This window comes from Xenopus laevis, chromosome 1L, assembly GCF_017654675.1.
Source record: "Xenopus laevis strain J_2021 chromosome 1L, Xenopus_laevis_v10.1, whole genome shotgun sequence".
NCBI lineage: Eukaryota > Metazoa > Chordata > Amphibia > Anura > Pipidae > Xenopus > Xenopus laevis.
Genome location: NC_054371.1, coordinates 56092251 through 56149065, shown reverse-complemented (window position 1 = coordinate 56149065; position 56815 = coordinate 56092251). Strand labels below are relative to the sequence as shown.

Genomic DNA, 56815 nt, shown 5'->3' with positions numbered 1-56815 from the left:
AAAAAAGAGAAAATCGACATATAGTGTAGTATTTTTGGAAATATTCGTTTTACACCAGATGCTAATGTGCAAAAGATTTTTTATATATATATATTTTGTTGTGTTTGTTCCCCTTTTTTTTCAAAAAATTCCTTTTGTTTTAGTCCTCCATTTCGGGGGCTGTGCCTAATATTTAATTCTCAACATGCATGTGCGTCTTCCACCAACAAATGGTTAAAGTGCCTACTTACAAGACATTTATTATTTCAACAACGTATAGTAGTGTTTTCCTTTTCCCTTTACGACAAATTACTGTGCCTTTCACCAAACAGCGGCTAAAGTGCCTACTTACAAGACCTTAGTATGTGGCTCGCATGTAGTATTATTTTACGACTCCTTCTCAGTTCCTCCGATCGATCCCTCATGGAATAGAGACGTATATTATGCAATACGTTTTAATAAATATTTAAAAACTGTCATAAAAAAGTTTTTACACTCACATTTTGATCAAGTTTCACAAGCATTTCTAAAAAGTCCGCTGTCCTTTGCAGGTTGCCCAGGTCTTTCCGGGGTAGGAAAAAAAAGCCGGCTTTTCCTATCCCTCGTGGTTGCGTTCCTGCTGGTCAGCGTCCTGTCCCCTACTGCCTGACGCGTTTCGCTGGTCCAATCAGCTTCCTCAGGAATTCAAATATAAGCACCTGCTTTGAAGCCACTGGGAGCAACATCCAGGAGAGCAACATGTTGCTCTGGTTGGGAATCGCTGCTTTAAGGGGCCCATTTATTAAAGCTCGAATTTATCTGGCTGAGTTCTTAATAGGGAAAACTTAAATTTTTTTCGAGGGAAAAACCCTCAAATTTTTTGATATTTATTATACCCCGAAGCTGCTAAAAATCCAAAAATACTTCATCTCAAACCTGTCAAGGTCATGTCGAAGTCAATGGCAGATGTTCCTGAAGTTGTCTCTTGGCATGGTGATCTGCACTGGATAATCCAATAAAGTCCAGTTTTTCGTTTAATAATCAGATAAAGTCAAGTTTTTGCACTGTCAATTTAAGTCGAATTTTCAGGGGCGTCATTCGTATCATTCGAATTGACGCTTGATTTTGTTGCACTGATAACTGATTTCAGTTTGTGGATGGGAGTTTGACTTTGTTTTAGTGATAAACTCGAGTTTTAGTAAATAACCCCCTAGGTCCGTTATAGAATCCTTTAAACATTACGGGGGTATTTACTAAAACTCGCATTTATCTATATGTTTTTTTTAAATGAAAACATAGTTGACCTAACTCCCATCCATGAATTTAACAAATGTATTAAGCAGTCAGCTCAAAAAAGTCAGGGCAAAAAACCATTATGACAAAATTGTGCTTCAATTCGAATTGACGCAAATTCATCTTGAAAACTCAAATTTATCGGACGTAAACCAGCAAGGATCACGATGTGGGGACATCTGCCGTTGACTTCTACATGACCTCGACAGGTTTTAGATTAGAGTATTTTCGGATTTCGTTTTTTAGCAGCTTTTTCTCGAAGAATTCGAGTTTTCCCCTTGACCAAGAAAAAATAGGCCCCTTAAAAAATAAATATTTGTTTTGTGTTTTGCCACAAATACGAATTTATGGAGCTTAGTGAGGATCAATTAAAAGATAAAGGAAAGGTAAAGGGGAATTTAAAAAAAAAAAAAAAAATATTTGATTAAAATGGAGTTTATGGAATATTGCCTTTCTGTGGCTGCAATCCTGGATGCCATGTTTTTAAATCTAGTTCTGATTCAGTGGGGGAGAGGCGTCAAAAATTACACCACTGCACACAAGCTACTATTGCTAATGCCAGTGGTTTGTGCCAACTTGCCTTTCACTTAACGACTATTACATGTTTCTTTACCTGAAAAATGTGTTTATTAATTATTAAGAGTGTAATGCTAATGCCCTTTAATCACATTTGGGCACATGTTTATAAAAGTGTGTAAAATAGTTTACACCGAATATTGTGTAAAAAAGTTGGTATAAAATAAACGGCATATTTATAAAGTCTTTGCACGCGTATCAGCATAGCAGATATAAACCATTACAAAGAGGTATAGGAAGGGCCTCCATCAGGGGGCACTGGGGCACAATCATCCTGAGCCCGATGGCTTCTATATGTTAAGGGGGGCCCTTGAGCTGCCGAAAGTAGGAGCCAAATTCCACCAAAGTAGGAGCCAAGTTGCACAAAAGTATGATCTGAGTTGCACCAAAGGAGCCAGGCTGCCCCATAGCCGAGCCGTGCTGAAGTAGGAGCCTAGCCTGCCGGAGTAAGAGCTGAGTTGTGCCGAAGTAGGAGCCGCCACCGAAGTAGGAGCCGAGCCACTGCCGAAAGCCACAGAAAGGAGCCAAGGAAGAAGAAAAGTAAGTTCCACTGAACACCAATGACCTTCTTTTTGTTATTAAACTGTTGGGCACTATTTCTTCTTCTTTTTTTTTACTTGTGGGAGGGGGCCTGGTCACTGATGTTTTTCTTAACTTGGGAGGGATCTGGCCACCAATGTTTTTTTTTTCTTGGGGGGCCTGGCTACCAAGGGTTTTTTTTACTTGTACAGGTCCCTAGCCACCAATGTTTTTTTTTTTAACTTGTAGGGGGCCATGCCACCAATGATTTTTTTTTACTTGACGGGGGGCCAAGAAAATGTTGTTTTACGGGGTTCCGTGAATTATGATGGCAGCCCTGGGTATAGGAAAGGTGTATTTATTAAGGTGTGTAACATTGCAGTTTAAAATCAGCTTGCTAGATATAAATCCTTTATAAAATAGAGACCTCCCCATCACCACACATTTCTACTCCGTAATATACAGTTTTGCTAGGTTAGGTCTAACTATAAGAATTGTAACCCTATTATGCATTATATGCAATTCAGAACACAGTACATGGCGCTCACAGCTCAGAAATTCCACCTACACTGCAATCACCTGACTCTACAATAGTCACATAAAATAAAGAAGGAGCAATAGACTCTGTTATGAGTAAAGTAAAGATGGTAGTAAAAATCTCAATGAACAAATATGAAACAAGTCTCACAGTGTTTCTCTGCTTGGCCTAGGACAGTGCTGCTTTGTATAATGGGTATGTTTGTACTAGAGCGGGTGTTTTATCCATGATATAAGGTGACCTTGCCTCTGACAGCACTTTATTATAAGTCTAGAGACCCTGAGGTTTCCTCAGGCAGTTCCCATAGATTTGGACACCTAATGGTCCTTTGATTTACTCAGGCAGTTATTGTCCCTTTTTCTGGGTTTATGGTATTAAGGTTAGTTCATATGCTGCCCAGTAGAGGGCAGTGTGTCCAGATATAAAAGATTATAGCACCATGTGCTCTGGGTCTTTCCTGGAAACTCACTTCTATGGGAGTTTGTTACAGGCCCAGGATTATAGCTGTGTTAAAATATAGGTAAAGGTGGCCATAGAGGCATGTTTAACATCTTACGAAACAAATTATCGTACGATATTTGGTGAGTGTATGGTGGGAGTAGGGTTGCCACCTTTACTAAAAAATATTACCGGCCAGTGGGGGCCGGCTAGGCCGGTAAAATACCGGCCGGGTGGCAACTCTAGGTGGGAGAATAGCCGTCTGATATCAGCAAAAGACTTGGATATCAGTCATCTTGTCAATTGGGCTGCCTGGAAAATTTTGATTTGGCCTTTTGAAGACACCTGATCGTCGGCTATTGTTAGTGCTCAATCATCAGATACAGGTTGAATTCTATTGTTTCTACCTGTATATCTGACAATTCAGCTCTACATGTGTGTAATGAAACAAACATATTTTCCAAGAAAGATGGTAATTGTTACATCTATGACCACCTTAAGGTTAGCTAGAGATAGCTAGTTGTGTTATAGTCGCTCTAGGCGCAAAAGGAAGGCTCAGGGAAGTAATAAGTAGCCTTTTGCTCCAACAAGGAGGAATAGTGGGGTTAGGACCCCATGGTGTGTAAATCACTAGTGCAGGGATTTCAGTAGGTGAGATGAAAACCAGGTAGGGTGCTAAAATACAAGACCCCAGACAGAGGATCCCAAAGAACAGTGCACTACTCTCAGGAGTGTGGTAACTTATACTTTTGCCTTTTTCAATTCTGGGAGGGATCAACCTCTATTGTATTTCAATTTACATCAAACAAAGCAACTGCTAAATTTCATAATTAAAGTGTTCACTGTTAATAAACCAGTTATTTTGTTGTTAGAAATCACTTTGTGTGCTGGATCCTTTAATTGCAAGGAGGAGCCTCCAAGGTACCAGGAGTTGCTGGTAGCTAATATGGCCATACACGGAGAGATCCGCTCGTTTGGCGATGTCGCCAAACGAGCGGATCTCTCCCCGATATGCCCACCTTGAGGTGGGCAATATCGGGCTGATCCCTAGGGCCCAACAATCGGATCCTAACGGTGGCTTTACGGGCGGTCGGATCGTGGGACCGCATCAACGAACAGATGCGGCCGCGATCCGACGGGATTTTTAGTCCCATCCGACTTTCGGCCAGATCTAGATCAGGGAAGCCTGTCGGGGGGCCCCATGCACGAGCAAATAAGCTGCCAACTTGGTCTGTTGGCAGCTTTTATCGGCCCGTGTATGGCCACCTTTACTCGGGTACAAGTGGGTCAGTGGCATAACCCCAGCAGCATAGGTCTGTTTACACACACTTCAATCTCACACTACTCAGGCCTACAAAAGATTAATAGATTGTCATGGTGTGGCGCACAATGCTAATTTCTTTTATTAGGCCACAAGCATTCAACCCTTTTAATCACAGGTATTTTTGGACATTTTGTTGCCTAGCATGAGTGAGTTGGCCAGACACTTTGAGTACTCTAGGCCCAGATTTATGATTTAGTTCGGAGGATCCTGCTACTGCTCCTCGTGCCCAAGAACCCCCCCTCCTTGAGTGTATACATGCGCAGGTTTCCGCAGGAGCACTGGGGTTTATGTGCATAAATATTAGGATGTGGCTGGGCAGCATGCTGCTCTTAAAATCTTGCGGCTCTAAGCCTAGGCCTTTATGGCCTAACTTGGCCTAACTTGGCCTAACTCTGTCCTCCGTCCTGCGCCACCTTAAGGCTGGAGGAGAGCTGACTACCACTGCATGGTTTTTCTGGTGCATGTTGTCAGAACCAGCAGTGCAGAGAATAGTAAGGGCCAAAAAGATACTGCTTTCAATATCAATTAAGTTAAAAAAATATAGCTAAAAGCATAAAACTTGTAATGAATTTATATTCTGAAGACGCTTTGCATTAATTATGCTTGTATGCTGCAAAATGCTACATTCGGGTTTACAATTCCTTTAACCACATTTAAGTTGGTGGGTCGGGCACGGGTCTATAAATAGATTGGCTAGTTTGGGTAGGGTTCGACCTGCACATCACTACTTACAGTTACATCCATGAATAATTTGTAATCAACATTAGGAGCATTCTGATGACTGCACTGATTTGTACTCAGTCGTGCAGCTTTACATGGATAAATTTGCAACACCACCCACTGCTAACAGTGACCAAGACAGCACAGATTAAGCCAGGAATGACACAAAAGTGACTAATGACTAGAAAGCTAAATGGTCATAAATCTTCCATATGTAGATGGCTACCTGAGTCCTGAAGTGCTGCTAAAAATATTTTCGGTGGGACTCAGCATGCACAGTGACCCCTACCCACTCGCATCCCCCACTAGATAGTAGGAGTTCAGGAATTGGCTTGTTTGGGGGTATTTCTATACATCTATAGAAGAAGCAGGGTCTGAGACCCCTGTCCCCCATCTCCCTTCCATAGTTACTCCAGTGCAATACATCCCAAAGATTCCAGACTCCCCAGATGTTATTGCCCTTAACATACCAGGATTTTTTCACCTGTGCTAAAGAGCTTGAGGCAAAGGTTTATCCTTATCTCCAAACCCACAGACGAGTCACGATCAGTGTTGGACTGGCCCACCGGGATACCAGGAAAACTCCCGGTGGGCCCAGGTGTGAGTGGGCCCTTCTACTGCTACCAGCATACATATTCTTCGGCACACCACTTACTTTTCCTTTTTTCTTTAGGGTGCATTCAACTCTGCACCTGAGGAAGGGGTTGACCCCGAAAGCTTGTGCCAACACTGCTGAATAAATGTCCTAAAAGGCAAAATCATATGTTTGGTGTGCTTCCTCCCTATGGGAACCCTTCTACTGCTAAACATTTGCCCTATTTCATGGCCATTCCCTATTTCTATGAGAACAAAAATGCTAAATAGATTGAATAATAGATTAAAGTATGTAGAGAAAAAAGACACTAGGAGAATAGAGGTTGAGTAAGGAGAGGAAGAAAATAGTACTGAGAGTGGGACCCTGATCTAAGGCTTTTGGTGGGCCCCTGGTCTTAAGTTTTTGGGTAGGACCCTGGTGTCCCAGTCCGACACTGGTCACGATACCCATCTATAGAGCAGCTCTACACACTCCCACAGGACAGGACTATAGCAAAGCAATCGCCTGTGGCATGAGCAGCAGGACAGGGTGAGTAGTAGGGTGATCAGCAGGACAGGGTGGGTAGCAGGGTGAGTTGCAGGACAGGGTGGGTAGTAGGGTGATCAGCAGGGGGAGCTGCGGGTGAGTGATAGGTTGAGTGGCAGGGTGGGTAGCAGGCGAGTAGCAGAGTGACATATTTAATTTGCTGTGAAGAAGAATGGGAAGATAAGTGGCTGCTTTGGGATGCCAATTCTACAGGAGAGCCCTTAATTGTCTATGTGAGATAATCCCGAGGCTCCCCACCCCCACCCACACATCCCCCTCTCCCCCGCCTGCTCTGGCACTAGAGAGGAGCCCAGGAGTCCGATCTTGTGCCCGGCCCCGCCTTCTCCTCACCCCTCCCTACCGTGGTCACATGATCGGGTGCTTGGTGTAGGAGATAAGGCGCTTCTTCGCTAGTCCCAAGCATGGCGCGGAGCCGGTGTCCAGCTGCTGCAGCTGTTCCGTGGTTGCTAAGCTTTCCCCGGGTGTCCGTGCTGCGGGCTCATATGCGGCCGTGCTAGAGGTAATGTCCCGCTATGACCATGGCACAGACGCTGCTACACAAGCTCTTCTGCAAGAGAGGCAGCCAGGCGTGTATATCCCCCAGAGGAGCCAAGGAAGGACCCGTGTTCAGGTAACAAAGCCACCCACATCCATCTGCAATGTGCAGCCTGCTCTGAGCTCACCCAACTCCACCTCCCAGAATCCCCTGCTGCAGGTTGGATGCATCATGCCGCTGGTACCCATACAGCTCCTGGAGACTGCTGGAAGTTCTACTTTGGTATCCTTCCTCGCTTTACGTGTCCCTAGATCATAGGCACTGTCTGGACCTTTAGTCACGTGTCCCCAGGTACTAGCCACTCGCTGCAGCCTAAAACTCACCATGTAGTTGTCCTAATGCTGGTGCTGCAACTTAACTGAATGGGGCAGGATAAGCATGGGTTCAGGTATAAGCATGGGTTCAGGTATAGGCATGGGTTCAGGTATAGGCATGGGTGCGTGTGTCTTTGCTCCTGAAGTTGCAACAAAATCTGCTTTTATTTCATTGTTTCTTCTCCTTTGAAATAACTGTTTTAGCCTTAGCCCCATTGTAACTGCTGCACCACCATCCTATTTAACTCAGTGTGGGTGGCACAGCAATATTCCATGTAACCAAATGTTTATTTTCTCTCTAATTCCTTCATACTTGCCATTTTGTTCAGATACAGTAATTTATATGCCCTGAGAAAGCCACAAACAATAACACACCTTTATATACTTCTCTCTTTGTATATTTTGTCTCAGAGGGGAATTTCCATACCTTCTAACTCCCCCCCCCCACTTGTCTACGTGCAACTTCTAGAACACACAGTGCTACTTCCAGGTTTTCTGTTCCACGACTGTCATGTAGTCTCTAGTTATGAAGTCTCTAGTCATGAAGTCTCTAGTCTTGTTGTCTCTAGCCATGAAGTCTTGTCATGTAATCTTGTCATGTAATCTCTAGTTGTGAAGTCTCTAGTCGTGTAGTTTCTAGTCATGAAGTAACTACTCATGTAATCACAAAGTCTCTAGTCACAAAGTCTGTAGTCATGCAGTCTTGTCATGAAGTCTCTAGTCCTGTAGTGTCTAGTCATTAAGTCTCTAGTCATGTAGTCTCTAGTCATGAAGTCTCTACTCATGAAGTCTCTAGCCATGAAGTCTTGTCATGTAATCTCTAGTTATGAAGTTTCTAGTCATGTAGTTTCTAGTCATGAAGTCTCTAGTCATGAAGTCTTGTCATGTAATCTCTAGTCATGAAGTCTCTAGCCATAAAGTATTGTAATGTAATCTCTAGTCATGAAGTCTCTAGTCATGAAGTCTTGTCATGTAATCTCTAGTCATGAAGTCTCTAGTCATGAAGTCTCTAGCCATGAAGTCTTGTCATGTAATCTTTAGTCATGAAGTCTCTAGTCTTGTAGTTTCTAGTCATGAAGTCACTACTCCTGTAATCTCTAGTCACAAAGTCTCTAGTCATGAAGTCTCTAGTCACAAAGTCTCTAGTCATGCAGTCTTGTCATGAAGTCTCTAGTCGTGTAGTGTCTAGTCATTAAGTGTCTAGTCATTAAGTCTCTACTCATGTAGTCTCTAGTCAAGTCATCTCTAGTCAAGTAATCTCTAGTCATTAATCTCTAGTCATGAAGTCTGTAGTCATGAAGTCTTGTCATGAAGTCTCTACTCATGTAGTCTCTAGTCAAGTAATCTCTAGTCATGTAGTCTCTAGTCATGACGTCTCTAGTCAGTATTTGTCAGGAATTTGTCCCTATTGTGCAAATGGGCGATGCAGCTGGAGCTGCCAGGCTAATGGGGGCTTTCATAGGAGAATAAAGATCTGAGTAGTAGCCGTGCCATTGAGCTTTCACCTCTGTTCACATATTAGTTGTACGCTAGCTTTTAGTTGCAATTAGAAGTATGCATTCAGGCATTCAGAAGGTGTCCTAATCTGTGTGTGGGTAAATACAATTCCAAATTGGATATCTGCAGTTCAAATGCAGGAAAAATGGTCAAATCTAATTGGATTCAACCCCCAGGGCCATTGATGGAGTGTTCAACACCTCCTCTAAGTCTTCTGCCCTTGGACAATGGCACATAAGTTAGTTCTGAGCATCATGGCACCCAGGCAAGAAATAGCTATGGATGACCATATGCTTGGAATTTATTTGGTTTTTGTGATAATTGATTGGACCTATGGGTGCAGTTGTGGGTCAGCTAATTGTTGATCGGAAACGTAGCAGTCAGCACCACTGCAATAGCGATCACCTGACACATGAGGTCCAGATACTAAGCATTTCATCAGCAACCCACATGACCCGCAATAGGGGTTACCCCATTATAAACTATTTGGTGCTTTCACATTAGTTGTTTTGTGTATGTGCCAGTTACATAGGTGAGGGATGTGTCCACTGAAATGCCACATATTCATTTGGTGCTGCTCCTACTCCCTTTTCAAACCGAAGCTTACCACCCTGAAGGGTTCCCCTGCTATGGTCCAAAAATCTGCTCCTTCCTCTATATCTCTGTGCAAAAAGTAGATCAGGGGTTTGCAACCACCTGTCCAAATTCCTGTTCCAGACTGGGTCTGCTTTATCTACCAATCATCAGCAGGGAGCCTGGGCACCGGATGTGATGCTGCCGACACTACTGCACAGCTCTGCAAATTACATGAGTGTGGTTGATGTTGTTAAAGAGGGGGAGATTGTGCAGCGCGAACACTGTTAAAAAAAGGGGGGGTCTTTCACCCACATTTGCCTGGATTTCAGCAGTGCGGCATTGTCATTAGTGGATTCCCCACACAACACAGGCAGCCTTCTAAGTCACACCGTCACATTTAATTCACTTTCTCAAGCCTTTTTGAATTGATACTGTCATCGCATATATACTCATTTAATTATTCAATTTAATCCAGTTAGCCTGAAACCTCTACTCCGAAAACTATTTCCCACTCTCATCGTTAAAAACGCCCACCAACACAAACAGTAGTAAAGTTAAAGAGCTGTTCTGATATTAAAATAGGTTATTTGATCCCGCCAGGCTTCCATTTGTCAGGAATAAAGTAGAAATAGTGGTCTAGATGTATGAAATGGATAAATGCTGTCTGCGCCTTGGCAGATAAAGCTGCAGTGTAGGCCCTTTGTTTTTTTGCAGTGACCATGTAAAAGCACAAGGCCCCAGGAGAAGTAACTCCAAGGTGACTTTTATACTTTTTAGCAGGGGGTACATTATTAATTATATTACAGTTAAATGTATATAGGTTAGTCAAGAACTTTCTTTCTTTGCTGCACAAATGTGGAATAAGGTCTGCTTTTCCAGACACAAGTGACAGGCAGTGTGCAAGGGATGAACCTTCTAGAAGTGACCACCGTAAGTTATAAAAGACACGTTCTGCTGTAGGAGTGTACTGTTTAGAAGAATATACAGTCATAAGAAAAAGTTTGGGAACCCCTCTCAGCCTGCATAATAATTTACTCCACTTTCAACAAAAAAGTTAACAGTGGTATGTCTTTCGTTGCCCAGGAGTACTGGAGGATTTTCTGACCAAAGATTTTTAGTGAAGCAGTATTCAGTTATATGAAATTATATGTGAAAAACTGGCTTTGCAAAAATTTGGGTACTGTAATTTTGATTATTTGAATGCATGTAACTGCTCAATACTGATTACTGGCAACACAAAATTGGTTGGATTAGCTTGTTAAGACTTGGACTCCATTGGCAGGTGTGTCCAATCATGAGAACGGTATTTAAGGTGGCCAATTGCAAGTTGTGCTTCTGTTTGACTCTCCTCTGAAGAGTGACAGCATGGGATCCTCAAAGCAAAACATCTGAAAACAAAGATTGTCCAGTAGCATGGTAGGGCAGGGATCCCCAGCCTTTTTTAACCTGTATGCGACATTCAAAAGTAAAAAGAGTTGGGGAGCAACACAAGCATCAAAAAGTCCCTTGGGATGCCAAATAAGGGTTGTGATTGGCTATTTGATAGCCCCATGTCAACTGACAGCCTACAAAAGTCTCTACTTGGCACTTTACTTAGTTTTTAAGCAATTAAAACTTGCTTTCAAGCTTGGAATTCAAAAATAAGCAACTGCTTTGTGGACCCTGAGACCATCATCCATGAGCTGCTGGTTGGGGATCACTGGTTTAGGGGAATGCTACAAAAAGCTATCTCAGTCAACTTTCAGTTTCAACTGTAATGAATGGTATCAGGAAATGGAAGGCCACATGCACAATTGCTGTAAAACCCAAGTCTGGCAGGGCAAGAAAAATACAGGAGCGGCATATACAGAGGATTGTGAAAATGGTTACGGACAACCCAAAGATCACCTTCATAGACCCGCAAGAATATCTTGCTGCATATGGTGTATCTGTACATCGTTCTACAATTCAATGCAATTTGTACAAAGAACATCTGTACTTAGACCTCTCATTGAGGTGGGCTGATTCGATCATGGGCCCTAGGGCCCAACGATTGTATCATAATGTAGCCAACATGGGCTATCGGATCACAGGACCGCATCAACGAATAGATACGGGCGTGATCCATCGGCATTTTCAATCTTGCCCAAATGACATCTGGCCAGATATCGATCGGGAAAGCCTGTAGGAGGACCCTACACACGGGCCCATAAGCAACCGACTTGGTGTGTTGGCAGCTTTTATTGGCTCGTGTATGGCCATTTTAAAGGAGAAGAAAAGGTTAAAACTAAGCAAGCCTTATCAGAAAGGTCCATCTAAATATACCAGTAAACCCCCAAAGTAATGCTGCTCTGAGTCCTCTGTCAAAAGAAACACAGCATTTCTTTCTTTCTATTGTGTACTCATGGGCTTCTGTATCAGACTTCCTGTTTTCAGCATAAACCTCATTGCCCTGGGCAAGAGCATGCTCAGTTTGTTCCTCTTCCCCACCCCCCTCCCTTCTTTGCTGTAATCTGAGCCCAGAGCAGGGAGAGACTCAGGCAGGAAGTGATGTCACACCACGTTAATACTGCAGCTCCTATTATAAACAAACAGAGAGTTTCTAGAGCTTTTTACTCAGGTATGGTAAAACATTCTACAGATTAAATATAGCATTCTAGCTTGCACTATTGCAGCTAATCTATTGGCAATAAAATGCCTCCGTAGCTTTCCTTCTCCTTTAAGGGTGAAAAAAGATATAAAGTCTGTTGTTGCCTCTACCTTAAAGAAGACATAAAGGATAAGTGAAACCCCCTAATATGGTAGGCAATAATGAGTAATATATGGTGCCGGTTTCCCTCTAGGCTAAAAGTTAATATTATCTTTAAAAATGGCCCCCTCTGTTGAAGCTTTTTTTATTGTATTCTTTCATTGCCCCCCCTTTTCATTTATATTCTTTCTTTTCTATTTCTTATTTTTGATTTTTGGTTTGTTTTGCGTAAGTATATTGCAACTTAATGTGTGAAGCCTGTATGTAAATAACTATTTAAATTGGCAATTTGCTTTCACTTTTTGTGATTGGCTGAGACATATGTTGCTTTGATTGGTCACAACCCCTATACAAGAAATGTACAGGGGTGTGCCCATTAGCCTATGAGTAAGTGCCTCAACAGGTACGAAACGCATTGGGCCTCCATCTATATGTCCCAAAAAATGCTTTTGTACTTTTAACTATCCTTGGTTGACACTTTGGAGGAACTCACAATAATTGCTGTTTTTCCAAGTATGTGCACCCATGGACTGGGGTGAACTGTGAGTTTATCCTCTCCCCTACATTATTTTTTCTCTGCTTTAACTCATTTTCTTGCCTCTAGTGAAGCTCCCTAAAGATCTGCTAAAGTCCTTGTCTGTGTTTTAAATGAGGGGTGGGCATATCCTAATGTTCCAAAGCACTGTAAGAGGGGGATAGCCAATCACAGCCCTGCAATCACACAAGCAAAGACAGGCTTCAGTTCCCTATCAGGTCAGCCTGGCTGCTGATTGGTTCATATCCTACAGTGCAGTGTGCTGAGTGCTGCTGTGTCCCCTGCACAGCCTGGGAAAGGAGGCAGCAGGAAGTGGAACAGATGGGCGGGACTAGTAGGGATTTTGCAGAAATTTTCAATAAAGTAACCAAAAACAACACTAACGCATAACAAGCTGCAAATCTTTGTGTTTTATATCACATATTCTCCTGTTGACACAAGTGACTCGACAAAGGACCAGTTAGGCTGCTGCTAAACAATGAGTCAGAGGATCTGCAGGCAATAGAATGTCAGTCACATGTTGTTAGTCACTGGGCAAAGTTTCATAGGATAGTCCTGTGCACAGGTGACTGCTGTTGGTTGTGTCTGATTATTGTTTGTAGGTTATCTTTCTGAGCTGAGCTGTGGTGTTCCCTACATACGTAATAAAGATAAGCCCATGCAGAGCTCAGATTAGAGCGGGCTAAGAGGAAATCCAGCCCTTCCTGACAATGGTGAATCATTTTGTTTTCAAACTAACAGGACAATGAAGCCCTTACAGGGAAATACTCTACTAACAAAAGAACATTTACTAATCTGCATGCCTTGGATTCACCACCATTGCTTTGGTTATCTCAATAATATAAATATCCATACATAATTTGGGCATCATGTGCACCAGTATACAATTATTTCTTGTACGAGGAAATTTGTTATGCCTGTTCTTTTAATTAAAAAAATTATATATGATTTTTTATGATAGCGCATCATTCTTTTTCCCCCCTTACACTAGATATATATATGCCATAATGTGGTTGGGGGACGTGATCAGTTTCTTTAACTTGGGGTGATAATCTTGACATCTTTGTTAAAGGGGTTGTTCACCTTCCAAACACTTTTTTAGTTGAGAGTTCTAACCAACTTTACAACTGGTCTTCATTATTTATTTTTTATAGTTTTTGAATTATTTGCCTTTTTCTTCTGACTTTTTCTAGCTTTCAAGTGGGGGTCACTGACCCCATCTGTAAGTCTACACATTTATTGTTATTGCTACTTTTTATTACTCCTCTTTCTGTTCAGGTCTGTCCGATTCAAATGCCAGTCTCTTATTCAAATCAGTTGCGTGGTTGCTAGGATAATCTGGATACTATCAACCAGATTGCTGAAACTGCAATCTGGAGAGCTGCTGAATAAAAAGCTAAATAACTCAAAAACCACCAATAATAAAAAATGAAAACCAATTGCAAATTGTCTCAGAATATCAATCGCTACATCGTACTAAAAGTTAACTCAAATGTGAACAACCTCTTTAATGTTCCTGTTTCTGGCAGCTAAGTAATTTAAGTGCAGACTCTGAACATTACAGTTTTGCAACATTTAGTTGATACATTTCTCAGTATCAACTCTCGAGTATTAGCAACTATTGTATCAATTCTAACAGCTGCCTGTAATGAAACCCAGAGATTCTGCTCAGCAGGGACAAGACAAGAAATGTATCAATTTAGAACAGAGTCAGCGACCCCCCACCCTGGGCAGGTGAAAAATTAGACTTATACTTCAATATTAGAAAAATAGTCACACATAAAAAATAGAAAGTAATTGGAAAAAGTATTTTTCTGGTGAGCTATCTGAAACTAACTGAACTGAAAAAAGTGTTGGAAGGTGAACAATTTGTTTAATCAAGAATTATTGGATAATTTCCATTGGTTGACTGTAATGAATTAAATATGGGCTGCAGCTCGGCACCTCCTCTTCCCTTCTTGCTGTTGTGATTATTCGAGCAGACGGCTTGACCAAATAGAAACAATTGTATGGCCATCTTTATCCCTCCTAGTGAAATTGAGAGGGAGTTTACCCCTTATGTGTTGCTTGTGTCTCAGATTTACAGATAAAGTAAGTATTGACTGTGTGGAGATTATTTTCCTGCTGCTGTTTTCTAAAGAAATAACCTAAAATTCAAGAATTAAAATTCAAGCCAATGTCACACAAGGCGTTTTCTCCGCCAACAGAGAAAACGTCATTCTGCTCAGATCTACCCCATGCACTGGCAAGTATGGTATCTGCCCCTCTGCTCACACTAGGTGGATTTCAGCCCCAAAGTCATAATACTAACAGGGCATGATTTTAGTGCCAATGTGTTGTGGGGTTTCTTTTCATCACAACGTGCAAATTGTGCATTAGGTTAAAGAATAGATTAGCAAAATACAGCAGCTAAAAAAAAAATACAATATGCTAAAAAAAACTAAAGCTTGGGGTGAAAATCATTGAGTAGGGCATTGTTGGAGTATTGCTTGGAAGAGAACTGCCTTCTGCAGGAGAGAAAAAAACATAATGATTAATTGCCCCTTCCTAATCCAGTAAACTACATTAAAGGGGTGGTTCACAAATAAAAAAAAATGAAAACCAATTGCAAATTGTCTCAGAATATCACTCTCTACATCATACTAACAGTTAACTTAAAGGTGAACAGCCCCTTTAATGTACAGCACTGTGTAATATATAGTGAATAAAGTACCCCCTTTTGTAAAATATAAGGATATTCTAAGTCAGAGCAGTGGCTTTTATACAAGTCATGGAACTCTGAGGTGACTTCTAATATCCTCCTTTTGCAACAAGGGGTACTTTATTTATTATAATACACAAGTTTTAGTGAGTCATGTGACAAAAATTATATCACTACTCGACATCACTAGTCACCGTTTATAAGGATATAATTTACAAGATATTCATGGCTTTTGTGTATTCTAAAATATATATTATTCATTTATACATATATAAATATGTTTGAAGTTTAATAGGGTGAAGGGTGGGGCAAGGCTAACGGATGGTCTGGCTTGTAGAGATTGAAGGTTACAAAGCAAGATTTCTAAAGTTTTCCCATGGGAGGATATTGCTGGGAGGAAATATCACCCCTCCCAATTGCACTTGGGTGCCAGTGGATTTTGGTCACTTGATGTTTGCTCAGTGCCTTGACCTTGTTTCATATCTAGGTGATGTGTTATATTTTGGACACTGATTAATCATTACAAAGAAGACTAGCTATGTGTTGATTTTAACAGAGAGCTTCAACTAAATAGGGGATGTTTTTTGTGTGGTTATTTATTTGAAAGACCCCAGTTGTCCCATTTATTGCACAGTGTTCAGTGTTTGTTCAGAAGAGCAGGAGCTGCCATTTAGCTTCTTGTGCTGATCCACTTCAAACAGACTTGCCCTCCTAGCAACTGTGGCTCTTTTATAATAGGACTGCTGTACTTTTTGTAATGTTGAGTGGAAGTAAGTAGCTATTCCTGAGAAACATTCATGTCATAAACAGTGCATTTCTCTGCCTGCTGATTCCAATGCAGAAGCAATGTGTGCTACAGACTGTAAATATGTGTTTCAACACATATTGCATTTTGAGTGCAACCACCCCCCCCCCATATAGCATTTCTCCTCCACATGCTCCATATGCCTAGTAATAAAAGCTCTAACGTTGTCTATATAAAGTGATAATCTTCAACTTTAAGCTTGACTTGCATGTGAGATTATTGGCTGACTTGGCTGTGCGTGGTTTGCCATATTGCAATGATCCAGTCCCTGTGCAGTCATGTGAAGGGGCAAATAAAGTGGAGGAACTTGTAAATGTGTTCAACGTGTGACCTTACACATGTGCTTTTGTAGTCACCTGCTGCCGGTGAGACTTACCAATGTGCCTGTACAGAAAGCTGCTTGTATTGTGGTTGAAAATTGCTCATCTGCTTCTACCTGTGTTTATCCAGGACTTTGTTGTTTGCACATGAGAACGGAGTCAATATGGCACCTATTGGCACCTCCTTGCCAAAATATGTGCTCTGGGTAATTAATTCACTAAGCTTGGACCTTGTTTTGATGAACTTGGCCACTTTCTTTATGTTTTTGGTGTTGCAGCACTTTGTCACTCCCTCAAACAGTTCAATCACCCATGCTGAGATACTACTGTACTTCTAAAGGTGGCTATAGACACACCGATAATATTGTACAAAAATTTTTTCGGTGAAATGATATTCAGTGCGTGTATAATTTGAGATGAGCTGACGTATATTAGCATAAGACTTGGATATCGATCGGCTCGTCGATCGAACTGGACAGAAAATTTTGATAGGGTGCCTTTGAAGGCACCTGAACATCGCCCACTGTTAGTGCTGAATCGTTGGATACAGGTAGAATTCTGTTGTTTCTACTTTTATATCTGACTATTCAGCTCTACACTTGTGTATTGAAAATGAATGGCTGCAGGAAAGATCATAATTTGTTACATTTATGGCCGCCTTAAGGCTATTGGCAGATTAAGGGGCAGATTTATTAAGGGTCGAAAAAAAATTTGGTCATATTTGACTAGGGAATTATCCAAACTTAATTTGAGTTTTTAAAAAAATTTTTATGGCTCTTGGGGGCAATTTGTTTGTTGTTTACTTGAAAAATAAAAATGTATATATAAAGAAAAAACAAAAAAAGAATTCAAATTTGACTATTTGCTAACTAAAACTTGCCGAATTACTGTTTAAGTCAATGGGAGAGGTCCAAGGATCAATTTGGAGATGTTCCTTCCTGACATTCAAGTTTTTTTCAGAGAAGAAACTCGTATCGTGTCGAATCAAATTCGATTGGAGTTTTCAGGTTGTTTCAATTCGTCCGAGTTTTAAAATTTCAACTTTATTATCTCTCCCCATGACGAATTTCGACTAATAAAACCACCTTGGATATTGCCACACCCTCAGACAATACTCTTTCTACTTGTGTGGGATTTTTAGGTTCATATTTATCAGTGGATGAGTCAGAGTTCACCCTTTGCTAAACATGCCTGTAATAATCTCATATTAATGAATAAAAAGCTGTGAAATATTTCACTTGTAGAGGTGAGAACCTTTACCAGAAACAGCAAAACTACACATTTGTTTTTTTTTTTCAGTTGTAAATTTAAGTGCAACACTAACTTTGAGAGTGCAATTACACTTTCCGCACTAACAAGACACCCCCAACTGTTAAACATGCAGAGGAGGTAGGTTTGCGGGGGTTGGCATTGGATCTGCTGCCCTCCCTAATTATAACTAGCGTGTAGTGTCATCACTAAGAACCATTTCTAAGAGTATAATTTACAGAATATTCATGGCTTTTGTGTATTATTATTTTATGTCTGAGTGTGTGTGTGTGTGTGTGTGTACAGTTGGGTCCATAAATATTTGCACAGACAACTTTTTTTTCTAATTTTGGTTCTGTACATTACCACAATGAATTTTAAATGAAACAACTCAGTTGATCTGCAGACTTTCAGCTATATGTATATATATATATATATATATGTATATATATATATATATATATATATATATATATATATATATATATACATATACAACTGGTTAATTCATTGTATCAAAGTAAAAAGGCACCGATACTCTATAATTGCTCAGTCCTGCCTTCCCTTCTGACCAAGCGATAGCTCCAGGGTTCCCACAGCGCCCTGCATCAGTCAACACAGCACAGTTGTGCCAAAAGAATAGGGTGCACCCTTCACTCGCACATGGAACACTGCAAATGCTGCCAGATTTGAAAATATTGGGACCGATTTGTGACAAAATTTATGTCCAATTGTGTTAATTCTGCACTGTAGGGGAGATTTTGCTCGAAATTGCAATTTTTTTCAACTGCACTATTCTTATCCATCTACTGAATCAACCGAGATATTCCCTGTCATCCTCTAGTCACAAGTGGCTGTGACACGGAACAGTTGTTGCACGCACATCGCATGGAGGCTGGTTGTGCAGAACTAACAATCACTTGCAGACTCGCTGGATTAATGTGGGTGTGTGAGCCGTGCAAGTGATCCTTGCTTTGCACTGTCACATGAGCCCTTCTCACATGACGGCTATCAGGATTGGAAGCCTGGCCAATGTTAATTCAACCTTGCATGCGAGGAGGGTGTGCCCTTAGCTACTGTCCTGCCTTTTGCCAGCACAAGCATATAGTTTTGGTCTTGTGACTGTTTAACCATTTCATGTCTGCTCTGCAGTTGGGAGTGAGATTTACCTGTTCATTTGCTAGTCATGCTTCATAGGCAGGGCCTGACCTGACTGTGAGGCTGTTTAAAAAGCTAGTTCTTGCACGGGGAAAACATTGCTACTGTGTTTGTTTGCTTAATCGTGACTTGAATAACCTGGAAAGAAAGCTGAGCTACTCATCTCATTCAATGGAATAAACACCAGGGCCCTTCTCTGTGGCACCTGTCGGTAAAGGAATGTGCGGTGGGACACAAAGGAGTGGCAGCCGGGCTGAGTGCCCAGCCAGCAAGCTGAGAAACTCATGGAGTGCTACTAGTTTGCTAGAGAGGAAAATCACTGGCTGGGAGCGCAAGGCATGGAAAGAGAAGCGAGTAAGGCAAAGCAGTACTGATACTGGCACAGATTTATATATAACTCACAGGTAGGAAGCCTCTGTTTCAAGCTTTCTCAAAGACGTGCAAGTTTGTTTAAAAGTATTATTATGTAGATTTCAGAATGTGTGTGTTTGTATCTAACCCCTGATTTAAGGTTTCACTTAAGAGCGTATAGAGTTAATACAATATAATGATCCTTCCTGGAATTTGCAGTGTTTGTTGATAGAATTTAATTTTCCTTCCATTGCACAGCCTTCACACGACTTCTTTCCATCCACTGTGTCACACAACAGTCAGCGAGCGTAACGTTTTAACTCTTTCGTCCAGAAACGCTTTTGCCATGTCAGATGTGTAGGTGTAAGGAATGGAACTAGTTGGGCAGTCAGCTGTTATTACAGGTGCTTCTATGTGCTTGTAGGGTGTGCTGATGTTCTCCTTCAACCTGTAACTGTCATTCTACTGTACAAACTGCATAATAATAATAATAATAATAATATAGTAAGCATCAATTGGAAGGCTTTGAAAATACTTCCTCATTTTAATTGACAAAACTCCCAAGTGGAAGTGCTCTGTAATATTTACCTTTTATTTATAATAATGTAACATTGTGTGACGCTTTTATGGTTACTCTGGCATATAGATATTCTACAAATACTGTATGCGATCTAACTTTTATATTTCCATACTCCGGTATATGGTCTGGGTTTACTTTGTAATATGAAACTTTTTTCATCTCTGTATAAATTGTAATTTGTAACGCCATTTTGGGAGCTTGTATACTGTGTGTGCTTGTATACATAGATATCACTTAAAGGGGAACTCCACAAAAACATAAATTAAGCTTTTTGTGAACATAATTTCAAGCAACTTTGCAATATACATCAGTTAAAAAATATGCAGACTTTTCATGATTTTTAATGGTTTGGAACAGTTCACTAAGTCTAACCTCCTGCCTGACTACTTTGCTGAGCTGGCTGACTAATGTTACTTTGTATCAACAGCCATCTGTCCTCAGCCTGCATCCTCCAAACCCCACAATTCCCTGCACACATGATTTCAATAAGGACAGGAAGAATCACAGTGCAATGCATTGTGGGTTATGTAGTTCCTGCATGCTGTCTGTAAGCTGTGGAGAAGTTGTTACAATTTGTAACATCAGTGTTTAGTCCCTCCTTCCCTGCCCAGATTTCAAATGATGCAGAAAGAGAAGAACTTTTTAAACAGTTGGATTTAAGCATAGAAAATGGCATTTATTCATACTTTTTGAAGAAACAGGTAACTTTGATGGGTATATTAGGGGTTTCTGTGTTATGCGGGCCTCTTTATCAAATTTTGGTTTGGAAGCCGGAGTTCCCCTTTAAAATTGGGTGCTTTCAAAACTAGGTTATATTCTGCATAGAAATAATTTAACTGCTGTCAAGCAGTATGGCAACTCCCCATTGAAATCACTCCAACTTGCAGTACAGCAGTAAAGAGTGATTGAAGTTTATCAGAGCACAAGTCACATGACATGGGGCAGCTGGGAAATTGACAAAATGTCTAGCCCCATGTCAGATTTCAAAATTGAATATAAAAAAATCTGTTTGCTCTTTTGAGAAATGGATTTCAGTGCAGAATTCTGCTGGAGCAGCACTATTAACTGATTCATTTTGGAAAAAAATTTTTTCCCATGACAGTATCCCTTTAACGATTCAAAATGAAACTGAATGTAAGCCTTCATACTTTACAACATACGGCATGTGGCCTACGTGTATGTTATTTTCCTATGAGAAATGCTTTATCTTGTATTTAATAGGGCTTTTATATATTAAAGAAGTGGTGCAGATTACATTTTAGCACTGCATTTTTATTTAGGGCAACATGTCAGGAAGGAGATTCCTTTATATTGCAGTTTATTTCAGCTTTCTCTAATTAACACAAATTTGTGAGATCAGATGTCCTACTAAATTGACAAAGCTTGGTTGTGAGTCAACCAAATCATTTGAGCACATAGCCCTCTTCGCTTATGGCACATAACCAGTGGTCAGATGTCCTGTTCTGGTCTGAACCCTGATTTTCTTCACCACTGCAGGATCTTGAGCCCTTGTGGCAGTGTTTCTGAAATCTTGTAGGAACCCCCTGCAGAATTCTTATCTGTAGGCACTTTAAAAGCAGCTCTGAAGCTAGTGGTGTATAAGGCATGCCACTGCCCTCCGCCCGAGAACGGCAGATACAATAGCCTGCCAATGCCACACGCGGACTGAAACGCTGACATCAGTTTTCATCTTTGCCTGCACCGGGAATGGAGGATGGAATGAAGCCTGCTTGCCTCTCCTGACTGTACCTTATGAATGCAGTAGTAACTAACACAAGCATCTCTGTATTCATGGGGGCAACCATCAGCAGACCTTTGCACCCTGCCTTCCACCTGGTTAATTAATCTGATGTCCAGCTGAAAATACAGGCCATGAATCAGGCAAGGAATAATGCTTATAGAAACAGAGTTAAATGGAGGCCACTCTAATTTGATGAGAGCAAATATACTAAACAAGGTGTAAAAAGCCTCCAAACACCCCATGAGGTGATTCAAAATACACTGTTTTAAGTTTAGGGGTTTGCACACTCAAATTAATTATACACAAATTCAGGTGGTATCGTAAACAAAATCTTTTTAGAGATAACTCATTAGAAATACAAAAAAAATGTTAAATCCATATCAATTCAAAATCTTTATTGTCAATATACTTTTTTCATTACATTGAAATGCCCCACCCAAGACCCCACATGGTGCAAAATTAAAATCAGTGTTTGAATACATACCACCAAATTGTAACCAGAATAGCAGGAAATACAAGGAAGTGGATACCCTCACCAGAGCATGAGAATTACCTCAGCGTAAAGCCTTTCTCAAGGGAAATTCTTGTTATTCTGGTTACTATTTGGTGGTATGTATTCAAGCATTGATATGGATTTTAAATGTTTTTGATTTACAAATAACTGTATAGAGCACATGGTTTGTATTACTAATTAATTCTCTGTAAAGAGATTTCCTTTACAATACCACCTGAGTTTGTATATAATTAATTTGAGTGTACAAACCCCTAACAGTAAAACAAGGAAGGAGGCTGAAGACAGTGTAGGGGCTGATTCTTGGCCTGTGTTTTATAGTTGGCTGAGTTTCAGTTCTGTGTGCCATAACCCTTATCATTATTATAAATATTAACATGTATTTATAAAACATCAACATATTCTTTAGACTGATTTCTTTCCCTTTAAGTGGGAATAGCTTCAAGGGTGTTTTATTATCATGAATATGTCATATGTCTGTGCTTTCAGATAATCAGACACGAAATCTGCTTGCAGTTATTTCAGCAATAGCTTTAATGAAGAGCAATTTACAGTAATTCAAGTCAAAGTGATTTTAATATAATTGGTGCACCGTACGGTTGTTGCATTTCTTGGTGATAATGCTGAATGCAGATTGTGTGGGGAACATAAAAGCAATTAGGCTTCACCTGTCAGCCTGGTGGCCCTGAGTAGTGGTATACACAGTCATGTATTAATGTAAAGATGCTAAAGGAAAACTACATTGGGGCATATTTATAAAGTTACATTAGAATTAAAAATTGGCACTTTAAGGGTCTGGCTACACAGGCAGATTCAGAGAGATTAGTCGCCAGGCACACGGATCGCTTTGTTTCCCGAAGTCGCCCATAATTGCCTCACGAGAAAACTTGGGCCAACTTCGGAAAACAAAGCTCTGTGTGCCTGCCCCCAGTCGATTTACATTTTACCGCGAAGAAGAGGAGATTTGTCGCCTGGCGACTAATCTCCCTGAATCTGCCCGTGTGGCCAGACCCTAATGCCCTCATATACCTTAAATTAACTGTATGTATAAAGATGTGTAATATTTTACATATATCTTTACATAAATACGCCATTTATTTTATACCAACTTTACCCAATTTTTAGAGGCAGATTTATCAAGGGTCGAAGTGAAAATTCGATTTTTTTTTTAAGTGGAATTCGATTAGGAAATAGTTAAAATTCGATTTGAGTTTTTAAAAAAATTCAAATTAGATTTTTGAAATGTATCATTTACTGGCCTTTTAAGAATTCTAATTCGACTATTTGCCAACTTAAACCTGCCAAATTGCTGTTTTAGCCTATGGGGGACGTCCTGGGAGCTATTTGGAGTTGTTTGCAGCCTTCCTGAAAATCAGAGAAAGAGTTTACAGGTTGATCCCATTCACCCGAGTTTCAATATAATTCAAATTTTTTGATGAATTTTGATTGGTCGTTTTTTTTTTTCTGAATTTTTACAGACTCACATGAACTCTAAATTTGACCCTTGATAAATCTGCCCCTTACAGTTATTTGACCTTGCATCCATTTCTGTTCAAAGACTGTTCAGATCTGAGTAAAGAAATTAAGTTTGATATTCTTTTGAGATTTGAGTGTTCACCTAAATCCAAAAACTGTGGCCCAAATGATTTTGATCAAAATCTGATAGTTGTAACATAGTTGTATAAAAGTTTTAAAGAATGAGTCCTTAAAGGGATACTGTAATGGGAAAAAATTTTTTTTTCAAAATTAATCAGTTAATAGTGCTGCTCCAGCAGAATTCTGCACTGAAATCCATTTCTCAAAAGAGCAAACAGATTTTTTTTATATTCAATTTTGAAATCTGACATGGGGCTAGACATTTTGTCAATTTCCCAGCTGCCCCAAGTCATGTGACAGTGGCAGCTGTCCAAAAGATGCTTTCTATAAAACTTAATATATTGTACTGCACCTCTTCTAATGATCTGAGAACAAATCCTAAAACTCCAGGGAGAAATGTTTTGTGTATACAAACCCACTAGCCCTTTTTACCTGGAAGCCACATTTAATTGTAAAAAAAAGTTGGAGAGCAACACAAGCATAAAAAAAATCCTGGGGTGCCATATAGTCGTTGTGATTGACTATTTGGTAATCCCTATGTGAATTATGTGAGCTATCAGAAAAGAACTAGTTGTTTGAAGGTGAACAACCCATTTAATGTCACATGTAAAGAGACACAGGAGGGATAGATTACAATAGAAGTATTTTTCATATTTGTAGCCATATTCCTTTTCCTGTGCTGATGCTCCCGTTCCATTGGTAGGGAATGGTGTGCCTAGTAATTGTTTTCATCTACTGATACAGTGGTGCATAATAACACAAGGATAGAAAACTCCAAAGGGAGGTTCATCTCCTGCTAGTAAACATTAATGTAAAGTGAAGTGGAAAGTTGCACACACACAGGCCAGACTTCTAGCCCTGCGGCAGTGTTTGTGGCTGAGAAGCTTAGGCAGAGGCAACGCAGAAATGCAGGTTCCTACTAAGCAGCCACACGGACTAGTGATTTCTTATGCATATATATATATATATATATATATATATATATATATATATATATATATATATATATATTTCTTGTGTATATGTATATATATATATATATATATATATATATATATATATATATATATATATATATATATATATATATATATATATATATATATATATATATATATATATATATATGAAATGATTTATAGAACCCTATACATGTAAAGGAGGTCTAAATAGTTTGCTGTTGGTTTATGACCTCTGTGTACATGCAGGTTGGGATCATTATTTGGCCTGTTTTTTTTTTTGTTTGTTTTTTTAACTATGGACAGTCAACTGCTAGGACTATAGAATAAGTGGATTGGTCAAACAACTTGTGTATTAGGAGCAAAGGTTATTCTTAGATGTCATCCTGCTAGTTACAGAGTCAGTCTGGAACCCCAGCATACGAAACAAGTGACCCACATGGTACAGGGACCAGTTGGCAGAAGGAGACTAGAGACATTCTGCAATGCAAAGAAGGCTTATGGGAAAGATAAACTTGATATGCATGGTAACTATTATTATATGGTATGGAAGATATGAACCACCTTTTTATTTAAAGGGGTGGTTCACCTTTAAGTTAACTTTTAGTAATTCTAAGCAACTTTTCAATTGATCTTCCTTTTTTTTTATAGTTTTTTTTTTTTATTATTTGCTTTATACTTCTGACTCTTTCTAGCTCTGAAATGGGGGTAGCTGACTATCTAAAAAACATTCACTCTGTAAGAAGACAAATTTGTTATTTTTAGTTTTTAGTACTACTCTTTCTATTCAGGCCCTCTCCCAGAGTCGGACTGGGCCAGTGGGACACCGGGAACCCTGTGGCGGCGGATCCAGCTCTCCTTCTCTTTTTGTGCGGCAGCCCCGGAAAAACGTTTGCGCATGCATTTGGGGGGGGGGTAAATTGGCTGCATAGAGAAGTTTGCGGCTGGAGAGCCCGGGGGATGGGTTTGGTGGGGCACTGAGCCTGCAGGCCCGGTGGGCCCCCCAGTCTAACACTGTCATCTCCTATTTATATTCCAGTCTGTTATACAAATCAATGTATGGTTGCTAGGGAATTTGGACCCTAGCAACCAGATTGCTGAAACTGCAAACTGGAGAGTTGCTGAATAAAAATCTAAACAACTAAAAAAAAAACACAAATAATAAAAAATTAAAACCAAATTCTCACAATATCGTTCTCTGCCTCATAATAAAAGTTGATTTAAATGTGAACAACCCCTTTAACTTATACTATGCTGAGCACATTGTTCAAAGATACAAACTGGGGGTAGAAATGGGGAAATAGTGGCGCAGTACATAGACTTGTCAGGTAAGTAAATCTGCTATGGTGGGTCACATGGGAATTTTGTAGGTAGTGGTGGCTTGGAATAAGGCTCCCTCCCTACACCAGCCACTGTGTATGCTGACAAGAGATGAATGCAGGTTGCATGTGTATGTGAGACAAAGCACTGTAGTATTGCAGCCGTCAGTCTGCTCAGCAGCTTTTTTGATACGGGTGGGGAGGTAGAACTAGTCATCTGATAGTCTTGTGCTTTGGAATAAACTTCCCATGGAAATGAGAGAAGTTACTGCAGGGATAGGTTGGTACAGTCTATGGGACCATGTACAGAACCGGATGGAAATGATGCTTCGTACTGCAAGGTAGTATTTATTTTATTTTTGTGGCTGTTCAGTGCAGGAGATTATAGAGAAAGTCGGGACATTTCACACACAATCAGGGACTGCAGGCTGAGCAGTCCTAATAGGTACTGTCCTGCGAAAAATGTTGGGAGGCATTGGATTGCCTTCTGCCTGTACTTTACTTGTCCAACTGGTACAAATGACACTTGATAACACTCCCTAGCGCTTATGATCAAACAGTGTACGTGTTTGAGGCACAGGAAGTTTCAGGTTTTGTGGGTATCGCCTTCATGCCTCCCCAATTATTAAGAACTTAATAAGTGAGCAAATGTAGAGATTATACAAAGTAGAGAGGAGATGCAACAGAGGACAATTGGCCTCTGAATTATAAAATGGGTTTTATTTTGTTTATGTTTTTAGCTAGGTGTAGTCCCCTTATACAGATGCTTTTTAGCCGCTGCTGGCGCTTAGGCATTTTCAGGTGACAGCATTTATTTTAAAAAGACTTTGAAAGACTTCAGACATAATGGCACCCCTCCTCTTGATTTCTTTATATGCTCTTTGTATTAATTTATATTTTTGTTTAAATTCATGTATAAGTAATATAGTGCTTGTTTGTGCTCATGTTTTTGCCATAATTTTGGATAAAATTGTATCTTTTTGAGGAAGTTGAATCGAAATTATTCAGCTCTACATATACACTAAAACTATAAATAAAGATAAAAATCTTAAAGCAACTTAAGAAACCTGTCTCCTAAATAAGCTTCCCTACAATCCTTTTGGCTTCACTAAAAACTACAGACATGAAATTTCACAAGCACTGGGGAATTCTGTCGTGTCTGCTTTTAGACTTACTTATTCTTGTTTTGGTGGTGTGGTATGGGCCTGGTGGCTAGGTATTTGTTTAGAAGTAAAGCTTAATCAGAAAATCTAAATGAGCCATATGTAATAGCTTAGTGGTTCTTGTGACTGTGAATCTTATATTAGAAATGGTCATGAGAGTCACTAAGCAGCTGTGCAGCAGCCACAGACTTAAACATAGACATATGCTCTTTTCATCACTCAGCAGTTTTACAGAATCTCAACCTTGGCACATATGTAAAAGACCTGCTTTAATCTTATCCCTTTATACATTTTGTTTTCCACAGCTGGCCTTGTTCGGATTTTGACTTGAATTGCATCCGTCTGATTGTTTACCAGGACTGTGAGAGAAGAGGCAGGCAAGTCCTGTTTGATTCTAAAGCTGTCCGGGAAATAAGAAATGAAAGCACGCAGGTAAGTCATGTTACACTAATGTTAAGTACGCACACAATGCTCAGGACCAGAAGGTGTGTCTTTGCCACATTTCCATGTGGTATTTTATTTTTTTTATGTTTATATCTGCTGAAAAAAGTATTTTGTCTTCATGTACAAATACAAATATGCCAAAGAAATAACAGAAAGATAAGATAACAGTAAGTCTACATATTAAATTTAAAAAAAAGAGGATTGAAAGAGGGTACAAAAAAAAACCCAACAAAAGTATTTTTCAAGAAAATTAGGGTTGCACTGCAGTATGTGTTTGATACTTCTTTATTACTTTACTTTTTGTTCAGCAGCTCTCCTGTTTGGAATTTCAGCATTTATCTGGTTCGTCAGGGAATCACTCCTTTCCCCAAGGAAAATATATGTATCACAAAGTAGTCCTGAGGCTAGTACCAAACAATTCAGTCTGCAGGCCAAGAATCTGCTCCTCCGCTGCTGCCCTGATGCTTGTTGTGCTTACACCTGAATAAATTGCCTCGGGTGTGGACAGACACGGTGGATTTCGATGCCGAAGCACAAGATTTTGCATGCACCCAAGCAGAGGCAATGTATTCAGGTGGCAGCAGAGCAGCAGTAGAGTAGTGGATTTTCAGCCTATGTTTTTCCACAGGCCAAGATGTCTGGCCTTCGCCAACTTTGGGTTACATTGGAAAGCAAATATGTGGGAAAACATATGCTTCGCTTCTGCTTTCCGAAGTAGCCTGAAATTGTCTCACAAGGAAACTTCGGGCCGCTTCACAACAAATGGGGCTCGTTTATAAACAATGGTTTCCATGGGTTACTGCCCAGGTGCAAATTTGCCAAATCAGATGATTGCTTTGTGTTCAACCTGCATCTGACTGAAAGAAGCTAATCCCTGATTGGTTGCTATGGGATACTGCCCAGGGGAAAATTTGCCCAGTGTTTATAAATGAGCCCAAACTGTGTGTTTTCACAGGAGAAAGGGTTGATTTCATGATGAACCAGATAGGTGCTTTAGGATTGCTGCTATCCAGACACTCGATTTTAACAGTGATTAGAGAAATGAGGAGTGTGCAAGGGCATATTGCTTATTAGATTAATAGTGCACAATAAACACAGTTTTGCATGTTTTAAGGCCCCCAAAAATCCCATCAGATCGCGGCCGCATCTGTGCATTTATGCGGTCCCGCGATCCGACCGCCCATTTCGGATGCATAATGATCCGATCAGCCCGATATCGCCCACTTCAATGTGGGCATATCGGGGGGAGATCCTCTTGTTTGTCGACATCACCAAACAAGCGGATCTCTACATCTATGGCCACCTTAAGTGCTCTTGCACATTTGTACAAGGTTTAAGTAAATGACCACTTTCCCTACACAAAGAATAGGCCTGTTTGGCAGCATGTAATGAGTACTACTAAGTTGTAGTGTCTATATAGTGTCTATGTGCAATGTAGATGTAAGTAATTGATGTTTTAATCGTGTGTATATACATGTATGTGTGTACTGGTGTAAACTACAAGAATAATGGTTTTATACTCTAATTTACCTTTAAATATGGCCTGTTTATTCTTGTCCATTCGTGCATCAGCATTTCCTACATTTCAAGTGGAACAAAAATACACATGGGAATGCAACTGAGTTCAGATCAGTCAGTCGGACATGGCTGTGACCTGATAATCTTAGCACGGAATTGGCTAATGCAATTATCACATGATTACCTGATCTAGGCCAAGCCAGCAGTGAATATGGTGATCATCTGCTTGGGAGCATAAATAGGTCAGGGCTTTTAGTGTTAATGCCTGTCAGGAACTTTCAGCCCTTGTCCCAAGGTCATTATTAACTGCACACATGGCAAATAATGTGAATTAAGGCTTCCTTTTCTGTTGAAGTGTTTGTTTTGGAGTGTCTAGAAGTGTATGCAAAGGTCTATTCCCCATCACAGTCCAACTACCTAAAATTGCTCCAATACACAGAATATAAATGTCACAATATAAGCTGATTAGTAATTAATACATGGCAGCATAGTTACTACATGGCAGCACAGAAACCAGTGCAACTAGTATCAAAATTTAATAATCAGCCCTGTAGCATCAGCTTATATTACAGGTCAACCTCATTTTCTGCTTGATAATTTGTGACAACCTCTAAGTTTAGCTTCTCAATAGCTACTCAGAGCCCACTGAGCATGTGAGTGTCACAGACACTTTCCAAGATGGTGACCCCCTGTGACAAGTTTGAAGTCCTGGATCATTGCTGCTACTGAGAAGCAGAAAGCAGAGGCTGGTGCAATAAGTTCAGTATATAAAATATAGCATTTTTAACCATATTGATTTTTAGGGGTTAGTTCTCCTTTAAAGCCTTTTTTTTACTAATGAGAAATATTTGCAATAACTGTATAGTAACCAAACTACCTACTACATTTCCCCACCTAAAGCAATATGCAGCAGAGCTAGTGGTTGGCATGGCACTGCATTTGTAGCCAGGTTCCTCCTATCTAGAACACAGAACGAGCCACAGCACAGAGCAAGCAGCTACTAAATCAAGAACATACCACTGCAGCTCCATCCATTGGTCAGATGAATGAATGCTATATACAGGCCCGGATTTGTGGAAAGGCCACCTAGGCCCGGGCCTAGGGCGGCAGGATTTTAGGGGGGCGGCATGCTGTCCAACCACACCCACATTGGTTCAAAAACACTTTGGATGCAATGGAGATATAATCATTTTTCGATTTCCTGTGCGCCAATCTCCATTGCTTCTGTCCAGATGATGAAAATTTGCACATATAAAGGAGAGGGGACAGGGGCGACGAACAGCAGTGGGCCTAGGGGCGCCCACAATGTAAATCCGGCCCTGGCTATATACTGTAACTTCTATTTTTAAAAGATAATTAAGCCTTTAACTTTAAAATCTCCTAAACTTCCTCTAAACAACATCCAGAATAACATACCTTTATCCCTGCATTCAGACTTCTTTTGTTTCACGATTACAGCCAGTTCAACTGCAGCTCTTTGAGTTACTTCCTTTTCTAGAGTGAAGCACCGCCCCTCTCTTTGACTATGAAGACCGCAAAAGGGTGCCTACTGGGCACGCTCACTGCCTCTGCTCCAATGGAAACCAATGAGGCATGCACAGTAGCAACCTCTTTGAGGTCTTCGTAGTGCTCAGAAAGCAAAAAGGGGTGTGACTTCACACAAGAAAAAATGTTTAGAGTAATTTTAGCGATAGAAAAAACAGTTTACTTATTCTTTAAATGATTATAAGTTGCAGAGAATGTTCTTTTTAATTGCAAATATGTAATGTATCTAGCTTCTTATCATGTGTTTATAGGAACACCCCCCTGTACCAGTGGCTTACCTCTGTATGTTTGCAGTGCTTGCAGATTATTCACTATTATTGGTATTCTTTTCTATACCTCCCAGACAGATGCATAAAAATATCCCCGTTACTGTCAGTTTGTTATATGAATAGGGTTGATCTGATCTTACTCTTTATTTGATTTATTTCTGCAGCAAGTGCATTATCAGGTTGTTGCAGTCATAAACATGTTTTCTGAATGAGCCCATGTGACACTGTGCCACGGGATTTCTAAGTCACGATTAAGTTTGGTTTCTGTGACCTGTTGTGTATGGTTGTTTGTATAGTTCAGCTGTGCAGTCAGTACCTGCCTACTGCTCTGGAGAGGGATATGTTTAATAGTTTTGTTTTTCCCCCTGTCCCTGTGTTGTGTGGAGCACATGACTGCTGCATGCACAGTTTAACTACTTACTGATGGTCACATTGAAGATTAAATAAACCAGATAACCTGCTTGTTTGTGTGAAATGCAAGGTGCCTGGGAAAGCTGGAAAATACGCAGCTACTGATTTTTTTTTTTTGATTTTTTTTTTTTTTTTAATACTAGCTTCTTCTGAGACTCATAGGGGCAAATTCACTAAGCGCCGAACGCTAGCGTTAATTTGCTAGCGTTTGGCATTTTCGTTACTGCGTTAAACGAACGCTGGCGTAGTTTCGCTAGTGTTACTTCGCACCCTTACGCCAGGCGAATTTTCGCTAGAGACGTAACTAAGCAAATTCACTAACTTGCGCAGTGTACTGAACGCTACCTTTTACGCTAGACTTCCTTCGCCACCTCAGACCTGGCAAATCGCAATAGAGAAGATGGGGATTGTTTCAAAAAAAGTCATATTTTTAAGTCCCAAAAAACGCTGGCGTGTTTTCTACATGATGGGTGATAGGCTGAAAAAGATCGAAAAAATTTTTGGGGCTCCCCTCCTTCCCCCCTACATTTCCTGACTCATGGCAACTTACCTATACAGTGGGCACATGTGTAGGGCAAAATAAAATTTTTATTTGCTGATTTGAAGGTTTTCTAGGCATTTGTAGTGCTGATATGTATTCCTCCATTGAAATTTGAATTTCGCGCCGTATGCAAATTAGCCTTCGCTAGCGTAACTTCGCTTTACATAGCGAATCAACGCTAGCGCAACTTCGCAACCTTACGCTACCCCTGAGCGCAACTTCGGATTTTAGTGAATTTGCGGAGCGCTGGCCAAACTACGCCTGGTGAAGTGCGGTGAAGTTGCGCCTGGCGCAACTTCACATCTTAGTGAATTTGCCCCAATGTCACAATGGGACATGTTACTGAAGGTTCCAGCTGTATTTTACTAGAATACCAAGTAACCAGCCTAAAGGTTGCTCACAACACCACTATATGCTAGCAATGTCTAGCACAGAAATATTAAATAACTATTGCAAAAAATGAAAATTGAATATGAGATCCATCTAATAATATATATATATATATATATTTTTAAATATAACCAATAATTCTGTTCCATCCGCAATAATCAAGTTACTCTTCAGTATCCCCTCTCTTTGCAGTTTGGAGCCTGTATTTGATTAACAGGTCATATAAATCAGTGGGGGGTCATTTATCAACACTGGGCAAATTAGCCCATGGCCCGTGACTGCAAGTTTAATGGATTTTCTATATTAACCCCTGACTGGCCATTTAATTAAGTAATAGTTGAGGTATCTTTTATTTTTGGTTTCTGTATTTAAGCATAAATTAACCCCCATGGCAACCAATCAAATTGTTGCATTCATTGTTGCACTTGCAGCTGGCTTTAAAAAAAGCTATTCACTGATTGGTTGCTATGGGTAACTGGCCATGGCCATTTGCCCACTCTTGATAAATGACCCCCAGTGTGTGCTCCCTTTGCGGAGACAATAAGCTAACTCCCTTTTTCAATAACCAACTCCAACACCGAGCTGCATGAAGAAAGGCAGTTTGCTAAGAGGGGAATACTGAAGATATGGGCCCCCTTTGAAGGGGAACTATCGCAAAATTGAAAATGTAATATAAGCTTCCTCATACTGAAGAAAGAAACTTTCTAATTACAACAAATTAAAAATTTTGCAATGTTTCTGAAATAATCAAGTTTATATTCACTATTCATCTTTCAGAATCTGTTTCCCTTATCATTCTGCCTTCACGCAGTAGTGTCAGATGAATGATCCAATATATCTTATAGGGGACTACTGTTTCCCTGCACTGGTACAACTAGTGTGTTTGCTTCAGATATATAGTTTATATACATAGCTGCTGTGTAGCCATTCAAAGCACAGGTTAGATAGCAGATACCAGATGCACTTGGTAGAGTCTTACTGGATTCTATTACAAAGCTTATCTGTTATCTGCTAAGTAGCCTGTGCCTTTTCTCCTTTTTTAGCTTGAATGGCTGCCCCCGTGGCTACACAGCAACATATTTATATAAACTATAGTTGCCTTTTTGAAGCAAACACATATCTTTTACCAGTGCATAGTAACAGTAGAGTAGAAGGAGTAATTAAAAGTCACAATAACAATTGCCTTCTTTCAAAGTTGGAAAGAATCAGAAGAAGGAGGCAAATAATTCAAAAACTATAACAAAGAAAAAATGAAGACCCATTGAAAAGTTGCAAAGAATTAGCCTTTCTATAACATACTAAAGGTTAATCTAAAGGTGAACCACGTATTTAATATCAATATTTTGTCTTGTGGATTTTGTAAACGAATCATTTATATCAGAGTATTACTCCTCTCCTTACGTACCAAACACTGCTTTACTGAGCCTATAAGGTCCATCCAATAGCTAATGCCTGTTATAATGTTAAAATATTGACCTGTTATAATGTCCCATTTAAAAAGGGTTCAGATTTGGCTCAGTATTTGACCATCTACAAAATCGATAAGGCTGATGCATCCCAGTTTGAGAAGACCAATATACACACAGTCTGTTTGACTACAGTTGTATACATAAAGTCTTTCCCCCACTAGAACAGCTTCATCTAATTCATAATTAAGCACAAATCTTACTCAGAGTTACTTTCTGCAGAGAGCAAGTGAAGATGCGCCGGCAAAGATCAGCACAAAGTCTTGCCAGACAAGCAGCAGTGGGACCTGCACCATTTCCTCCTCCCGCAGTGCGTCAAATGGTTCAACCCACTCAACTAAAGATTCTCTGCCCAGATACCAGGTAAAATTTATACATATTACAATAAAGCAAGTAAAGGATTTTTTTCCTCTAACTTTTACACAAGAACTTTACATGGTGTTAAGAACTGTTGGGCTTTTGCAGTAATATTGTTAATGCAGTTAAATCTTGTACATTCCAGGAGTCCCTGGTAATTTGTGCATTTTCCATAGATTTCCTTATGTGGCTAGTTTTACGTCTGATACTTCTCAACCAGTAAGGTTTTGTTGCAACTGGGATTTGGCCCTCAGTAGAATATTTTCGGGGCTCAAATGTCCATACTGCCACTGTCAGTCATTTCCAAGGAGTGAGTGGGAGGAGCCCTGGTAGTTTTGGGACCTACACAGACTGCAGTGGTTAAATAACTACAGATGTTATCTTACATGTTTGGGGTTTTCTGAATGAGGGGTGTTTCAGTAATGTGCAGTACACATTTTTCCAGAAGCTACAGCAAGGCAAACAAGTGATTTGATTATGTTTTTGCACATAAGATTATGGCTGCCACTCGCAGGTGCAACTTTTTGCATTGTGCTTGATGGAGTGATATTGGCAGTACCTGTTGTCGCTCCATACTAGAGGGACACCAAGTAGGCTAGCCACAGGCATCCTCTAGCACCCCTGCCTTTTTTGTTTGTCCAGGACACCCAAGGGCATGGACAGTGTAAGGCTAGGGCCACACGGGAGCCAAAATCAGCTAGCTGAAACACGTTGGCTGATTTCAGCCCTCCCTCTCTATTCCGCATTGATTCGGCTCGGAACAAAAAGACTTTGCCAGACTTTGACTCAAAACGCAGAGACTCGCGGCTCTTCACTGAAACCCGAGTCTGTTTGCGCCGAGCTGATTCACTGTAGAAAAGCGTGAGGCTACTGCCTGCGGTAGGAATGAAATCAGGCAGAATATTTCAGCTAGCTGACTTTGGCCCACGTAAGGCCCAAGCCTAAGGGAGCCCTGTACTTACCACTTGCACATTTTGTTTTGTTCTTTTGCTGCAACATACAGAGCGTAGCTTGCACTTATGGGTACAAGCATAAGTGCAATTTTGTGCCCCTTGGGGCTCCAGCACCTGTAACTGAGGTAACAGTCCTATCAAATACATACTCAACAACATGTTGGCGCGCTAAAAATACATAATAATAATACCAAGGGCACCATTATGGTTTTCCTCTGGTAAGACATAGGGGAATATTTATAAAGGTGTGTAAAATAACATCACTTCTTAATAATGAGGCAAGCTTTACAGAGCAGGGCAGCTCTTGTGGCACTTTTCCTCTTGTATCTCTTTCTATACCCTTAGCTGTACAGTCACTGCATTTTATACTTGTTTACCAGACTAAAAATAAATTCTAGTGACACCAAACCCTGCTTTTTACACAAAACACTTCTTTTTTTCTGCCAGAATTTACACTCCACAACTTTTACATTTAATCATAATACAGGTGTATAACTGTGCAGGGGTTTTACATGGTGCACTATGGGTGTTTAGTGACTTTTATTTGACTTGCAGTACACCAAGCCTGCCTCTGATGTTAATATGCTAGGAGAGATGATGTTTGGCTCGGTGGCAATGAGTTACAAAGGGTCCACTTTGAAAATTCATTATATTCGGTGAGTCTACAGCACCCAGTGTGCTCATTTCTAATGTGCCAGAATCCTCTACTCTTTTGGGACAGAATCCCTGAAGAATGCATCATTGTGTGTGTTTGTTTATTTTCATTAAATGACTTCTGGGGAAAATTAAACACTCAAGTTCATTCCCTTCCCATTTATTTTAACAGCAATATCCAGGAATCACGTTGCCATTTTCACTAGTCGGCATTTCCTAATGACATTTGCCTGACACTTCAGGGGAACCCAGTATTCCAATATTGGGGGCATTCTTGGGTGTATGTGATTTACCTGCCCAAGTTGTGCCTTCCTTACTGAGGGTGCTGCACACATTTATTCATTGTGAGTGTGAACTTTCTTTTTCGGTTGGATGAACAGACCTAGTTAACTCCGGATGAGTTGATTCATAGGAGTAGGCAATTCTATTCATAGCCTTATCTGAGTAACCAACAGAAACATTACATTCTGAAGATGATGTATAATAAGAACTGGTGTATATGTGTGTATATGTACGATGAATAGCGATGGGGCTGTATCCCACCTCCTTCTCTTTATATCTTAGCCGTATGATAAATAGCATGTTATTTGCTATTCAGTTACCTACAGTAGGTGCTGTTTCCATGTTGAAGTTTAGTTTCTTCAACAGTCTAAAAAATAGTGCCTGCTGAACTATATTCTGCTGCTACCTGCCATGGAAGCATTTGGATTTACAGCTATGCCTTTTGCCTCACCAGCTGCCCCCCGCAACTTTTGATCAGCAAGGTGTTCTCGGCCAAAGTGGGAAGCCTCAGCGGCAGTACTAATACGTAAGCCTTCATTTATAGCTTTCTTCATGTGAAGGAAAATGATTGGAGGTATTTGTTTCAAATGAATCTATATCTATTTTTTTCACCATCCTATTCAGCTTGCAGGACAGCTTGGAGAACATTAATCAAGACGGAGGTGGAGCAAAACTTGGTGCAAATCAGAGTGGTCAGTTACCAGGTCAAAGCAACTCTAACTTAGGTATGTATTTGTATGAGCTTTCATCTCTTCTAGGATGCTGGTGGGTTTTGGTGGGATTAGCAGTTTTTTTTAATACTTTTAATGATGGGTAAACTTCAGGCAATTAAATATAAAACTGGCTGTGTCTGTTTAAAAGCCATGTAGCATATATTTTTTGCAAAGGGGAATGCTTAATTTCTTACATTATAAACCCAAATAACCAGCAATTGTTCTTAAGGTAAATGTTGCCAGTGCAGCTACAGTAGATTTATTTGGGTTAATATCATCTTTCAGTTATGGGGGGGGGATATCTGAAGCTTTTAGCAAGTTAATAGGACATTTTGTTATATTTTTATTTTATTTTTGCTTCTCTTTTTATTTGCTTCCACTTCCCATTTTAGGTGTTTTACAGATGTGTGGTAGCAAACTGCTGCCTGCAATGTTTGAAGCTCGTCCCCTCCGGCTCATCCGGAGTGCCTCTTTCTTTGCAGGTTTGTGTGGAATGCAGAACAAAATAAGGACCACACAAAATAACAGATTTTCATACTACATCTATAAAATCCTCTTCTTTTCAGAATTACCATGGGTCTCATTACCAGTTGTATAAATATCACAATTAAATCTAGATCGTCACCCTTCAGCCACTCCACAGCCTATACCCCCATCCTTCCCTCAAACTGTAGTTCACAGTGGTTACGTAATTCTGTTCTACAGGCTTTTTTTTGCATTCATACCTAGGCACATAGCAAGGGGTTGCTCTGGAATCTGAAGATTGGGATCCTCAGGACATGAACAAAGGCTAGCTTCCTAAATTTTGGGAGGGGGGTCAACAGTGTCAAACCTTTGATCATCCAGCAGCTAAACTCCATGCCATAGCCAATTGGTTTCAGTGAGAATGGGGAGACGTAGTACAATAACATCTGGAGGGTCCCAGATTGGTCATCCCTGATCTACTATATGGAGGGAAACCATCAGCTATTGCACAGTGTATATGTTGTGACATTAAGGGGGGCAGGACCCCTACTGCTCCACCCTAAGGACAATGATTCATGGTTTGTTTTTTCCATGGGCAACAAAATATCCCATATACCCCCCCCCCCCATTGCTTCGACACATGTGCCTTTTTCATTAAGCCTGCTTTGGAGCTTATATGACTGATGACATGCCCCACAATTGCCCCTTTTCATTTTACACTTTACTATTTTTTTTGTTATCATTATTTTCTTTCAAGATAGAAATGACCTCTGGTATTTCTGAAAGTGTTACAGTCCATGATTGACAAAGGGCTCCTTCCCAACATGTAGTCCTACCTGGTGAAATAATGGGCATATACTGATCTGATTACACAACATGCTTGTACCTTGGAACTTTCACAGACTGCTCTTGCCATTTTAGTTTTGCTTTTGCCAAAACCTCAGGGTCATGTTGTGGGCCAGATTTCCATCGAGGCCAGAAATACAGTTCTTGTTTTTTTTGGTTTCCATCGGGCCAGAATTTATGGTTCTGATGAAATCATTGTCAATAACCTGGGCCAGTAATATTGCCCCATGTTTATGATCTTCAATTTGATAAAGTCTGGGATAGTGACCCAGTTTGGATTTGAATTGGGCATTGCCAGGGCTGCCTTAAGCCTTCCTGGCAGTGATGTCCAACTTGCAGCTCTTGTTGAATACTACTGCAAGCAGCATTCAATAGTCCTGAATATGTTTAAAATGGGGAGGATTCCTAATAGCAGTATGATATATTGCTTGGGAACAGGCCATTGTAGCAAGGGTTTTTTTTTAAACTATAGAACATGTAGAACCATTGGGGAAATAAAATCCAGCTGATTTGAAAGTTCACAGGTAATGGCATAACTGATTGGTGCACTTGGTATTCCACTACTTTATGGGTGTGTAGCAATCTGTCACTGATTAATTGCATTATATAGTCTAGTTTCTTACTCCTATATTTTAAGTTAAAGGTAAAAATTGTTTATTTAAATGTAGAATCTTGAGTGATAATGAATTTAGTATCTGTGGACCTCCCAGTATCCGTTGGCTCAGGCATCAGATTACTGGGGCTTCACATTTTCCTGCACCTTTTATAAGCATCAGTAGGAAAAACCATTGAAGAATTTCCTTGCTTCTAACATGTAAAACTATTGTTGTTAGTAGCTGCAAATTAAAATTGGTTTTCAAGCTATTCTTTAAGTCTACTACAGTAATGGTAACAGGTACCCAAATCCCACCTCTAATTTAGGCATGGCATTGCTTATCTAAACCATAGGTTTATAGGCTGCTAGTAATTTGATTTTTTTATAAATTACATTTTGAAATTTATCATGAGGCTAGACATATTTTTAGTTTACCTAGTGCCCTCAACCATGTGACTTGTGCTCTGATAAACTCCAGTCACTCTCTACTGCTGCACTGCAAGTTGGAGTGATGCTAGCTCCAACCCCCTCCTTCCCTCCCAGCAGCCTATCAACAGAACAATGGGAAGGTGAGAGGATAACATTTCACTCGCACCTGTATTGCTAAAAATGCTCCCATACCCCACCTAGTGGTAGATATGAGAACAGTACTCAATAGTAAAAATTAAGTCCCATTATGACTCCTCCAGTTACATTGAGTAGGAGAAACAATAGCTGATCTGAAAGCAGTTCATTGTGAAGTGCTGGCTCTTTCTGAAAGCACCGGATCAGGCATGATCACCTAATATGGCTGCCTACACACCATTATTACAACTATAAAAAATTATTGGTTCAAGAATAAAATTTAAAATGTTAGAATGAATTATTTGCAATGTACACAGTGTAATTTACTAATAACAACTACACCATATAAATCATGACAGAATCCCTTTAAGACGTGCATGCTCAAAGCTTGGTGGTTTCTTTTAGGTGTAATGAGATTGGGTTCAGTGCTTACTGTGGAATTAGTTGCTGGAACACAAGTCTAACTACTTTTTTACTGTATGCCAGACTAAAAGTACTAAAATAGTATGTTAAAAATATTATGATGTGGGAAGGATATTTTCTAGACAATGGTTGATGTGCCTCTTGCTTCTGCAGCTCACAGCACACCTGTTGATATGCCCAGCCGGGGACACAGTGAAGACAAAGACAGCGGTATTGCTCGATCAGGTAATGCCATTGTGTTAGTTTGCTGTTACGCTTAACTTCATTCCTTCTCTTGACACCAGTCTCGTATCCTATTGGTTAATGTAACTAGACTCAGAAAACATTTCACTTTTCCAATCAAAGAAAGGATTTCACTTTAAAATTGTTCGCTGTTTGCTTCTGGAAATTCCTGTTCAAAAAGATAGTGATTAAAGGTGCCTTGATTTTTGTTAGAGAGATTTGGTCTTTCTTAGTATGTATTATTGTTTTCTATATAGCGATACTGATGAGGTCCATTATTATTATTTTTATTATTATTATTATTAAGGCCCATTTACTACATCTATCTCAGATCTTTATGCTAGCATTATTTCAGTGAATGTACCATAGACAAGGTATTGTTTTGAGATAAGAAGTGCTTTATATTTCTTATTCTTTTTCAGCTTCCCTGAGCAGTCTCTTAATAACTCCTCTCCCATCTCCGGGGTCTTCATACTCGAGTAATTATGCCAGCAGCTACCAGCGGCGATGGTTGCGGAGTCAGACAACAAGTCTAGAGAATGGAGTCATCCCACGGTGGCAAGTATTGCCTGAATTAATTATTATTTTAAATATTTGTTTTGCAATGTATGGCCTAGGTTGCATTACCAGAATTTAAAAGTCTAGGCCAGATCCATCTCTTCTAATGTAGTGGACACGTTTTATGTTGCAAATTTCAGGATCTAAATTACATGAAGCACATTGTTATCTGGAAGTTAATTTTTATTTTAAATCTATATCTTTATTTTATATAAAAAAACATAGTCCAGGGAATCCAGTTACTGGATAATACCCAGTTTGCAGAGGTATCAAGGCACGGTGTTTGGTAAAATAAATATTCTGAACCAAATAAACTTAGTAACAATAGACAGATACAGCAAAGCATCATGGATACTGTCATTTATAGTCCCAATATGATAGGAGCTAAACGTGGTGTCAGAGTGGGAAAGGGGAAAGTAGGTGGGATTTACCTACGACTTTTCTGTATCTGTTGGGAAGTTAGCTGTGGGCAGGCTCCTCTCTGTCAGCCAGGGAATCCAGAACATTTTCTGTGAATCGTTTTTCAGGCTGGTTAGCTTCTCTAAAACAAAGACAGTGTCTAATTTAACTATGATTAGGTGAAAGTCTAGAGTTGGCGATTTCCAGGCAGCTGCTATAACTTGTTTTGAGGCAGAAAATATATGGGTTATCCATCTCCTAAGGTATTTATTGCCTCCTGTCTATTAGTGCTTTCATTGGGTCTTTTCTTAGCATTAAACTGGTAACGTTTGTAATTAATGTATAGATATGAATCCAGAACTGAACAGCTTTGGGACATACCCACCAGATGGGCACAAAAGTTCCCTGTTGGCCACAATTTATAAAACAAAAGGGAGAACAAGAGGGGTATCATTTTGCCAGTCGTGTGGGCACTAGGTAACATTTATGCAAGAGTTTCTGGGAGGTTTGTTAAATGGCTATATTGATAGAAAAGTGTACAGTATCTCTAATGATGTCAGACCAATGGTCTTCCTCCATACATATGTGTAAGCCCTTTAACCAAAGCTGAATAAATATCAAGTCTTTTAAAGGAATGAGATGGGTTAAATGATCATAAATTATTGAAATAGCTCACCTTTGGGGAAAAACATAGACCCATTAATTCAAATAGTCTTGGCATGGGGAATTTTTTTTTTATTTCCATAAAGTGCCTACGTAGTGTCTTATTTAGTGCTACTGCAAGAATTCACATTGTGGGATGTTGTGGGATTCCTGGAGCTGATAGTAGATAGTACGACTTGGTCAGAGAATAGAGAGAGTGCAAATTATTTTGTGTCCACCATTTGAAAGAACCTTTTGCTGCCCCTGAATGAAAGTCAGTATTCGCCTTGAAAGTTGCTACTGATGTACGTGGGGAGGTCATGTTGTGTATGGGAGAGAACATTTTGTAGACTTTAAGTGAGTGTAATATAACAGTTTTACAGCCTGTCTTGTCAGCTGATTGTTTAGTCCATAGCAGGTTTTTAAGGACCTTTTTTTAGGGTGCAGCTACATTCTTTTTAATATGACTTTGGGCAGACCACTCTAAAAAATCAAAGTTGAGACCCTTTTATAACCAGTATCTCCCATCAGTCTTAGGAATGTTATGTCTTTTCTGCTGAGTTGCATACCGCACTGATCATCTGAGATGTTCCCCTTCGTTGTCTTGCAGGTCAGCAGATGAATCATTCAGCATGTCCGATGAAACTTATACCTCCAACCCTGCCACAGTCGGCAGAAAGAAAATTGCAGTCAGCATCATCTTCTCCTTACCAGAACAGGAGGATTCCCACAGCAGTTTCCAAGATTTTTTCTTCTCTCACTTCCCACTGTTTGAGTCCCATATGAACAAACTGAAGTCTGCTATAGAAAAGGTATCTAACTGAAGAGTGCTTTTATATTATGGCAATATCCAGCCTTGTGGTACATGGCCAGGTGACCATCAAGCAGACGTGTGGCTGATTTGGAAACCCAAGTGGTGGTCCATATTTGGTTGATCTGAATGTTCAGCCTTTGTGAAACAATCAGTTGATATGAAGGGGCAATGCATGGCAGTAGTGCGTAGACAACCTAATGTTTTCTTAGCCAACCAAAACAGTCTATGACAGCAGCAATTGTCTGTCCTTGTATGGTCACTAAAAGGAGGCATATAGGATAAATGAAAAAACACTAATTTTGGAGGCAATTATGCATACTATATGGTGTTGGTTTCACATTGTGCTAAAATTAATATTATCTTTAAAAATGAGCCCCTTTATTTGAGCTCCCTATAGATGTCCACTGGCCCCTTTTTTCAAATAGGGGGTGGGCATGTCCTAACGGTCCCTGCCGGAAGCACTAGGAAAGGGAGAGCCAATCACAGCCCTGCAGTCACACAAGCAAAGACAGGCTTCAGTTCCCTATCAGGTCAACCTAGCTGCTGATTGGTTCCTATCGTACAGTGCAGTGTGCTGACTGCCGCCGGCTCCCATGCACAGCCTGGAAAAGGAGGCAGCAGGAAGTGTAACAGATGGGTGGGACTATGGGATTATGCCGAAATTTTCAATAAAGTAACCAGAAACAGAACTTTTTAAAGCACATTCCTACTATATCTAAAATAGTAAAATGCACTGGTACATTCTTGTTTTTTTTACATAAAATGTCTCCTTTAAGGCACTCTGTTCTGCATGTGCCTTATGGCCCAGTTCCAAAAAAAAAGCAAAATTTATGTACATTAGAAATAGTTTTGTGTGTGTATCCTAGAATGCCATTTTTATCTTATTTTTATTTTGGGATGGAAATAAAAGTCTAGATTAAATGTATATATTTTTTATTCTTTTTAGGCTATGATTTCTTGCAGAAAAATTACAGAGTCGAGTCATCGGGTTCAATTCTACCTTAGTCGGGTCATGGAAGCACTTGGACACTTTAGGTATGAAGTACTGAGAAATATTCTATAGTACAAAATATTGACTTGATTACGACACACACACACAAAATACATTGTCCCCTCTAATAAATTAAATCTGCATTGAGAAGATTATAATGAAGCACTTAAACCACCCTAAAGTACATTGTAGGATATTGGATACATTGTGCTTTCTTACTTGTAACATTAGTGACTATTCTTTAATAAGAAGATAATGTTTGCATATCAGACTATTAAAGAAACACACCTAGATTTATTTATTCATAGCTAATGGATTCTTGAACTTGAAAAAAGGACTTTGTCTCCATTTTTAGTATTTTTGTGTTTCTATTTCCACTTCTAAAAGCTAAGCTCACCTTCTCAAGCCTTATAAATTACCCATTTTTCAGTTGCATTTAGAATATTTATGCAATATATCCACTATAACTGAATTGATGTTTAGAAGGCTTGAGTACTTCACTATAAAGGTAGCCATAGATGTAGAGATCCTCTCGTTTGGCGATGTCGCCAAAAGAACTTATCTCTCCCCGATATTTTGCATCCGAACAAATTTTTTAACCTGCTGATCGAGATCTGACAAACTTTCGGCCAGATATCGATGGGGGAACACGTCGGATGGCCCCACACACAGGCCAATAAGCTGCCGACTCGGTCTGTCGGCAGCTTTTATCGGCTCGTGTATGGGGGCCTTTAGGCTCAGTGTATTAATATCACTCTGGAGATGATTATCATTGGTTTAGGTCAGATGGACAGGTAACAATTTCTCAGGTGGAGCCTGCAGCAGCTGTGGCTGGGTGTTCGATGACTTGTTTCTCTAATACCTGCAATTGTGTTTGGAGTTTATCTCCTTATGCCTTGTCATTTGCAGAATTTGGCTGTTCATTTTAAGCGATCATATGTGAACCCATGGTACATGTTTGGTTAGATTTCCCCTTAGCATTCAATAATTCTCCTTGACAGTCGTATAGCAGGACAGCTCGGTCATCAAGGTGATGGTAATGCTAACAGAACCGTCTGCTGATCTGCTGGTGTTGTCTGGTTATCTAACAAATATTCACTAGCACTTTGGAAACGTTTAAAGTTAAATGTATGATTTGCATGGAACTAACTTTGTGCTTCTTTTTTTTCTGTCAACCAGGGAAACTATCTGGAACCTGTACTCTGTACCTCGTGTTGCAGAACCGGTGTGGCTCACCATGGTGTCCAATAGTTCTGAGAAAAGTCACCTCTGCCAGCAGTTTCTCAAAGAGTTTGCTTACCTTTCTGAGCAGCTAAATAAAAATCAGTAAGTTTCGATGTCTGCACACATTATATAAGGAGCTTGTTTCCCCATACATAAACCTGGATTATTTAGTGGGGCTTCAGGGATTTAGGATAAGGAACATGTTTCCTATATACTTGTGGGAAGAGAATTGCTTTGGATTGTTAGGCAAGCATAATGTTATACTATGTGTAAATGCAAATAGGGGACTGGGCTCCTCTGTGTAATGATGTCAGTGGGTGGGAGTAGGAAATTTGCATACATCTCCATTTAATATGAGGAATAGGTGGGTGAGTGGTAAAGTACAGAAGTGTAGAACAGGAAGGCTCTCTCAGGTTGCCATGGAAATGAATCAGAAAATCCCACATTCTTTTGTCTTTATGTTGGCACCATTATAACCGAGATAACAATCAGCATCCTGGCTGGAATTTGTATTTGAAACAATAGATCTCAACCGCACAAGTCTCTACTACTATTTCCCTCCTCCATCCCTGTCAGCAGTTTGCTAATGGCAACGAGAAATCCGACAGTTTCATGTGTTCATTTGCAATTTCCAGGTTTTTTGCAGCTTTACTAACGGCTGTGTTAACCTACCACTTGGCCTGGGTTCCAACTGTCATGCCAAATGGCCACCCTCCCATCAAATCCTTCTCAGAAAAACATACTTCGCAATCCGTCAACCTGCTGGCAAAGTCACACCCTTACAACCCCCTCTGGGCACAGCTTGGTAAGTTACATCTTCAGAGACTGCCAGTTTAAAAAAATATATATATACATTATTACCCTCAGGCCAAAAACATGTTTGTCACAAATATATAAGCTATTTGTTAATAAAGAAAACCTATACATTCAGTATGCATACTTAAGCAAACTATATAATAATATTGCTTTTCTGGTGACTTTTTTAACTAATTTGCACTGTGGGCCTGAAATGGTGTTCACCTTATCTGCCCTGTTGGTTCTCTCTTGATTACCGGCTCAGACCTGTCATAATAAATCTGCTTAGCATTAGACTGAATCTGCATGTAAGATGTTTTTAAAGTTGTTGGTGACAAACCACTAAGCAGCTCTGTTTCATTAAGTTTATAAGATCACATACTCCTCCAGTGTGGATACAGGGTGGAATGTGCCATGTACTGATGTGACTAAGGTTTCTCTGTAGTAACAGAAATACTATCTTATTGGTTACAGCACATTCTTATCTGCAGTTTGATACCGACTATTTTCCATAGCTTCATATTTTTATGGCCATTTTAATTTCAGGTGGAAGATTTTTCCCAGTGATCTGCCAATAAATATCTATACAGTGTGTTAATGATGTGGACTGAGTCTATCATGACAGCAATATTTTATCCATAGAGTTGCTTGTTCTCATTTTCCACTTCCTCATCCACAGGAGACTTATATGGGGCCATTGGATCTCCGGTCAGGATGACTCGAACTGTAGTGGTCGGCAAACGGAAAGATTTGGTTCATCGCATCCTTTACGTTTTAACGTATTTCATTCGCTGCTCAGAGCTTCAAGAGAACCATCTTGTGCACAGCCGGCTTCTGAGGGACGGAGAGCAAATTATAAATGGCAGTCAAATGACAACCTCTCTGGAGAAGGGAGAGGTGGAAGATTCTGAATATGTCATTGTAAATGTTAATAATGAACCAGCTCTGGTGCCGCCATCTTTGCCCAACAACACAGGTGCAACTTCACCAAAACCTAATTGGCCCGAGGGCATGGGTGCAGATGGTTCTATAAGGAAATCTGATGGGTGTTTCTCACAGCAAGAGAAAAATAGTCATACGTTGTTGGGTGCAAATGAATATCAATCCACGCATGGCAGTTCCAGCTCTTGCAAAGAACGCCCAATTTATGTTAACGATCCCAAACTGGAGAAACTCATTCCTGTCACAAGAACTGCAGCATCTAGTGTTGAAAGCCTCATGAAACCGGAATACATTTCATCTCCTGTAACTACGTCAAAGTGGTCAAAGACTGGCCCGCATACAAACAATATTAATAGCGAGTGTCCGGTTGATAAAGTAACTTTTGTTGTGGGCTGCTCTCCATCACCGGACTTAGAAAGTTGTAGGAAGGGACTGACAGAAGCAGTAAACCAAAATCATGAGCCATCTTGTGACCACTCCAAAGATAAAGGTGATAGTCCAGTTACTACACCAAAAAAGGATATTTATTTGCGGATTCCATCCTGTGATGTTTGTTCCAGTATATTTGATGAGTACTTTGCAGAAGGGAATAGTATTGAAACAAATACAGTAGATGTCCTACCCTCCCATGAGTTTTTATCCAAGAAATTCTTGCCCTCTGTTACAGAAGGAAAACAATTCTACAGTATTGACACAAGGACTTGTGAAAATCCCCCCAAACACACTGCTAACATGGGACCTAATGTATGTTCTTTCCCACTACCTTCTCAAGATCTCCCCAGTGAGGCCCAACCAGAAAGCAGTGAGGTCAGAGCAGAAGGAGACATTCCAAGAAATGAAAGCTGTGACAGCGCCCTAGGAAACAGTGATGACGAGTTTGTTACATGTCACGAGACTTCCGATTATCACAATCATTCAGAGGTGGAACTTCCACTGCCAAGGTAACCTAGATGGAAATGGTTCTTCCTGTCCTTTGAAGAAATGCAAAATAAAAACACAACTTCTGGTTCTTTATTTTACCTGGCTCAGAGGAAAACATTTACTAGATAAGGCCTTATTATTTATGATTGAAATTAGCCTGAACAAATGGGAGAGCTAGGAGCACTGTGCAAATGGGAAAGTTTTTTCAAATTTCAAATGTAATTTTCACATTTAAATGGGCAACATAGGTATGAAAATCAGTTTCAGCATCTTTTGTCTGCAGTAGCTCTTGCACCAAAGTACATACTTGAAATGATAGCCACTACTGTTACCAAGGTATGCATGGCTTTTATGTCCAATTAATTTTCAATCCTGATCTGCACCATTAATGTTAAAACTTGGGCCATGTCCTCCAGACTCCTGAGCTGACCTCTTCCTATACAACCTGTTTCTTAGAATTGAGTATAGTTAACTATTTCAATTTTTTTTAATTCAAAACTTAAAAAATGTGTACTAAATCTGCCTTTTATAATAAACTTTCCTATTTTTGCCATTTTAGGTCTGATGTCATCAGCAACCCAAGTCTGAAAAACTTCGGCAGATCTCTCTTTGCGGGCTATTGCCCCACGTACATGCCTGATATGGTGCTTCAAGGTATAAGTAGTGATGAAAAACTGAAGCAGTGTTTGCCATCTGGTCTGGCCCATGCAACACATGTAAGTTGGCGCAATGAATATAGTGATAAAGCTGTATGGGAGGGGGGGGAGACCTATTATTCATTTTTGTCCAGGTATCGCTGCATAATATCCAGAGTATTTATAAAGCTGTATATTGATTTTAGGTATATGGAAAGTTTAGTGTGGCGGTGTCGTAATTTATACCATTATGACATTTGAGCTTCGGAAAAGCAAAAAAACACATATTGATAATACAGTAACAAGGCTATTGTATGATGATAATTGCTGTCAAATCACATACAGGACAAAAAGTGCAGTCTTAAAAATGCACCATTTATTTTATGCCAATTTTTAACTTGATTTATATAAAAGGCCCCAAAGTGGCGCATGGCACTGCAATGATATTTTTTTGTTGTTAATATAAGAGCTAGAAATCTCCTTTGGGTCACTTTAAGTGGCTGAAGTTGGTTAGGTAAGTGGTGCCTGCCTCAGTATTCGCTATGGCATTTACCCTATATGTATAAAAAGGACGAATATTGCTCAGGAGCAGAATCTCATAGCAACCAATGAGTTTTAGTTTGCTTTTAAACAGGTGACCAGTAAATGCTACCTGCTGATTGGTTGCTATGGGTTACTGCTCCTGGGCAAACTCAGTGCCTTTAATTATTACATTCCTAACACTAGTGAATAGAAAGTGCCCTATCTGATACACACGGAGTTGTAACAGTAATTGCATCCGATAGCACACATTTCTCTGCCTGTCATCATTACTTTTATGTTTTGTGTCAGTAATTGGTATGAGGGCTTCTTATGGCATTTACCATTGTAGACCATCATAGTGGCCTACAGATATCACCATAACACTTAGTTTTGGTCTTGCTCTGGTATTGTTCTTTACCGAGTTGTTTGGGAGCTACTAGAAGTTTGTGTTGTGTAAAGCTGCTCCTGCATTTAAGATCCAGATGTCCCCAAACGCGTGGAACATTCATTCCCCGTTATACAAGTATGGGACCTGTTATCCAGAATGCTTGGGACTTGGGCGATAAGATATCTTTCTGTATCTACTAAAAAATCATTTAAACATGAAATAAATCTAATAGGATTGTTTTGCCGCCAATAAAGATTAATTATATCTTAGCTGGGGTGATGTACAAGGTATTGTTTTTTTTATTATTACACAGAAAAAAAGGAAATCATTTTTAAATATGTTAACCATTTAATTAAAATGGTACATGGTCTTCCCATAATTCAGAGCTTTCTAGATAACAGGTTTCTGGATAACGGATCCCATGCCTGTACCCACAAACAGATCAGAAGAGACTAGTGATAAACAAATCACATCACTGAGACACAAACAGACGAGGTGGATTTATATTGCTTCGCGACACTAAATTTAGGAAGCTGAGTCGTGTTATGTTGGTTTCCACTAAGTTATAAAGCACTGTGTATAATAGGTGCTGAAAGGTTTGCTCCCAACTAATATGTGTGCTGTAATTCACTGATCATGTGTTCTGAGAATGACGACTGTTTAAACAGTATGTAAACTATGTATGTATCTGCTTTCTATGGGCTGACCGTGTTGTTTTTCCTTTTTCCCCCTAGCACCCTGTGTTGGATGAGCCAATAGCAGAAGCTGTTTGTATTATTGCAGACACAGATAAATGGTCGGTGCAGGTGGCCAGCAGCCAGAAGAAGTCTTTGGACAGTATGAAGCTTGGGACGGATGTCTTGGTATCTAGTCAAGTGTCCAGTTTGCTGCAGTCTATCTTACAGCTTTACAAGCTCAAAACTCCATCTGTGTTTGTAAGTTTTTTTTTCACGTTCCGAATGAAATGTTGTTACTAGAGGCTTCTACAATTTCCCACGTGGCTTCTAACTTTCATTTGGAATAATCTACATAGGATTATACGCAAGGCTCTCTGGCTACTGAATTTATTGTTTGTTACATTAATGGGCTCCTGCCATGTTTGTTAAAGGAGAAGGGAAAGGGGTGCCAGTTAATTTCTAACCTGAGACACTGTTAAAGGGAATGCTGAGACACCATCTTGCTGCTGGTCCTGGTCTTCCTGGCCAGTAAAAATAATGGTTGATCCCAATGTTATTAATAGGGAAAAAGGATACATATATAGGAAGGCCGGTATTTTTTTTCAGAAAAGGTGGCAACCCTACTCACACCCAACTTTGGCATTCAGTTTTTGAGCCCTGATTTTTCTCTATTGTAGTTGGGCAGCAGAGAATATAGCTGACACTCTATACAATGCAGTGCAGTTTTCAGTGAAGTGGAGCACTGGCCCAGGCTCTGAGGTTAACAATTATAATCACTGGGGGTGCCTAACAAATTACCACTTTTCTCTTGTTCTTTAAAGGGGATATATGCCAACATAGCATCAATTAAAACTGCTTTTCTGAGCACTATTTCAATTTATTATTTTTATTGTTATTTTCATGATATTAGCAGTGGTCCGGTGCTCATGTCATGAATTAAACAAGAGTGGCCAATGTCCTGGCATGGGCCAGACAGAAAGGCTAAAGCTTAAGTAGCTGCTGAGATCATGAAAATTAGAAGTAAAACAACAATTAATGTAAGTTCAAAAATGCTTGAGCAAAAGTTCAGAGCTGCTATTGGTGGCCGAGGATCCAATATGCAAACAGCATTTCCAGTAAGACTCCACTCTGTATATTTCTCTCTCTCTATCCCCGAGGATCATTGAGCTGTAATGGCAGCCAGAGAGAAAGAATGAGTGCACTTTAAAGCAGCATAAGTTTTCAGGCCCCAGCTCTTTGGTTCTTGTGAATAATCGCTTACCTCAAAAATAGCCAGAGGGCATAGAAGCTGTACTTGGCTGAAGGGCGCAGCTTTTTCCCTCTTGCTGTCAGAATGTTCCACTGGACAGAGAAAGCAAAACACAAAGCACATTTCACCGGAGAGACGTCCTACATATTCAATTAATCTGTGGGCCCCTGAGATGAAATCTTTTAGAATGCTATACACCAGTGATCCCCAACCAGTAGCTCGTGAGCAACATGTTGCTCTCCAACCCCTTGGATGTTGCTCCCAGTGGCCTCAAAGCAGGTGATTATTTTTTAAATTCCTGGTTTGGAGACAAGTTTTGGTTGTATAAAAACCAGTTGTACTGCCAAACAGAGTCTCCTATAGGCTGTCAGACCTCATAGGGGCTACCAAATAGCCAATCACAGTCCTTATTTGGCTCCCCATGAACTATTTTCATGCTAGTGTTGCTCCCACCTCCTTTTACTTCTGAATGTTGCTCACGGGTTCAAAAGGTTGGGGATCCCTGCTATACACAGTGCACAGAGAGAGATGTTCTGAGAGATTCTGCTATTGGCCCTAATTTGTGTTTTCATAGTTGTTTAGCTTTTTGTTCAGCAGCAGCTCTCTGTTTTAAAATGCAGGAGCTATTTGGTTACGAGGATGCAATTTTCCCTAGCAACCACACAGTACTTTGAATGAGAGACTGGAATCTGAATAAAAAGGAACTTAACGATAAACCTGTAGCCTGACAGAACAATAGTGGTTTTGGCGGCTGGGATCAGTGACCTCCATTTGAAAGCTGAAAACAGAAGCAGAAAGCAAATAAAACATGAAAATCAATTGAAAAGTTGCTAAGAATTGGTCATTGTATAACATACAACACGTTAACTTAAAGGTGATCTACTCCTTTATCCCATAGACATTTGTACACGTTAAAATTGTGTTATAACCTCTGGACAGGAGGCAATTTATGTTACTTGGGGGGGGTTAAGGGGTAGATTTATCAAGGGTCGAATTTCGAGTTATTTTAAACTCCCATCAACTCGAAATTCGAATAAACAAAGACCAATTGAAATTTATTAAAAAAATCTAATTATTTTAACTGTGGGTGAATAGGCTTTATTCGAAACGTTCGATTTAAATTTTGAACGTTTTCGATCAAATATGAATCGACGTATTTTCCCCAAAAAAAACTTTTATTTCTCAGAGTCCACCAAATGACTCCAAATAGGTTCTCGGAGGTCCCCCATAGGCTAAAACAGCAATTCGGCAGGTTTTAGATGGTGAATGGTCGAAGTCGAATTTTTAAAGAGACAGTACATGATAAGTTTTGATATTCGAATAGTCAAATTTTTTCAACTTCGAATTGAATTTTGGACTATTCGATAGTCAAAGTACAGAAAAATAGCTTGAAAATCGAATTGTAAAATTAGATTTTTCAATTCGACCCTTGATAAATCTGATCGACAAGAAAGAACTCTTCTACACTCCCAATTTCAGTCCCTCGCCACTAGCAGTATATTTTTATTATTTTGCATCTGGAAGCCTTGTGTCTGCTCTGGCACAACCACATTCATTGGATTTTGGTGCAAAATGCAAAGTCTCACGTTTCTTCACCGAAATCCACCAAAACAAGGAGGAGACGGCTAGCGGCAAGGGGCTGTGGATTTCAGCAGGCTGATTTCGGCCCCATGTGGCCCTAGCCTTACATGTTCAGTGAAGGGTCTTTTAATATAATAATATTTAACAATGGATTTGTTATTTAGTTTTGAGTTTACAGTCACGAGCTGTAAGGTCTTACTTAATGTCATTTTTCTGTTTTTAAAAGTGTGTGATGCATCTTGAGGACAAACTGCAAGAGATGTATTTAAAAAGTAAAATGCTGTCGGAATATTTGAGGGGACACACAAGAGTCCATGTGAAGGAACTCGGTGTTGTTCTTGGGTAAGTGTGTGTGTGTAATATATGTAATTAATTAATAATATGTAGTTAATGTTGTGCACATACAGCTCTCTTTTCTATTCTCATGCTGAACAAGTAGGTGTTATTATTGCAGGACATTTCAGATGGAGACAGTGTAGAAGAAACTATAAAACAAACTTGTTTCTTTTTAAATATTAGTCTGGAGTCTAATGATATTCACTGTAAAATCACTATGCAATTGCCACTCGCTGGTATAATGACTAGCCTGTTGCAAACCTTCCCTTCAACAACTATTTATATAATCAAATATTGGGCTGGATTTGAATACACTGAAATGAGTGAAGGACTGTTCACTAAACTTACAACGTACAGTTTTTCGCTGACTGATTTTTAGTGTATGAATGTCTATGTTACAGAAGATAGCAAGCATAGGAGGCTGTTTTTCTTCAGCTAGTGCTGATACAAGTGATGCTATGTTGTTCTTTTAAAAGCATCAGACCCAGCTGAGGTCCTTTTTAGGAACAAAATATAAAAAATTCCACAATCGTTCGTGATTCTTCAGGTAGTACTCTCATGGGCTTAGGCATCCTCCTCCTTCAGTCATCTGCCTTCTGCCCCCAGTCCTCTTCCTTCAGTCCTCTTCCTTCAGTCCTCTTCCTTCAGTCCTCTTCCTTCCGCCCTCGCTCACCACTTAAGAAGTTATGGATATGATTTTCGGCTGAAAAGAGAGATCTGAGGCGGGAGGGCTGAGCAGCGAGGGCGGAAGGAAGAGGACTAAAAGGAAGAGAACTGAGGGCGGAAGGCAGAGGACTGATGGCGGAGGATGTAGGGAGGAGGATGGAGGACTGAGGGCGGAAAACTGAGGGTGGAAGGCTGAGGGCAGAAGGCTGAGGGTGGAGTTCATATGAGTGACGGCTGAGAAGGGAGGGTAGAGGACGATGAGTGACGGTAAAGGCAACCGATGCGCCATTCTGAAGGCATAGGACATTGCATGAAGGAGATGTATTTCGCTGCAGGATGTCCTAAAATGCGATCCGTATAGGCAAGGCACATAAGCAGAACACTAAGGGGGTTATTGATTTAAGTCCAAATGCCAAAAACTAAAAAAAATGTAGTATATATATATATATATATATATATATATATATATATATATATATATATATATATAAAATCAAATTTTCATAAATAACCCCCTAGGACTTACCGAGTTACCATATCGGGCATGCTCCCAACACAACAATGTATTTTTCGGTTCAGAATTCGGCCTTTTTCAGCAGGATTTCGGATTCTGCCCGGCCGAACCGAATCCTAATTAACATATGCAAATTAGGAGTGGGGAGGGAAATCAAGGAAGTAAAAATTGTTTTCCTCTTCCCACCCCTAGGATTTTGGTTCGGTATTCGGCCAAATCTTTCACGAAGGATTCGGGGGTTTGGCCAAATCCAAAATAGTGGATTCGGTGCATCATACATACATACATACATACATATATATATATATACAGTTCAAATGGACGCACGCCTTTTGCTAAAAAATAGAACCTGGGTGCCGGTCGAAAGGTCAAAATATAAAAATGCAAAGTGACAGCACTCCAAGGAAGAACTTTATTTTTATTTTTTTATATATTATAATATATGGTATGATTATTATTGGAAGAGTGCACTTGGCAGCCCTCTCTGTTCTGGGATAATTATTAACAAAAGCAAACATCAATTGCATGTATTGAATATTTTGTTTTCCTTTCTTCTTCAGGATTGATTCAAGTGATCTTCCTCTGTTGGCTGCTGTGGCAAGTACACATTCTCCACATGTGGCCCAAATCCTTTTATAAGCTGGACTTTACAGTCATTCCATAGGCTGAAAAGGGGAATCTACCTTTAAGGAAGAGAGCAAATGCACTCTGGAGAAAGGAGTGAGAAGAGCATGGACTTGTTTCTTCCATAACTCTGCTTTCTCATCTAGGAACCTGTTGAAGTTTACATGACATACAAGGAATTGTGATATTCCCCATGGCCTTAGTTTTGCTTTACTGGGGAGGATGTAGAAGAACATGTTGCATACTACAATAATGACTTGGCTTTGTATTCTAGTTTGGATGTTGACAAACAAGGGAGTTATTCTTAAAGGCAGCTGGATAGCCAGGCATTCCTGCTGCAGTGAACTTATGGTGGGAGAGCTCCCTCAACGTAGCATGATTCTTCTGTGTTGTAGCATTTGCTGCTTTCAAGTTTTTTTGTTGTTACGTTTGTTTTTGTTTTCTTCTACAGTTCTTTGTTCAGTTTTTTTCTCTGTATAATTGGCATCATGTAATTTCAGTCAATTTAAAACAGGCACACTTTAAAGGAAGCTGCTTTCAGATGGAGTCAGTGTGGTTGTCAGAAGGAAAAAGTTTCTTTCCAAAGCTACTCTCTACAATTCATGTTCATAGTCTGTGTAGTTTGTATAGGGTGTAGGAGCTCCCAGGACATGTTGTGATGTAACAAGGATAACTGTGCGATACAAATGACTTGAGTTGTTCTTGAGCGCTCATTTATAAAATAAACTCTCTTTATTAGGAATGGCACAATCTGCCTTTGGTTTGACACAATTCTCCATGTAACAGCAGAGTGGTCATCAGCATGGAGAACCACAACAAAGCACCCAATGTGCCATTCTTCTAAGGAGAAAGACCACATTTGTGAGACCAGTAGGAAGGCTCTGATACTTTTCTATGGTTTACATCAAGGATGCGCAATTTCAGGTCCTCCAGAATTTGTTGAACTACAACTTCCAACACCTGACCCAACCAAGAGCCTTTGGATTGAGAAAGTTGTAACTGAAGAAATTCTGGAGGGTTTCCAGTTGCCCATGCCTGGTTTACATACTTCAGTTGTATGTAGGTGGTTGACATCACTGTAATTTATTAGCCTGCATTCCAGCAGTTTGCACATCTGTTCCAATTAAGGTTCACCAGTTGCTTTATTTCTCTACTGTTTATCATTTGGTGCTGGTTGATTAATCGAATCCTGACGTGACCTTTATTAACATTATTCAACTTAACTATTGTTCTTTACCATTTGCAAGACACTAAATCCTAGTTGTTATTTTTTTGTTAATTTAAACATAAATATAAAAGGTGACAAACTTTAAATTATTTTGTAATTGAAGAATTCTTGTATTTGTTCCTTTCCGGTTTTGCTTCTGGATTTAATCTCATTTAGCTGGGAAGTTGTTTCAGGCAATCAGAGGAGATGGTACTGTAATCTAGTCCATTCCCCTGGCCATATGAGCCATTGAGAAATGTATGGCCCTGCTGAAAACTGCCTGGGAACATCTGGGTTTGGGACAGTTGTAAAAGAGAGGAGTCAGAGATGCATCAAAAATTCACAAGAAGATCATTTTGTTTTTTGGAGAGAGAAATCTAGAATTGCCTGATTGCCTTTTTAAAAGGGCTTCCAAAGGGGAAATTCCTTATATACATTTATTAGATTATATCTGTATCCCAAGTATTTAGATATAAAATGAGCGTAGAAATCCATTTTGGCCTCTGTTTATTGAACACAATTTTCTGAATGAGTGTTTTAAGTTCATTTTGACTGCTGCATTTCTCCCTGAGAGCATCCGGGTGGTCAGAACACCATGGGGCCTATTTATCATGCTGTGTAAAAAAATTGGAGGAAAACATCACCAGTGGTGTTGCCCATAGCAACCAATCATCTTTGCTTTTCTAACTTGTAGGTGACTGTTGAAATTGCTTGTTGCTAGGGGTGACATCACCAGTGATGTTTTCCTTAAATTTTTAGGCCCCCATCTGTGCAACGGCCAACTCCCAACAGGAGCCAGTATGGCGGCCTACAATGCTACAAATGAGCAAATGCTAACACTCGTGATAATTGAAACTTTCCATTTTGATCATTCAAAATATTTCCTACAAGTGTCAAGGCACTTGGCAATTACTTTCTTTCCAAGCAACAAAGAGCAATGATTGTTATACTGGGGATTGTGTTGCTTTTATTTTATTTATCTTTTTAGGTCATGTTTCTTTCTCTTTTTTCTGACAAGCGTTACTGTGAGAGTTACTTGTTTTCCTATAAAAACTTTAGAACCATTACATATGAGGGGAATGAAACCATTTCATTGTCTGGAGTAAGAAAGTGCTGGTGTTGCAGGACATTGTGCTCTGCCAAATCAAGCTGATCCAATTATTTGGCCAAAGATTGGATTATAAGAACCATATAAAGAATAAGGAGAAGGCTTCATTTTGAAGAATGTTGGTTTAACCCATACATGGCCCAATAAGCTACAGATGCTGTCTGAAATAGTGATGATTGATCTGTGTATGGTCGGCTATATTCTAGCTAGCCAGCTAGTT

The 56815-nt window shown here is 39.9% G+C and overlaps 1 protein-coding gene across 8 annotated transcripts; it reads left to right on the top strand.

Moving 5' to 3' along the window:
* The first annotated feature begins 6839 nt into the window (after positions 1–6839).
* On the top strand, positions 6840–56476 carry fnip2.L (folliculin interacting protein 2 L homeolog). Of its 8 annotated transcripts, none has more exons than XM_018231056.2 (18): positions 6840–7117; positions 27450–27576; positions 33951–34091; positions 35594–35694; positions 36429–36500; positions 36599–36699; positions 37080–37169; positions 39734–39805; positions 40225–40360; positions 42012–42213; positions 43162–43250; positions 44386–44532; positions 45066–45235; positions 45905–47108; positions 47648–47804; positions 49368–49568; positions 52367–52482; positions 54217–56476. In XM_018231056.2, the coding sequence occupies exons 1-18, from the start codon at positions 7020–7022 to the stop codon at positions 54293–54295; spliced, it is 3303 nt and encodes a 1100-aa protein (XP_018086545.1). In that variant the 5' UTR covers positions 6840–7019; the 3' UTR covers positions 54296–56476. The 8 variants fall into 8 exon arrangements, with proteins under 8 accessions (XP_018086545.1, XP_041445270.1, XP_018086564.1 ...); XM_018231047.2 differs by lacking the exon at positions 6840–7117 and adding an exon at positions 18478–19328; XM_041589336.1 differs by lacking the exon at positions 35594–35694.
* The last annotated feature ends 339 nt before the right edge of the window (positions 56477–56815 follow it).

Bases quoted from the DNA above. Each gene is read 5' to 3' on its own strand.
- fnip2.L (XM_018231047.2), top strand. From the start codon at position 19,144: ATGTGCGGTGGGACACAAAGGAGTGGCAGCCGGGCTGAGTGCCCAGCC. The intron at 19,329-27,449 runs GTAGGAAGCCTC...TGTTTTCCACAG, and splicing joins GATTTATATATAACTCACAG to CTGGCCTTGTTCGGATTTTG. The intron at 52,483-54,216 runs GTAAGTGTGTGT...TTTCTTCTTCAG, and splicing joins GAACTCGGTGTTGTTCTTGG to GATTGATTCAAGTGATCTTC.